General features: G+C 38.4%; 1 protein-coding gene and 1 pseudogene across 1 annotated transcript; one reads left to right on the top strand and one right to left on the bottom strand.

Moving 5' to 3' along the window:
- Positions 1–13,802: 13,802 nt before the first annotated feature.
- NMD3 (NMD3 ribosome export adaptor) lies at positions 13,803–50,485 on the top strand. The gene is made up of 16 exons (XM_019959976.2): positions 13,803–13,943; positions 14,506–14,561; positions 15,660–15,794; positions 17,788–17,884; positions 23,320–23,400; positions 24,633–24,761; positions 25,177–25,267; positions 32,639–32,717; positions 33,404–33,500; positions 37,734–37,851; positions 38,758–38,903; positions 44,867–44,979; positions 45,755–45,827; positions 47,183–47,289; positions 48,577–48,647; positions 49,087–50,485. The coding sequence occupies exons 2-16, from the start codon at positions 14,518–14,520 to the stop codon at positions 49,215–49,217; spliced, it is 1,512 nt and encodes a 503-aa protein (XP_019815535.1). The 5' UTR covers positions 13,803–13,943; positions 14,506–14,517; the 3' UTR covers positions 49,218–50,485.
- Positions 50,486–53,140: 2,655 nt separating this feature from the next.
- LOC109562984 (elongator complex protein 3 pseudogene) lies at positions 53,141–56,551 on the bottom strand (annotated as a pseudogene).
- Between the last annotated feature and the right edge of the window lie 15,538 nt (positions 56,552–72,089).

The following is a 72,089-nucleotide window of genomic DNA, read 5'->3' as shown; positions in this document are numbered from 1 at the left end:
TGTTCCCCAAAGTGGCATGTACATTAATTAAATCAGGCATCTAAAATTATGACCAAAGTCTTTTTAAAATGTAGAAATGTAAAATTACACTTTTTTAAAAATGAAGAGATTATCTATGCACTTTAAAAATCAAATGTGTCTTGTATCAGAGACAGAAGACAGATATAGGATTGCACTCTTCAAAGCCAATTACCTAAGATTTTTCTTATTACCTAAACAATAGCGATGGCATTAGAGGAAAATTACACCTGCATTTTAATTGCCAATCTAGCATTAAGGTAGTTCTGCAAAAAGGTAACGCAGTTGAAAGACTTCCAATCTCCAAATTAAAAACCTGCAAGGCCCAGATTAAAGTATGGAATATTGCAGATAAAAATAAAGATACAATTGGTTTACTGAATGGAATCAAACATTGCTGACATTTCTATGAAATCTGGAACTACTAAATTTCATTTCTCTAAATATTTCCATTATTTTTTTTCTTAGTGGTATGAATTATTTCAAATAGCTTACAAAGTTATTCTCTACAAAGCACTTTTGTTTGCTGTTGTTCAGATAGAACAAAAACTTTTCCACATTAACAATATATGTATTTTTGTTATAAGATTTTATCATGATGGATAGCTAACAATTTTTTCACTAAAACAAAACAGTAAAATATTTTTGTTCTATCAGCACTGCATCTTAACCATGTTACATTAAATACAAAGAACCAATATCTTATTTGGCTATGATATACTGAGTTGGAAAAAACCTATAATTCTCCTGTGCTTCTCTTTATTCTCACACTATTGTCACATTCATAACATACCTGACACTTCTGGTCATGAAATGTGAGGGTATTTTCCCTACACCAAGCAATTCTCCTGGAAACCAGGTGGATTTATGATTTAATTCAACTGTGGCACTGTCTACCTGGAGATAGTGTCAGATTCCACTAGTTAAGGGCTCAATCCCACAAGACTGCTCCCAACTTACTTCAGATATCAGTCCTAAGTCCCTGGGTCTCTAGGTCACCCACAACTTCTGACTTGGCTACAAATAGGAGGTTCTCACAGCTCTCTCCTTGTTGTGCTGTGCTAAGTTGCTTCAGTTGTGTCCGACTCTTTGTGACCCTATGGACTGTTACTTGGCAGGCTCCTCTGTCCATGGGATTCTCCAGGCAAGTATACGAGAGTGGATTGCCATGCCCTTCTCCAAGCTTTCTCCTTAGGTACTATTAATTTACAAAAGTGGCTCACAGAACTCAGGGAAACACGTTTACCAGTTTATTAAAACCTACAATAAAGGATGCAGATGAACAGCTAGATGAAGAGATGCACAGGGTGAAACCTGGGAGAGTCCTGAGCACAGGAGCTTCTGTCCCCATGAAGTGGGGTATGTCTACTGACCGGTGTGTGAGTGTTCACCCACCTGAAAGCTATGTGAGCCCCTAACTATTGGGATTTTATGGAGGCTTCCTCATATAGCCATGGTCAATTGCTAAATCCATTTCCAGTCCCACTCCCCTCTCTGGAGGATGGGTGGTAGAGATGAAAATTCAAAAATCCTAATCATGGCTTGGTCTTCCTGGTGACCATTCTTCATGCAGGAGCCAGCCAGGAGCCCACCCAGAGTCTCCTTGAAAAAAGTTGCTCCCTGTACTCTTACCACTTAGGAATTTACAAAGGTAGAAAAGGAAAGATATAAACATCTGAATGCAGAGTTCCAAAGAATAGCAAGAAGAGATAAGAAAGCCTTCTTCAGCGATCAATGCAAAGAAATAGAGGAAAACAACAGAATGGGAAAGACTAGGGATCTCTTCAAGAAAATCAGAGATACCAAAGGAACATTTCATGCAAAGATGAGCTCGATAAAGGACAGAAATGGTATGGACCTAACAGAAGCAGAAGATATTAAGAAGAGATGGCAAGAATACACAGAAGAACTGTACAAAAAAGATCATCAGGACCCAGATAATCACAATGGTGTGATCACTGACCTAGAGCCAGACATCCTGGAATGTGGAGTCAAGTGGGCCTTAGAAAGCATCACTACGAACAAAGCTAGTGGAGGTGATAGAATTCCAGTTGAACTATTCCAAATCCTGAAAGATGATGCTGTTAAAGTGCTGCACTCAATATGCCAGCAAATTTGGAAAACTCAGCAGCGGCCACAGGACTGGAAAAGGTCAGTTTTCATTCGAATCCCACAGAAAGGCAATTCCAAAGAATGCTCAAACTACCACACAATTGCACTCATCTCACATGCTAGTAAAGTAATGCTCAAAATTCTCCCAGCCAGGCTTCAGCAATATGTGAACCGTGAACTTCCTGATGTTCAAGCTGGTTTTAGAAAAGGCAGAGGAACCAGAGATCAAATTGCCAACATCCGCTGGATCATTGAAAAAGCAAGACAGTTCCAGAAAAACATCTATTTCTGCTTTATTGACTATGCCAAAGCCTTTGACTGTGTGGATCACAACTGTGGAAAATTCTGAAAGAGATGGGAATACCAGACCACCTGATCTGCCTCTTGAGAAATCTGTATGCAGGTCAGGAAGCAACAGTTAGAACTGGACATGGAACAACAGACTGGTTCCAGATAGGAAAAGGAGTTCGTCAAGGCTGTATATTGTCACCCTGTTTATTTAACTTATATGCAGAGTACATCATGAGAAACGCTGGACTGGAAGAAACACAAGCTGGAATCAAGATTGCTGGGAGAAATATCAATCACCTCAGATATGCAGATGACACCACCCTTATGGCAGAAAGTGAAGAGGAACTCAAAAGCCTCTTGATGAAAGTGAAAGTGGAAAGTGAGAAAGTTGGCTTAAAGCTCAACATTCAGAAAACGAAGATCATGGCATCCCGTCCCACCACTTCATGGGAAATAGATTGGGAAACAGTGGAAACAGTGTCAGACTTTATTTTTCTGGGCTCCAAAATCACTACAGATGGTGACTGCAGCCATGAAATTAAAAGACGCTTACTCTTTGGAAGGAAAGTTATGACCAACCTAGATAGCATATTGAAAAGCAGAGACATTACTTTGCCAACAAAGATTCATCTAGTCAAGGCTATGGTTTTTCCTGTGGTCATGTATGGATGTGAGAGCTGGACTGTGAAGAAGGCTGAGCACCGAAGAATTGATGCTTTTGAACTGTGGTGTTGGAGAAGACTCTTGAGAGTCCCTTGGACTGCAAGGAGATCCAACCAGTCCATTCTGAAGGAGATCAGCCCTGGGATTTCTTTGGAAGGAATGATGCTAAAGCTGAAACTCCAGTACTTTGGCCACCTCATGCGAAGAGTTGACTCATTGGAAAAGACTCTGATGCTGGGAGGGATTGGGGGCAGGAGGAGAAGGGGACGACAGAGGATGAGATGGCTGGATGGCATCACTGACTCATTGGACGTGAGTCTGGGTGAACTCCGGGAGTTGGTGATGGACAGGGAGGCCTGGTGTGCTTCGATTCGTGGGGTCGCAAAGAGCTGGACACGACTGAGCGACTTATCTGATCTGATCTGATCAGGAGTCCTGTGTCAGGGATTTGAGATAAAGATCAAATAAAGATATTTCTTTTTATATGGCAAAATATCACAGATATATTTTAAATCTCTTATTAGAGAGAAAGCCTGGGAAGAAGATGCAGAATTTCTTGAAGTTTAAAGGTTGCAGAACCCCCAAAGACAAAATCCAATCAAGTGGTTTAGCAGCCTAGAGGGAGGTTAAAGACACGTAAACTTCTTAAAACCAGAGCCAGAATAGGCTTCCCCTCTTTCTAGGTCTTGTACTGATGACAAACTGAAATTATAGCAGAGTGATCACATTTCAGGTATACAAAAATGGAGTTGGGCGGCCATGTCCTTAAACTACTGAGACATGTCCCTTAAACTACTAAGAATTGAACATTCTTTAAACGTCTTTAAACACATCCAGTTGTGTCCCTGGATGTGTGGGACACATCCAGGGATACAACTAGCAGCTGCATTTAAATCAAATCCTGCCAACTGCAATCTTATGTTCTCAAGGTCTCCCCTTATAGCTATGCAACCATTTCAGACCTCAACCAATCCTTACTTAACAATCACCCTTACTTCTTGCCAGCTCCAATTATAATTCTTAGTAAGTAACTCACGTAATTAACTGTAACCTTGCAGTTTTTGCCTTTATCAGTCTGTCTCATTTTGTAGTCTGGCAGAACACAGTTCAAGTGCATCCTGGATCTGTGTGTCCTGGGAGGCAGTCCTAACAAACCCCAAATGAACATTTTTTAAAATTTCAATCAGGTCTCAGTTTCTAAAATTAGGCTAATGGCACTTTTGCTAAGTAACCCCTCTCTGAGCTTCAGTTCCTTCATCTGGCAAATGGGGATTAATGCCTATTTCATAGGACTGCTGTGCAAATTAAATTTAAACAGTGTAAATTTAAACAGTGTAAAGTGTCTGACTTATAGCAGGTAACTTAACAAATATTTATTCATTTTTCTTTTCCTTTGGAGCTTAAGATCTAGTTGGGATGATCAGTGGTAAACCCATGACGAGGTAAAGAAAAATTCAAGATTTAAGCCACAATTCACATTCTCTGAGGTGGCTGGAGAAGATGATTTTTAATGTCCCTTCCAGCTCTAAACATCGATTATTCTATACAAGCTGTATGAGAAGTGTCATGGGATGCTGCATGATGAATTGGCAGTTGGGAAGTGCAGACAGTAAAAGCTATGAGGTCAAAGAAGTGAGTGACTGCCCTGGGCTGGAATCCTTTAGGAAGACCATTAAAAAATTCTGAGCTGTCTGAGCTAGAACAAAAGCCCAATCCAATTAGGAGAATGACTGGCAAGAGTCTAATTATAATACAAATTCAGGCCAAGCTGAGAAGAATAAGAAACAGAAAATATTGTAGAGAAAGGAGAAAGGAAAAGGCAGTGTCAGCAATTTGGTTTCTGAAACAGAGAATATCAAGCAGCTATCAGGCTTTTCATCCTTGTAATAGTCTTATAAGGTAGCTGTAGTGTATTAGTCCTGGTGAGACTCTCCTGTGAGTGAAGAATCTGTTAGAAATGTGTTTGGTGACAAATAATAGAAAATCTCGCCAATAGTGGCTTACACAAATAAAGTGGTGTTTTTTTTTTTTTTTTTTTTCTCCTTCAAGGGAAAGGACTCCTGGGTTGGTGCCACCATATAATAACACAGCCTAGACACAAGCTCTTTCTAGCTCTCTCCTGCCTCACCATTGGCTTGTTGGCCCTTGCCTTATTGCTCTTTGCCTATGGTCAGAAGGTGGCTGCTGTGCCTCAATGCATCACATTTGCATTTCAGACAATAGGCAGACAAAAGGGCAAAGAATGAGGGCAAAATGGCATACCCACTGAGTCTGTGCCTTTTTATTAAGAAAGCTAAAGTTCTCTGCAAGATTGCCCAATAGGCTTCCCCTTGGTAACCTGCTGGCCAAAGTCATGTCTCCTGGTTGCTCCTAGTGGTAAAGAGGGAGAAGGGGAATGTGGATGGGATTAGTTAGCCGACTGCTGATGAAGAAAAGTGTTGAAGCCTTGTGAAAAAAAACTACTACAAATTCGATTTCCTTAGTAGCTATCAGGTTATTTAAACTACCTACTTCATTTGGGGTGAGTCGTGGTAGTTTGTGCTTTTTAAGATATTGATCTATTATCAATAAGTTTTCAAATTTTTGTGTGGAACTTATTCATAGTATTCCCTTATCAATACCCAACTATTTGCTAGTTACTAAACTCTTTAAGATATGCAGAAACACTGTATATGTCATCAATTTTTAGTTTCTTGTAGAAATCTTTCTCAGAGCCATCTGATTGCTCCAATCCAGAGTGAAGTCCCCTTTGTATAGCGTATAACTCTCACCTGGGGATTTTGCTTTCCTCCTATTTCCTGAGTCTTGTGTCTTCCTTTTGCTTGGTTTATATCTACCAGTAACTTCCTCAGAAGGGTGAAACTGAGAATATCTTTATTCAACTCTCACACTTTATTGATAATTCAGTCTAGTATAGAATTCAAGGTTGGAAACAATTTTTCTTCAAAATTTCCAAAGTATGTCTTCATTGTCTTCTTGTATCTGGTGTTGCTTTTAAGAAGTCTGAAGCTATTCTGATCCTGAGCCTCTGCTGGAGACCTGTTTTTTCCTATCTGGAAACTTTTAGGATTTTTTCATCACTAATTGGGAGGCCATGGTTCAACTAACAGGTAAGTGTCCTAAAGTAAATCAGCTATATAACCAGAAGTTTTATAAAGTGCTTCTATCTAACACCCAACTTTGCCTACATACACTCCCTGTATATCCTTGAAATCTCCCCTGAAATTCTACTTCAGATGATATAAAATGCCCACATAGGCAAAGTAAGTTTACTTCTTAACAGTTTTGGCAGGAAAATTCTCCCCATCACCTCCAGACTGACTGGTCATTACAAGTACAGTTTTGTGTGTCCCTTCCATTCTTTCTAGAGGAGTGAAATAAAAAACAGACACCAAACATCTTTGCGATCATCTGAGAGGAAGAGCTGAGGAGGCTTTTAGGATGAATCAGACACTGACATGGTAGCAATTACTGAAAAGAAAGATGAGAGGAGAAAGTTTCATACCCCCAAATTCTTAGATCTTTGGGACCCAGTGGAGATAAAGTTTTTTTTTTATTTCATAATTTTTATTGGAGTTTAGTTGATTTACAATGTTGTGTTAGTTTCAGATATACAGCAAAGGGAATCAAATATATATATTTGATATATATATATATATCCCTTTTTTGATTTTTTCCTCATATAAGTCATTACAGAGCATGGAGTAAGAGTTCCCTGTGCTATACAATAGGTCCTTATTCAGTTCAGTTCAGTCACTCAGTCGTGTTCAACTCTTTGTGACCCCATGAATCGCAGCACGCCAGGCCTCCCTGTCCATCACCAACTCCCGGAGTTCACTCAGACTCACATCCAATGAGTCAGTGATGCCATCCAGCATCTCATCCTCTTTTGTCCCCTTCTCCTCCTGCCCCCAATCCCTCCCAGCATCAGAGTCTTTTTCAATGAGTCAACTCTTCGCGTGAGGTGGCCAAAGTACTGGAGTTTCAGCTTTAGCATCATTCCTTCCAAAGAAATCCCAGGGCTGATCTCCTTCAGAATGAACTGGTTGGATCTCCTTGCAGTCCAAGGGACTCTCAAGAGTCTTCTCCAACACCACAGTTCAAAAGCATCAATTCTTCAGCGCTCAGCCTTCTTCATAGTCCAACTCTCACATCCATACATGACCACAGGAAAAACCATAGCCTTGACTAGACGAACCTTTGTTGGCAATGTCTCTGCTTTTGAATATGCTATCTAGGTTGGACATAACTTTCCTTCCAAGGAGTAAGCATCTTTTAATTTCATGGCTGCAGTCACCATCTGCAGTGATTTTGGAGCCCAGAAAAATAAAGTCTGACACTGTTTCCCCATCTATTTTTCATGAAGTGATGGGACCAGATGCCATGATCTTCATTTTCTGAATGTTGAGCTTTAAGCCAACTTTTTCACTCTCCACTTTCACTTTCATCAAGAGGCTTTTGAGTTCCTCTTCACTTTCTGCCATAAGGGTGATGTCATCTGCATATCTGAGGTGATTGATATTTCTCCCGGCAATCTTGATTCCAGCTTGTGTTTCTTCCAGTCCAGCGTTTCTCATGATGTACTCTGCATATAAGTTAAATAAGCAGGGTGACAATATACAGCCTTGACATACTCCTTTTCCTATTTGGAACCATTCTGTTGTTCCATGCCCAGCTCTAACTGCTGCTTCCTGACCTGCATATAGATTTCTCAAAAGGCAGATCAGGTGGTCTGGTATCCCCATCTCTTTCACAATTTTCCATAGTTAATTGTAATCCACACAGTCAAAGTTTTTGGCATAGTCAATAAAGCAGAAATAGATGTTTTTCTGGAACTCTCTTGCTTTTTCGATGATCCAGCGGATGTTGGCAATTTGATATATTGTCACCCTGCTTGTTTAACTTATATGCAGTGTACCTCATGAGAAACACTGGACTGGAAGAAACACAAACTGGAATCAAGATTGCCAGGAGAAATATCAATAACCTCAGATATGCAGATGACATCACCCTTATGGCAGAAAGTGAAGAGGAACTCAAAAGCCTCTTAATGAAAGTGAAAGTGGAGAGTGAAAAAGTTGGCTTAAAGCTCAACATTCAGAAAATGAAGATCATGGCATCTGGTCCCATCACTTCATGGGAAATAGATGGGGAAACAGTGGAAACAGTGTCACACTTTATTTTTCTGGGCTCCAAAATCACTGCAGATGGTGACTGCAGCCATGAAATTAAAAGACGCTTGCTTCTTGGAAGGAAGGTTATGACCAACCTAGATAGCATATTCAAAAGCAGAGACATTACTTTGCCAACAAAGGTTCATCTAGTCAAGGCTATGGTTTTTCCTGTGGTCATGTATGAATGTGAGAGTTGGACTGTGAAGAAGGCTGAGCGCTGAAGAATTGATGCTTTTGAACTGTGGTGTTGGAGAAGACTCTTGAGAGTCCCTTGGACTGCAAGGAGATTCAACCAGTCCATTCTGAAGGAGATCAGCCCTGGGATTTCTTTGGAAGGAATGATGCTAAAGCTGAAACTCCAGTACTTTGGCCATCACATGTGAAGGGTTGACTCATTGGAAAAGACCCTGATGCTGGGAGGGATTGGGGGCAGGAGGAGAAGGGGACGACAGAGGATGAGATGGCTGGATGGCATCACTGACTCGATGGACGTGAGTCAGTTCCTGGGTGAACTCCGGGAGTTGGTGATGGACAGGGAGGCCTGGCGTGCTGCGATTCATGGGGTCGCAGAGTCGGACACGACTGAGCGACTGAACTGAACTGATTTTTTCATTGTTCATCTTCTCTTTTAGGATACCTATTTTCCCACTTTGCAAAAGTGGGGAAATTTCTCAAGTATTATTATTTTGATTTTATCATTTTTCTGTTTTTTTTTTTTAAAAACAGAATTTTTTTAAATTCTGTGTACGTTTATTTGTATTTTTAAAACTTTTTGATGAAGTAAAATGTACATGCAGACATATGCACAGATGTTATAGCTAAATGAATTTCACAAAAATAAACACGCAAATTTTATTTTGTTTATAATTTCTTTATCTTGTAAATTAACAGTGAAGCAAGATCACAAGTGCGATATCTGAAATTCTATACAATGGATGTATCAAATGCTAACCATTTCTTGCCATTTAACTTAATTGCTGTTAAGGATCTTTGGCTGAGAATGACATACCTCCATCCATAACAGTTTTTGCAGTTTACTCAACACTTCCTTTTGTAGCTTACAGCTTACTAATATTTCTACATACCTTATCTTAATCATTCCTCATAACAATTTTATGAGGGACAAATAATTACACAGTTTTAGAAAGAAAGAACCAACAAGGACCTACTGTATAGCACACGAAACTACTATACTCAATATACTGTAATAACCGATAATGAAAAAGAATCTTAAAAAGAATATATATATATGTGTATGTATATACACACACACATATATATATGCATATATATATATACACACACACACATATATATATATATATACATCGGCTTCCTGGTGACTCAGTGGTAAAGAATCTGCCTGCAATGCAGGAGACGTGGGTTCAATGCCTGGGTCAGGAATATCCTCTGGAGAATGAAATGGCAATCTACTCCAGTATTCTTGCATGGGAAATCCCACGGACAGAGGAGCCTGGTGGGCTACAGTCCACAGAGTCGCAAGAGTTGCATTTGACTCAGCAACTAAACAACAACAACAATATGGATATATAAGTGAATCACTTTGCTGTACACTTGAAACTAACACAACACTCTAAACTATATTTCAATAAAAATTTAAAAAAAAAAGAAAGAAGGAAACTGAGGCTTAAAGACGTGAAGCAATTCCTTGGGGGCAGAAGGTCTAAAAGCCGTGGGACATGAAGCAAGGCCCTGAGAGTCCAGTGTGGAAGGGAATTCATGCATGCTCAGTCATGTATGACCCCATGGACCCACCAAGTTTCTCTATCCTTGGAATTTTTCAGGTAAAAATACTGGAGTGGGTTGCCATTTCCTACTCCAGGGAAATCTTCCTGACCAAGGGATCGAACCCGCATCTCTTGCATCTCCTGCATTGCCAAGAGGATTTTTTTACCACTATGCCACCTGAGTGGTTCCTGAGAGTCCAGGTCTAGTATCAGTTCTATAGACAAACTGCTTTTGTGTAAGGCATGCTGTGAGGCGCTGCCTAGATACCCCTTCAGGAACGAAAGACTTATTCTTCTGAAGTACTTATTCCTTATCCCTGCTACTGGTGGAAAACTCTGAGTTTCACCACTTCTGGGACTCCCTTGGCTGAAGAGAGAAACCTCACCCAAGGTTATGCCTTCTTCAGTGGGCAGTCACATCCAATGACTCATCAATGAACCATGGCCCAGCACCCTGGGGAAAACTGAACTCATCTCAGCTTCAGAGCTTCTGGCATTATGGTTGGTGAGGCCTCCATCAGAGTGCAGGGCACCACATCTCTCCCTATCCAACTGTGGGTTCCTCCCTGCCCTTCCACAGGTGTTGATTCTAAGTGTGCTCCATAATAAACCTCTCCTACACTAATCTCTGGATAATGAGACACATGTGCTATCACATGGGGTAAGAATAGCCATACTCTGCATTCGAAAGTGTTGTATAGAATTTCACTAACAGTTATTGAGGAGTTATTAGTTGCTAAGTATAGAAGATACTTAAGCTCAGATGGTAAAGCCTACAATGCGGAGAGACCCGGGTTCGATCCCTGGGTCGGGAAGATCCCCTGGAGAAGGAAATGGCATCCCATTCCAGTACTCTTCCCTGGAAAATCCCATGGACTGAGGAGCCTGGTAGGCTACAGTCCATGGGGTTGCAAAGAGTCGGACACGACTCGGCGACGTCACTTCTACTTTTAAAAACACTTATTCAAGTTGTCTCTCAGAAAAGTGAAAGTCACTCAGTTGTGTCAGACTCTTTGTGACCCCATGGACTATACAGTCCATGGAATTCTCCAGGCCAGAATACTGGAGTGGGTAGCCATTCCCCTCTCCAGGGGATCTTCCCAATCCAGGGATTGAACCCAGGTCTGCCACATTGCAGGTGGAGTCTTTACCAGCTGAGCCACAAGGGAAGCCCAAGAAGACTGGAGTGGGTAGCCTCTCCTTTCTCCAGTGGATCTTTCTGACCCAGGAATTGAACCGGGTTCTCCAAGAAAGTAATGTTGTAAGCTAAAACAAAACTGATGAAGATATTTATATTTACCTTAATTGGTCAAGAAAGAGATTCTATGGATTCTGATATAAAATTTTAAAATATTTATATCAATGTCATGTTTGTGGTTTGTGGTTACATGCTCCCCCTTGTAATTTTGGAGGGAAAATTTCGCAATATCTGGAGCCCTTGAGGGCCTGTAAACAGAGGAGGAAAATGTCCTCAAATCCCTCACAGCAGAGCCCAGTTAGGGGGTGCCAACGTGACTTCCCAACGGGATAGCATATCTACAAAAGGAAAAGTGATGGCGTTACTTTGTGAATCTGAAGAGAGTCTGGGGGAAGCTTCTGCTGGCAGCTCATGCCCTTGCTGACATTGAAAACCCAGCTGATGCCAGTATCACATGCTCCAGGAATGCTGGCCATTCAGCCAAGCTGTGCTGAAGTTTGCTGCTGCTATGGGAGCTACTTCCATCATGGGGTGCATCATCCACTCCTGTAATCATCACTAACCAGATGTAGGCAGCTTCTGCCCTGTCTTCTGTGCTTACAGACCCCAGGGGTGACCACCAGTCTCACAAAGGCGTCTTATAGCAACCCGCCTACTGTTGCTCCAGGTCACACAGACTTTCCCCTGTGCTGTGTGGACACTGCCACCCCCACAGCAAGAGGGGAGCTCCTGGGGTCTGATGTGGCCATACTGGCCTGGGGATTCTGCACCTGTGAGGCTCCATCTCAGGTGGGCACTTGTGTGAGGTCAGATCCTGTCTCTGCTTCATCAGGGATCCTGAAGAGACTGAAAAGGAAGAGCAGGTGGCGCTGATAAGGCTGAGACTCAGGGGGAATTTCAGAGTGAATGAATCACTCCAGGTCCCGAGTTTATTTCTACTCAACCCCAGGTTGCAGACAGGTCTGCAGGCACAGATGGCCACAGTGCCTTCCAGCAGCTGCTCCTGGAGGACCACGGTACTCTGCTCGCCTCTGAAGGCTGGTCTACAGCTGCTGTGGCTCAGGCCACTGACCCGGGAGGAACAACAACCACAGTGATCTTACACGGCTCCTTCACATACTCTTAAAGAGAAAATGTAACTGAGGTCAGTGGAAAATAAATAGTTTCTTGGGGAAAAAAAAAAAAAGCCCATGAGTAAGAAGAACTGATCTGAGCCTCAGAAGGGCTGGGAGCCTAGTATAGTGGCACATAGACACAGACAAACTGTTGTTTGGGTCCTGGTTCTGCCACTTACTTGCTACAGAACTCTCAGCAAATTACCTAGTTGTTTGGAAATATCAGCCTCACCTGTAAAACATAAGCTCCGTGAGGACAGGAACCATGTTTGAGTTGATCTAATGCCTAGCAAACCTGGCACTATGGTACTCGATGACAAATCATACATAGTATGGAAGCAGTGTACTGAGAAAGAAAAAAGGAACAGCCCCAGACATTCAGAACCTGGCTTGTATTCACAGATTGGCCGGAAAAGGAAGATTAGTTCCTGCAGGACCTGGCAGTTGGCTTGTATGGCTGTGTGCTTAGGAATGTGACAGGTTATGTCCAGGCCAGATCCTGAAGGGTCTTTTTTCTATGCAGAGAAATTTGAATTTTCCGTATAGATAATAATCCAGAGCAGAGACCTTTGGAGGATTAAAAGCAGGGGAATATAACAAGATCAAACTTATACCTTGGAAGGATGGGGTGTGGAAATAAGAAGGAATGGGGGACTACTTAAGTTCCCTACACAAGACACGGGAGGCCTTCTCTGATCACAAGGTAACCTTGCTTATTCCTTGAAATTTGGGGTGAGAAGACAGAAAAAAAAAATATATATGGTTGCCCTCTTCAAATATTTGAAATTCTGTCATAAGAGTGATTATATTCTTTCTGAGCTGCTCTAGGATCAAGGTATAAAGTCACTAAGTGCACTATTGGGGAGCACTTTCTTTTTTTTTTTTTAATTTAATTTTATTTTTAAACTTTACATAATTGTATTAGTTTTGCCAAATATCAAAATGAATCCATCACAGGTATACATGTACTCCCCATCCTGAACCCTCCTCCCTCCTCCCTCCCCTGGGGAGCACTTTCTAATAATAAGTGGTCTTAAAATAACATAGGCTTCTTCACAATTACTTCTTACATTTCTTTCTCATCTATTCAACAAATATTCATTGGAGCAGTTATGATGTGACAGGCATTAGGCATATAACGGTGAGCAAAACAGACAAAGGCACTGCCCTCAATGGAAGTTACTCTAATTTCTTTGTGTAATGTGGTGCCGTGAACGGATAACTTTTATATAATCATTTAACCAAGAAGCAAGCTCCCAATAGGGATATCTCAAGAGTGGCTTCGAGTGAGCTCTGGCCAAGGAAGGATGATAACCCAATAGTAAAGAGTTATAAAGTCTGTGTTAAATCTCAGGAGTCATAGGACGAGAGAGCCCCCTATCTCCTCTCTTGGATCCATCCCACCCGTTCGGCCTGCGCTCCGCCCAACGTTCCCCAGCGCCTTCCCCTTCCTCCGCCCCCACCCGCAGCTGTGAGTCTCGTCTCGCGACTCGCGGGATTTCGAACCCTTCTATCGCGTGATCTGCACTGTACCGGCGTCAGCTCCGGCGGCTGCTCACTGGGCTACTGAAGCTGGTCTTGCTGCAGATTTTGAGCACGTTTGGGTCAGGCCCAGTGGTGTTAAGTAAGTTCTGGCGGCCGAGTTCCGCGCTGCAGTCTCGAGGGTCTCTGAGAAGAGACCCGGACGGACTCCCTGGTCGTGGGCCGACTTCGGGCCGCTTGGGCGCAGCGTGTGCGCCGCCAGCAGGAACTCGCGTGAGGTCTTACCGCGGGGTGCGGGGTCAGGTCGGGGTGGGTGGCCCGCAGGCCCGGTGACACCTCCCGCGGACTTCTGCAGTGGGTTCTAGGCGCGTCCGCAGCAGGGTTTGGGGCTGGTGGTGTCCGGGACGGCCCCGGCCATTTCTGGCCCCTCCTTGAGTTCGCCGGGGTTGGCGCCCAAGTGACACCTGAGGTCAGCGCCCAGTTTCCTGGCTCCGAGGGTCTTGCATATGGGATCCTCCGCCAGTCGCTTCTTTCTGTTACTAAGGAAATTACTTCTTCCAGAGATTGCAGGTGGAATGGGTTTTTCTTATTTGCTGCTGTACGAGGCTTGGCTGTCTTATACAGAAAAGGCAGAAGGAAGATTTGTATAAAGGAGTGAATAGAAAAATGTCTAAATTTCACTATTCTCTGTCCTTGAAATCAAGGTGTACAGAAAAATGGAGTATATGACAGACCCCGTCAAGCACACACCTGGACATATGTGAGTCGCGTCCCTTTTCCCCATCCCCACTAAATTTTAAAACGTTAAAATGAGTCTAAAATTTACTGTGGGGAAAAGCTTTTCTTTTAGGGGGATTCTTTTGTCTTAAGTGGGAAAAATGAAAAGCCTTGTTTCCTGGAAAAAACGAGTTCGTTTTTCGCCAGAAAGTTTGTTGTGGTAAATACTGTTTTAAAAGTGTTAAAATAGTCTCTGTACACTCTTCTAGATTGGCATCAACCATTGGCCATATGTGGCTTTTTAAATTTCAAGTAATTAAAATGTAATAAAACTATTCAGTTCTATTACCCACGTTTCAAATCCTCAGTAGTCACATATGCCTGGTGGCTACTACAGTGGACATTAGTGATCATAGAACTCTTATTTTGGATAGCTCAATGATTTTTAAATACTTTGTGTTCCCAATACACCTAGGGTTATGATGCTGCCATCAGTTATACTGATACTCTTCCATCCTTTTTACATTTTGGCAGTCCTGGTGCTATATTGAGACTTTAAAAAAATTTTTGCCTTTGGACTATAAAGCTGTCTAATGAGTACTGTTAGTTATTTAGATTCTCTAGACCTTTTTTTTTTAACCTTTTGTATATCAGTCATATCTTGAGGCTTTTTGGAATTGTGGCCATATTTTTTTTTTCCCTCAATAATCTAAGGTTTTTAAAAATCTAGTGCATCTTTGAAGATTGCTCTAAGTCAGGTTTTTAAAAAGTGCAGAGATACTATGGCCTAACTTGAAGACTTTGGTTGGTTTGTTAATTTTATTATTACTTTTTATTGAAGTATAGTTGATTTTTCAGTGTTGTGTTTCTGCTGTACAGCAGTGTGATTCAGTTTTATATATAAACTGTGATTCAGTTATATATATATATATAACTGTGACTCAGTTATATATATATATTTAATATTCTTTTCCATTATGGTTTATTATAGGATATTGGTTATAGTTACCTGTGCTATACAGTGGGACCTTGTTTATTTTATATATAGTAGTTTGTATCTGCCAATCTCTGTTTGATAGTTTTTAAATCTAACTAGTACACTCATGAAATGTAACTTGAAAAAATGTATGCTTTATTTAAGCTTGTGCTGCGATTGTGGTGTCCCAATTAGTCCAAATCCTGCTAACATTTGTGTGGCTTGTCTGCGAAGCAAAGTAGACATCAGCCAAGGCATTCCGAAACAAGTCTCTATATCTTTCTGCAAACAATGCCAAAGGTATAGTGTGATACTTTTTTATCCTACTTAAAGTTGAAATTCATATATAGGAGAGCCACTAGAATATAGTGAGATTAAGATACATATACTAAAGTGCATGTTACTGAGATTTAAGTTTTATTTATGGTGTCAAAGCTAGAGATTATAGAATTTGCAATTTTGTAATGTAGTTTTCTAGTTTTCCCTGCTAATGTGGTAAAAGTTAGTATAAAGGGATTGAATCTGTTTTTTTTCTGTTAAGGGATTAAAAGGTTTGATATGTATAATTAATACATAAAAGTTCATGTTTTCAGGAGTGAGAGCAGATTTTAAAGACATAACTGTTCCAATTACCATGAAGTTTTTGTTTTTCCCTTCAATCACTCGAAGCCATATATAATAAAAAGCACCTTATATTTAAAAGTAATTTGGCAATGTGTTTTAAAAATCATATGTTAATGTTCCTGTGTAACTAAAATGACTATGGCTAATGGAGAAAAAGCTCAGTATATCATGTCTAGGATGATCAAAAATTTGAAGGCAAACTTAAGTTAATGTTTTTTATATTCTTTAGCTGTTGCATAAATAGCTTATGTCTAGTCTGCTATTGAGTAATACAAAACTGCCCATTGGGGCTACCCATAACGTTGTATGTCTGTGACTTCCCAAGTGGATTAGGACTCTAGTGGTGCGTAACTTTTTTGGGAGGGAGGGGTTCATGAATCCCTTTAAGAATTTAAAAAGTGCATTTCCCCAGAAAAATACATAAAATATGTACATAAATATAAAAACAGGAAACTTGTATTCTGTTTCAGGGAGATTATAGTTTGTAATCTTGGTTGATATGAGGCTTAATCTGTAATATTCTCTATTCTTTATAGCGATGTGGAGTGAGAAAAACACTAAATTCCTCATGAACTGGGTCTCTGAAACTTGGCCACTTAACCTCTCTAATGCCTTAATTTCCTCATCAGAATGAGGGGGCTTTATTAGATGACATATGAAACATTTTCTAAATCTAAAAACTTGGCTTATAACAAAGGGACCTTTGTAAGTAAGGTATTTCAGTGAACCTTTAAAAGTGAAAATCAGAATATTTACTTAACGAGTATGAACAAAGCATTCACATAATACATTTAGAAGTATTATGTATTTAACAAACATTTGTTGAGCATTTACTATATGCTAAGCAGTGCCCTAACTCCTTGCCTGGTTGGGCTACAAGACTTCAAGTACATACATAAAAGATTTTAATTTAGTCAGGTTTTATGTAAGATTTTAAATTTTAAAATTTAAAATTTGAAAATTAAAATTAAGATTCGTGTGTTAGTCATTCAGTCATCTCTGACTATCTGTGAACCCATGGCCAGTAGCCCACCATGTTCCTCTGTCCATGGGATTTCCTAGGCAAGAATACTGGAGTGGGTTGCCATTCCCTTCTCCAGGGATCTTCTCTACCTAGGGATCAAACCTGGGTCTCCTGCATTGCAGGCAGACTCATTAGTGTCTGAGCCATCAGGGAAGCCTGAAAAGGGATTTGAAGTACGTGAGTAGTCTTGAGCTCTTATTTATACATAGTATTAGGTACTAATTTACATTTTTTTGGGTATGTGAGAAATAAGCAGTTCTTAAGCATTTTATTTGTACACTATAAACCATTTTAATGCTATTTTGAGATGAGTTTTTATCCATGTTTCAGAACATAGCTTCAGGAAATTCTTCGCATTTTGTCATCATAGTAATTCTTATTGGTGCTTGAAGTAATAAGACTTTTTAATAAGTTATTACAGATTGACTTTCTCAAATACTCAGAATTTCACCTTTTTAACTAAACTACCGGTCTAATTGAAAGTTTCTGAACCTATTAAAATATGTTTGGGTTAAGTGCCTCAGATCAACCTTAAGTAGTAGTATATCTGGTTAATAATCATTGTTGTGTCTTCATATTTAAATGAATTTTTTTTTTTTATTTGCTGAGAGATACTGAGTTTCAATATGGTACCTTTTCTCCTAGGTATTTCCAGCCACCAGGAACTTGGGTACAGTGTGCATTAGAATCCAGGGATCTTCTTGCTTTGTGTTTGAAAAAAATCAAAGCCCCTCTGAGTAAGGTAGGTCAAATAGCTAAAAATCAGTTTTTGTAGGTGTATGTGGGTGTGGGTGTGATTTAATGTCTCATTTTCAGATAATCTTTGTGTGAGTAGATTTTAGAAAATAACTGTTAAATACTACTGTAGGTAAGCACACTACTACACATGTTGTTTTCATCTTTCAGTTTAGTCGCTCAGTCGTGTCCGACTCTTTGCGACCCCATGAATCTCAGCATGCCAGGCCTCCCTGTCCATCACCAATTCCCAGAGTCCACCCAAACTCATGTCCATCGAGTCGGTGATGCCATCTAGCCATCTCATTCTCTGTCGCCCCTTTCTCCTCCTGCCCTCAATCCCTCCCAGCATCAGGGTCTTTTCCAGTGAGTCAGTTCTTCTCATGAGGTGGCCAAAGTATTGGAGTTTCAGCTTCAACATCAGTCCTTCCAATGAACACCCAGGACTCATCTCCTTTAGGATGGACTGGTTGGATCTTCTTGCAGTCCAAGGGATTCTCAAGAGTCTTTTCCAACACCACAGTTCAAAAGCATCAATTCTTCGGCACTCAGCTTTCTTCACAGTCCAACTCTTACATCCATACATGACCACTGGAAAAACCATAGCCTTGACTAGACGAACCTCTGTTGGCAAAGTAATGTCTCTTTTTTCAATATGCTATCTAGGTTGGTCATAACTTTTCTTCAAGGAGTAAGCGTCTTTTAATTTCATGGCTGCAGTCACCATCTGTAGTGATTTTGGAGCCCAAAAAAATAAAGTCTGACACTGTTTCCCCATCTATTTCCCATGAAGTGATGGGACCAGATGCCATGATCTTTGTTTTCTGAATGTTGAGCTTTAAGCCAGCTTTTTCACTCTCCACTTTCACTTTCATCAAGAGGCTTTTTAGTTCCTCTTCACTTTCTGCCATAAGGGTAGTGTCATCTGCATATCTGAAGTTATTGATATTTCTCCCGGCAGTCTTGATTCTAGCTTGTGCTGCTTCTAGCCCAGTGTTTCTCATGATGTACTCTGCATATAAGTTAAATAAGCAGGGTGACAATATGCAGCCTTGACGTACTTCTTTTCCTATTTGGAACCAGTCTGTATATATTCTTTAATGGAAATGAAAGTCCTTTTGCTTTAAAAGATTTAGTATAGAATCAAACGTTTTAGTTGATTGAGAACCTCTTTTGTGCAGTAATCTTTTATGAAAATATATATATACGACCATCACTAAACATAATTTTGGAGACTATAATAATATTAGGGCTATGGTTTTCAGTTTTTAAAAAAATTTTCATTACTCTGGAAGAAAGATACCTGTACTTATTATTTAAAGTCAGTACATAAACATCTCCAAAAACCAAACAGGGTTAGTTAGTCTAGTTAGCCTCTCTACATAACGCTTTCAGTTTTCTTTATGCTAAATTTTATGAATTATTTCCACCAGCTATGTTTTTAATTGAAATGGACTCTTTTGGTTTGAAGGCCTTCAGATTCTCTTATCCTCTGAAAAAATTCCGTGTAGTAGTTCTTTGAAGTTTCTCTCTTTATTTCCCTTGTTTCTTTCTCCCTGGAGTTCTCATTAGTCAAATGTTGGCCTACCAGCTTAAAACTTTGTGAAGTGCCATTTTGCCCTTGTATTGTCTTTAATCCTTTTTTCCCTTGTGTTCCTGGCAGTTTCTTTTATCTTCCAATTTTTGTATGAATTTTTTTCAGTACTAATAGTTTAAGTTTAGAATTTTTAATGTTCTTGATTCAGTCTGTTGAATATTTCTGAAAGTTTAATTGTTGTTTTTATACTTTCCTTCTGTTCCCTGATTTGTCTCAAGTTTTTCTTTTTTTTTTTTTCCCCCTGGAGTCAGTTTTTTGTGTAACTTGGTCTTTTGCTTTGATTCCTCAGGCTTTTGTCAAGTGTTCTTTAATAATTCATTAGCATTTCACAGATGTTTATTAAGTGTCACCCTTGGGCCAGTCTGCTTGTGGTGTCAGAAATATGGCAGTGAATGAAAAGGAAAAATCTCTGTCTTAAAGACCTTTTATTTTGGTTGAAGGGGAAGGTATGGAGTGGGCAGTAAACTAAATAAATAAGTATATTAAAAGGTATAAATTCTGTGGAGGAAAAATGGAGGAAGGGGATCAAAACTGCTCACGAAGAGTTGCAATTCAAAATAGAGTGGTTAGAGGAGACCTCATCAATAAGGTGATCCTGCTGCTGCTAAGTCGCTTCAGTCGTGTTCAACTGTGTGCGACCCTGTAGACGGGCAGCCCACCAGGCTCCCCCATCCCTGGGATTCTCCAGGCAAGAACACTGGAGTGGGTCGCCATTTCCTTCTCCAATGCGTGAAAGTGAAGTTGCTCATTTGTGTCTGACTCAGCCTACAAGGCTCCTCCGCCCATGGGATTTTCCAGGCAAGAGTACTGGAGTGTTGTTGCCATTGTCTTCTCTGAAGGTGATATTAGAATAAACATTAAAAGCAGTAAGGGAGGAGGCCACAGCTTAGAGAAGAGCATTATGGGTAGCAAAATAAGTGTAGAGGCCAGGGACAGGAGCATACCTGTATGGTTAGAGTGGAACTGGGAAGAGAAAGTACTTGGGGGTGAACTAGGGAAGACTAGGTGACCTAGGAAAGTTCAACTAGGGTGAACTAGGAAAGTCCAAGTAGGTCAGGCCTTTTGGGCCCTCTTGAGGACTGGTTTTTACTCTGAGTGGGGCTCCCTTGGTGGCTTAGATGGTAAATAATCTGCCTGCAATGCAGGTGACCCGGGTTCGATCGCTGGGTCGGGAAGATTCCCTGGAGAAGGGAATGTCAACCCATTTCGATATTCTTGCCTGGAGAATTCCATGTGTTTAGAATAGATATGAGGGGGATGGGGGCCTTTAGGAAGCGATTGTAGTAATAATGAGAAATGATATTTGAATCAGTAGTAGAGGTAGTGAGAAGTGGATTGATTGTGGCTCTGTTGTTGAAGGTAGTCAGTAGGCTTTATTGATGAAGCTGGATGTATGCTTATGAGTTGAAAGAGTCAAGGGTGACTTCTATGGCTCTTGAGCAACCAGGAAGAAGTTGCTGTTAGTGAAGTAAGAAAGACTTCAAAAGGAGGAGGTCAGGTGGGAGAAATCAAAACTCATCTCAGGTGGTACTTAGCTGTTCATTAGACATGGAAGCAGAAATAGTGGGGAGCTGGATGAATAAGCAAGGGCATGGTCTAGACTGAAGATAATGAATTTGGGGATGTATATGGTATTTAAAGCTATGAAATTGGATGAGATTTCCTAGGGAGTTTAGAGAAGGAGAAATTTGAGAACTGAGTCCTGGGATCCTTTGATGGTAAAAGTTTGAGAAGATGAAAAAAAAATCAGTCATTACTTCTCATTAGCTTCTCAGTTCAGTCACTCAGTCATGTCCGACTCTGACCCCATGAACTGCAGCATGCCAGGCCTCCCTGTCCATCACCAACTCCTGGAGTCCACCCAAACCCATGTCCTTTGAGTTGGTGATGCCATCCAGCCATCTCATTCTCTGTTTTCCCCTTCTCCTCCTACCCCCAATCCCTCCCAGCATCAGAGTCTTTTCCAATGAGTCAGCTCTTCACATCAGGTGGCCAGTGAGTCAGCTCTTCGCATCAGGTGGCCAAAGTATTGGAGTTTCAGCTTCAACATCAGTCATTCCAGTGAACACCCAGGTCTCATCTCCTTTAGGAGAGACTGGTTGGATCTCCTTGCAGTCCAAGGGACTCTCCAAGAGTCTTCTCTAACACCACAGTTCAAAAGCATCAGTTCTTCGGCACTCAGCTTTCTTTATAGTCCAACTCTCACATCCATACATGACCACTGGAAAAACCATAGCCACCGCTTCTGCGCCGTCACAGCCTCATTAGCTGTAGGGAGAGCTATATATATATAATCAGAAGATCTAGAAGGTGAAAGGAATGTTCTGGAAAGAGATTGAGGATTTAGAATGTTCTTTTGTTAGTGAATGTTGAATTCCAGAAGCCACAATAAAAAGGTTTTCAGGATTTGGGGAGGAGTGTTGGATGGGACAGAAAAAGGCATATGTGTTACACATGGAGATTGGAGTGTGGGAGATGAGCAGCTGGCTCAGGTAATGGTAAAAAAAGGTTAAAGGGTTCAGTAAGTTGTATTAGTCCTGGTTGAGGACAGATAGTGTGGTGAGACTGAGCTGGGGAATGGTGAAGCAGATCTGTTTCTCTCTCCACTCCTACAGATGGAGATTGGAGGCTGAGGAAAGGGCAGTCTTATACAGGCCCATGAAGCTTCCTTGAACTGCCGCAGATGGAGACTGAGGGAATAAACAGCTCTCTGTCACCCTTTGTACCTGGTGACTTGTCGACTGACTACTAAGCTTTAGTCTAGGGGAGCCAGCCATGTGAGGAGGGTTTTACTCTGGACTGCTGTATCTATACTAGCTTATCTACTTCTCACCAGACAGGTCTTGATAAAATTATTATCTGCCTGCTGATGTCTCCCAAACCTGTTATCTATCACTCAGATTTCTCCATAGAGCACCAGAGCAAATGTGTATATTTCACTATCTCCTGAACAGCTTCACTTAGATATCTCAGATAAATCCTCTTGAACCTAAGTGTCTGAAACCAAATACAGCACATTCCTCTGCTATATTTCTCTCAGTCCTCAAATAATCTCTTTTTTATTTGTGACAGAAAAATAGTGTTACCTTGGTGTCCAAGCTGGATCCTTGACTATCATTCTAAAATCTTCCCATATCTATTTGCTATTAAATCCTATAGATTTTATCTCCCAAATATCTCTTGGCTTGGATCCTTCTGCTGCTATTATTTCCAGCCCCTCAGTTCAGGTTACCTAAACTCCTGCTCAAATTAATGAAACAATTTCTATTTTTTGTTCTCGAACCTCCTTTATTAAAACACTCATTTTAGCCGTATGAACTGCATTGAGTTTGTCACATAGGGCGAACTGTTTTTGGCTTTTGCTGACTGCTGATTTTGCAGTGAGTTACCATTGTGGATTCAGTAATCAGTGCGTGAGACGCCCTCTGAAGAATGAATGTCCATATATATTTTTTAAGCCACAAATTTACTATAGAGAGAATAATAAAAGTAGAAACCTTTGTTCATGAGATTTCTAGTAGATGATCAAGTCATCAGCTCTTTGTTTTCTCCTAAAAAGTGTACTTTGAATTAGAAAAACTACTGTTTCTAGGGGAAAGGAGTTTTTTTCCTTTTTAATTTTTGCTTGAATTATTTGCTTTAATATAGTCATTAGATTTTCACTTTACTTGCTCTTTTTGTTGCCATACCTCTGATGGTTTTTTTTTTTTTAATTGGTGATGTTGGGTAGATTAGTCACGGGATTGCTTAAGCGTCTATGAAGTCTTTTTATTTTGAGTTTTTCTTTCATCTTTTTTCTCTTCAGAAGGGAACTTATGTTTCTTTTTGTTTGTGTTTTATTGAAGGTACGGCTTGTAGATGCAAGCTTTGTTTGGACTGAGCCTCATTCTAAGAGACTTAAAGTTAAACTGACTATTCAGAAAGAGGTAAGCTATACATAATTTTTTCGGCATGGTTAAAGTGTAGGTAGTGAAAATACGGGGCTATTGGTAAATTATGACTTGAGAGCTTAAAGAGAAGCAAATAACATTCTTAATTTTAATTCTTTGTTTTGTTTTGGATCATCTGCAGAAATGATCAGGTCACTAGTAAGACCAGCCTTTGTTCATGATTAGTGGGCTAAGTTAATTTTCTCAAAGTCATTTTTATTTTAAATAAGATTGAAGTAAAAACATGAGCTAAGGCAGTGCTTCTCAAACTTGGCTGATGATTATGACTCACAGTGACTGAATCAAACTGGATTCACCTGGATATAAGACCCAGGAATCTATAAAACTTCCCAGGTGATTTCTGATGATTGGTTAAGTTTGGGAACAATTAAGGAATGACTTCTTTGAGAGTTTTCTTTGTCTCCTAAGGATGAATTTTATACACACACGCATATATAGGTATAGTGAGAGTGAAGTTGCTTGGTCATGTCCGACTCTTTGCAACCCCATGGACTATAGCCTATCAGGCTCCTCTGTCCATGGGATTTTCCAGGCAAGAGTGCTGGAGTGGATTGCCATTTCCTTCTCCAGGGGATGTTCCCGACCCAGGGATTGAACCCGGGTCTCCCGCATTGCAGGCAGATGCTTTACCGTCTGAGCCACCGGGGAAGCTGAAAAATGTGTTTGCAGGTATGATTACTTGCAAAGTAAAGTGAAATGAAGTCGCTCAGTCATCTCCGACTCTTTGCGACCCCATAGACTATAGCCTACTACACTCCTCTGTCCATGGGATTTTCCCGGCAAGAGTACTGGAGTGGGTTGCCATTTCCTTCTCCAGAGGATCTTCCTGACCCAGGGATCGAACCCAGGTCTCCCGCACTGTAGGCAGACGCTCTACCATCTGAGCCACCAGGGAGGTACATATATATGTATATATAGCTATAAAAAATTTTTTTATATATATATATGTGTATATAGCTAAAAAAAATCTTCAAAGAATATCTTACAACCACTTCAACCCAAAGATATATTTGAAATGTTGATCTAATAAATCCTATGAATTAAACCTATATATGTTTCTGGAAATAGTATAACTTAACGACTTTAAATGTAACTTATTTATTACTAATGTCCTCAAAGCATTCATAGAAAAAGATTTTAAGTTAAATATTAAAGGATCTTCTTTTGAGAAAGGAAAGAATGAAGAAGTGGATTGTTTTCTTTGTCAGGTGATGAATGGTGCCATCCTTCAGCAAGTGTTTGTGGTGGATTATGTTGTTCAGCCCCAGATGTGTGGAGATTGCCATAGAGTGGAAGCTAAGGATTTCTGGAAGGCTGTGGTTCAAGTCAGGCAAAAGGTAATGAGAGAAAGATGATATGTGAGTCCTCCGTCTGTATTTTGCCTTTGTCCATTATAAATAGTGGGTAAAGCCTTCTCCTTTCCCTTCTTTCCAAGTTTAGTTCAGGCACCAAGGATATTCCAGGTCTTTGGGACATTCACCTTTAGAAAAAGATCACTGCCACATTTTAGATAATCTTTAGATTGTTTTAAAAATTATTGTGCTATCCTACATATAAAGGAAATCTGGGAAAAAAAAAGGGATACATGTATGCATATAGCAGATTCACTTTGCTGTACAGTGGAAATTAACACAACATTGTGAAGGAACTGCGCCAATAAAAATTAAAAAAAATTAGTGTGCTATCTGTAGGTGCCTTTTTTTTTTTTTTTTTGCATTTCATCTGTTAATCTAATAACTCATTTATGTTTAGACTTTGCACAAAAAAACTTTCTACTATCTGGAACAGTTGATTTTGAAGTATGGGATGCACCAGAATACACTTCGTATCAAAGAAATTCATGGTGAGTTAAAATTTAAAGCATTTGAAATGATTTCAGGTTTTACCTATCTTAAGGAGTCTTTTATCATTACTGATAATATCTAGAATAGGACTGTCCAAAAGAACTTTCTGTTAAGAAGAAAAAAAATCTGAATTCTTTTTCTGCATTATCCAACTAATACGATAGCCACTAGTCATAAGTAGCTGTTGAATATTTGAAATATGATTAATTTTTTAGATAAAAAATTTTAATTTTTTTTTCTATTTTAGTTTATATTTACACTAAATGGCTACCAAATGAGTAAGCCAGTAACTGCAATAACAGAATGTAAAGTGGTAGAAATTTATCAAAAACTTGTTTTATGCAGAATTCAGTTTCTTCTTGAAAAGAAATTACTTTTGACATGTGTTGTAATATTTTTGTTTTTCATATGCCTAGTGGCATTTGTGATGCATACATTGAATCAGAAGGGTAAACTCAATAATAATAAACAGTGATATACAAATGATATAATTAGATTTCTTGAAGGTGGAATTTTAAAATACTTGCATAGTTTCATAATGGCTCCTCAGAGTGTGTTCTGTCTTAGCACTTATTATTTATTAGTGTAGCATACTTATACAGACTAGTTGATGGATGAATATTTCTTTAATAATAGAAAATGTAAGTATTTAGCAAATACTTCAGTCTCTTGCTAAAAGTGAATGTTTTTAGTTGTAGGGCATGTACATAGTTTTCCTAGTTGTTACAGTACGGGTTTAGAGATAGCTTTTCTTGAAGGAATGACCAGATTCTTGTGCTACTTATTTTAAAAGTGTAAGTTCCTCTTTTACTTACTGATGTGTTATTCATTTATCTCATATGTCTTGAAGAAAGTACTTAAAAGTATGGTTTGGGGTCTCTTAAATGGGGTGAAAAATACCAGTTTTGTCACCTGGAGAAACTCTTTTAAACTTTGTATCTGATTTGAGTGCATTACCAGACATAAGGTTAATAGTCAAAATCTGTGGAATGTAGCTTACTGAACGTAGCTTATTGCAGGTAAAGTACTTTGCTACCTGTTTAACATGGTGTCTGCTATTTGTGGCTAGCCATCAGGCAAAAATGCACTTTTGTTCTGAGTAACTTGGAAATTGGGATCCTAATATTCTAGCAAAGGAAACAGAAAACTCTGATTATTGTTCATCACCATGGCAGAAATATCCTCACTTAATTTTTTGTAGCGAAAGACGTGGATACATTCTGAGACATATTTTTGCAGTCACTTTCAAAACCAAAAATGCTGTAAGTGTAACAATCCTTTTTTTCATCCAGAATTAAATCTGTTTTTTTTTCCTACTGGTTCTTGGTTTGATGTAAATTAATGTTTTGTTAATTTGCTTGTAACTGTGTTTTTAAAATCATCATAATTATAAAAATTCATAAAATTTTAAATTAAAAATTCTAAAAATTATAAAGAAAACAAGCTTTTATGAATAAAGGACCTCTGTTCCATTTATCCACTTGTTATTCCCAGATATAGCCCCTTAAAACAGGATATTACAGTGTTTATTCTGTATATCAATTGTGATAACATTGGTTTCTCCTCATATTTGAGATGGTTCTGTAACATTCTATGACTTGCCATCTTACTATATTTAGAAACCCTTCCACATCATTGCATATAATCCTGTTTCATTATTTTTAACTCTGTGGTTGTATATTTGTTAATCATTGTGTTTTTAATGATTTAGTTGTTTCCTATTAATTGGCTTACAAGATGTTCCAGTTTTTTGCTACTAGAAGCAGCACTGTAGCAAACATCTTTATGTTTGTGCATAGCTAGTAATTTTTCTTTGGGACTGAGTTCAAGAATTGAAATTACTGGACAAGAGTTTGCAAATGTTAAATTTTTACGTGTGCAACTAGATTGTTTTCCAAAATAGTCCCATCGCTTGTGAGAATTTCTGTTTTACCAAACACTTGCCAGTACTGCATAAGATTGTATTGGGCTTTCTAATTGCTGTCCTAATGAAGAAAATAATGGCATCTTGTTTTTATTTTCATTTCCTTGATTACTAATGAGGGTTAACATTTTCATATGTATTGGCTGTTTATCTAATATGAATTATTCTTTATATATCTAATTTTTCCCTATTTCCTGTCTGTTATAGAGGATATCAATCTCATGATGTGTGTATTTATATACAGAGAGAAGCATGCAGAGCATGCCCTTGAGTGTGAGCTGAGAGAGCAGATACTTACTGTTTCATGTCTTCTCTTATCTAAGCTGTTCATATTTTAGTCATATTGAAGACATGTGAAAGTCACTCAGTCGTGTCTGACTCTTTTTAACCCCATGGATTTTACAGTCCGTGGAATTCTCTAGGCCAGAATACTGGAGTGGGTAGCCATTCCCTTCTCCAGGGGATCTTCCCAACCCAAGGATCGAACCCAGGTCTCCCTCATTGCAGGTAGATTCTTTACCAGCTGAGAGCCACAAGAGAAGCCCAAGAATACTGGAGTGGGTAGCCTGTCCCTTCTCCAGTGGATCTTCCCAATCCAGGAATCCAACCGAGGTCTCCTGCATTGCAGGCGGATTCTCACGGAAGCCGATTTTAGTCATATAGCTACTAAGGAATCCCATTTTAGTCATATAGCTATGGCTTATGACTTTCTGTCTTACATAGGATAGAATCTTTCTATCTTTCTTTAATCTTTCTATCTTTATACTCAAGATTATTTTTAAAAAGTAGATTTTTGCTTTACTTTTTGGATCTTTAATCTTACCTGGTATGACTTTTTCCCAAAAAGTTAACTTGCATTGTCTCAATACTTACCTACCAAGTAGTCTCTTCTTTACTCACTGATTTAAAATATCTCCTTACTTATATATACTAAATTCCTTAATACACATCCCGCAGTTCTAGTTTATTTTGTCTCATTGCTTTTATTACAGTATGTAAATTATACTTCATAATATGTACCCTCTTGTTAATTCTTTGGTAAAACTTGGTTGATAGTAAGAGCATTAATTGTGGAGCCAGATTTTGTGAATTTGAATCTCTTTCCCACCATGTTTTTGCTGTGTGACCCTAGGTGACCTGGTGCATAATCATGTTTTTTCAGTTCTTTTCTGTATTTCTTTGGCATAGTTTTCCTCATCAAGATTTTGAATGATTCTCACTTTTTTTTTTTTTCCCAGAGTATTCTATACTTTTAGTTATTGGGGATGGCGGTTTTTACTACATTTTCTGTCATTATTGCTATTATTTTCGGGAAGCTCTTGATTTTATAGGTTGATCTTTCTGAAATTTCTTAATATAGCACTAATGGTTTACGTTATATTCTTGTGTTATTACATAATACTCCTGGTTTACTAGGTAAATTATTATTTGTATACAATGATAGTTTTATTTCTTCCTTTATGGTATTATTCCCTCTTTTTCTCCCCTTTTTTCCCTCGTGTCTAGGAGTGGAGAACAGCATTGAGTGGTAATGTAACAGGCATTATTGTCTGTCTGTGTTTCGTCCCTAAATAGAATATTTGTTGAGATTTGTATTTGGTTCATATGCATACATAATTATATTTAAACTGTTTTCTCTAATATTGCTATTTGTTATGTTAGTGATATAGAAGCAGTCAGTTTTTTCTCTTTCTGCATGGTGTTAATCAACATCTTTAAGTTTAATAAGTACCAGCCCATTAAGCCATTCAGTTTGGTATGAGGAGAGGGAGGAAGCAAAACCTTTTCAAATCCTTATGTTAGGATGTTAATTTTTTTCAGGTATTATACTGCTTCTTGAATCAATTTTAATAGCATTTTACAAGGAAATACATGTCATTTGGCTTTTCACATACTTGGCATAGAATTGAACATGGGGTGTGTGTATGTGTGTGTGTGTGTGTATCATGGTCTTAAATCTCATCCATAACTCATCATTATATCTTCTTCATTGTTGCCAATGTTTGTCTTTTCTCATCTTCTTTCACTTCCTCTCTCTCCCCACTCCTATCAGATTTGCCAGAGTTTTGTCTATTATAGTAGTTTTTTCTAAAGAGTTAGCTTTAGTTTTATCAAAAAAACAAAGTCTTACTTTTTTCTTAATTTTTGTTTTTATTACTAACTCCTTCCACTTAAAATTTTTTTATTGAAATAGAATTGTAAAATTCACATAAAACATTAGTTTCATGTATGCAACATACTGATTGGATATATGTGTATATTGTTGACTGATCACCCTATGTCTGTTTAACATGCATTGCCATACATAGCTATACAATTTCTTTCCCTTCTACTTTCTTTAGTATTTTTTATTTAAATTAATTGAAAGCTTAGCTTATTTTAAGTTTCTAATATATAGATTTAAAGTTAATAAATTTTCTTCTGAGTATCATATTATCTCTGTAGCTGGTACTTAAAGCTATATTTTTCCATTTTTTTCTCAGCAAGCATTAAGCTATTTTATTTTCTTGAGTGCCTACCTAGGTGTAGAATTGCTGAGTCATATGGTAAATTTGTATTTATTGTTATAAGAAGCTGCCATTTTCAAAGTGGCTGTATCGTTTTATATTCCTGTCAGTAGCCTTTGAGGGTTCCAGTTTCTACATCTTGACATCACTTGCTATTGTTTCTTTGTATAAATAGCTATTGTAGAAGGCGATGGCACCCCACTCCAGTACTCTTGCCTGGAAAATCCCATGGATGGAGGAGCCTGGTAGGCTGCAGTCCATGGGGTTGTTTAGAGTTGGACACGACTGAGCGACTTCACTTTCACTTTTCACTTTAATGCATTGGAGAAGGAAATGGCAACCCACTCCAGTGTTCTTGCCTGGAGAATCCCAGGGACAGGGGAGCCTGGTGGGCTGCCGTCTATGGGGTTGCACAGAGTCGGACACAACTGAAGCGACTTAGCAGTAGCAGCAGGGGATGAAGTGGTGTATCATTGTGGTTTAAATTTGCTTTTCGCTAATGACTGATGATCTTAATTGTCTTTTCACGATCTTACTATCATTTCTGTATCTTTTTGGTAAAACAAGCAGTTTAAATTTTTGCCAGTTTTGATTGTGTTGTTTGTCTTAAGTTGTAAGATTTATTAAAATATACACTAGATTTAAGCCCTTTTTCACGTAAGATTTGTTAATATTTTCTCCTGGTCTGTATTTTCATTTTCTTAATGGGTTCTTTCTTTCTTTCTTAATTATGATAAGAACACAACATGAAGACTACCCTCTTAAAATTTTAAGTGTATGGTAGTGTATCATACCTTATAGTTGAGTAGGTATAATGTTATATAGCAGATCTCTAGCTGAATCATCTCGTTTGATTGAAATTTTATGCCCATTAACTAATCACTCCTCATTTCTCCTTTCTCTCTGGCAACCATAGTCCCACTCTTACTCTATGCTTTTGACTATTTTACATACCTCATATAAATAGAATCATGCAGTATTTTTCTGTGACTGGCTTATTTCACTTAGCACAATGTTCTCAACATTCATCCATGTTGTTGCACGTTGTAGAATTTTGTTCCTTTTTAAGGCAGAATAATATTCCTTTGGAGGTATATATCACAGTTTATCCATTCATCTGTTGTGGAAACAAGCTAAATGTCCATTTTCTTAGCTATAGTGAATAATACCTCAATAAACATAGGAGGTCTTGATTTCACTTCTTGTGGATAAATACCTAGAAGAAGGATTACTGTATCATTTGATAGTTCTGATTTTAACTTTATGAAGAACGTCTGCACTGTCTTCCATAGTGACTGTACTGTTTAATATTTGCCTTAGTAGTAGTGTACAAGGGTTCCAGTATCTCCATGTTCTCACTAGCATGTGTCTTTTTTTTTCTTTGATAATAGCCATCCTGAAGGCAGTGAAGTGTAAACGCACTGTGGTTTTGATTTGCATTTCCTTGATGATTAGCATCATTGAGCTTTTTTCATATATCTGTGCCATTTGTACATCTTCTTTGGAGGAATGTCTTATTCCTTTCCCATTTCTTATTGGCTTATCAGGTTTTTTTTTTTTTTTTTGCTGATGAGTCATAGGAATTCCTGATAGATTCTGGAGATTAACCGCTTTTCAGATACATGGTTTGCAAATATTTTTTCCCATTCAGTAGGTTGCCCTTTTAATGTGGTGATTGTTTCTTTTGCTGTGTGAGCTTTTTTAGTGTGATGTAGCCTCAGTTTATTTTTCTTTTTGTGTCATCCATGAAATCATTTCTAAGACTGCTGTCATGAAGCTTTTTCCATATTTTCTTCTAGAAGTTCTACAGTTTCAGGTCCTAGTTTGAGTCTTTTTAATCTGTTTTGAGTTGATTTTTGTTAATGATATAAGAGTTCAGTTCAATCTTTTGCATGTGGATACAGAGTTTTCTCAATGTCATTTGTTGACAGTATTATCATTTTTCCACTGTGTATTCTTGGCACACTTGTTCACGATCAGTTGACTATGTATGTGTGGATTGATTCTGTAGATTTGCCTTTTTGTCTCTACCACACTGTTTTGATGACTGTAACTTTGTAATGTGTTTTGAAATTAGGATATGTGGTGCCTACTTATAATAATGTCTTCTGAATCATGAAAGTTTTAAAATCTTTGTGAATATTTTATGAATATTCTATCAATTTTTTGAAAATAATAGGTATTCTTTCTTGGACCATGTTCTATAATCTCAGTTAAATCAACCTTGATAGTTGGTTCTTCAAGCTCTTTGTATCCTTCCTATTTCGGGTCAGTTTGGGCTTCCATGGTGGGTCAGATGGCGAAGATTCCGCCTGCAGTGTGGGAGACCTGGGTTCGATCTCTGGGTTGGGATGATCCCTTGGAGGAGGGCATGGTAACCCACTCCAGTATTCTTGCCTGGAGAGTCTCCATGGACAGAGGAGCCTGGTGGGCCATAGTCCATGGGGTTGCAAAGAGTTGGACACGACTGCAGTTTGGCACAGCACATTTTGTTTTTTGATCATTTTGGTTTTGTTAGTCTTATACTAGTCTCCCTCAATGATTGCATGTGTTAACATTTGTCAGTTTTTTCTTTTTAGTAGTTTATGATTTCTGTATCTCAACACTATGCTATTACATGCATTTCTGTTGTTTTCGTGGTGGATTGTTCTGTTTATTACATAGAATACCCTTTTTTGTTCTGTTTAATATTTTTCTGTTCCCTTTGACCTTGAATTTTGTCCGAAGTTTAAGTTATGAATCTTGTTTTGTTTTGTTTGCTTTTGTCTGATTTATCTGTCCTTTTGTCAGAGAAATCTTAAGTGATATGGCATTCCTAGTGTGCTGTGGCAAGAAAATTATAATTTAATTATTTAATATGCATTTAATTTGTGATATAGTCATATTAGTAGAAGAAAATCTTTACAGTATTACTTTAATATGGCTTTTTTCTTTAAAAGATGGTCTGGATTTCTATTATTCCTCAAAACAACATGCTCAGAAGATGGTAGAGTTTCTTCAGTGTACCGTCCCTACTAGGTATGTTCTGAAACCTACATGTGATTAAATCCAGGCAACAGGGAATGAACGTAGGTCACATCCATTCTTCAGGCTTAGGCAGCTTACCTTAAAATATGTAAAACTATAGTAGGATTACTTACACAATTAGTAAGCATTTGTTGGATAAGCTACTTTTAACAGAAGTATTAGCCAAAGAGCATTAAGAATCTTTGGGGAGCTAGACTCAGTCTGTGATAGTAAGCACTGTAGTCCTGAACCACTGATTCAATGTATTTAAATAAGAAAAAACAAGAACAGGGTTAAAGGACTTTGGGGAGAAAATTTATGGAGTTGGAAGGACTTAAGCTCCTAAAATGGGGAATTTTCGAAAGTAGTGTTTGTGCTGAAGGGTGAGATTAGTGTGAACAGTGACTGGGAGTGGACATTAGTGTGGATTTTAATGGATGATAGATATAGACTTGCTTGGTCTAAGCCATGAGCATGTTTTGGAGGTTTTCGGTAGATAAACTGGAAAACAGATAGAGTGCAATCAGACTGGTGAAAGTTTATAAATGAAGTGGATGAACTGAGACTTCACCCTAACTGGCATCAGGAAGCTGTTTCAGACCTTGGACAGTAATGATTCAATGAAAATTTATATTCCCACGATTAGACAAATAAAAGAGCTTTGTCTTTTTATAATGGTTAACTTTTTCTCTTAACAGATACAAAGCCTCACAGAGACTGATCTCTCAGGATATCCATAGTAATACATATAATTACAAAAGCACTTTTTCTGTGGAAATTGTTCCAATATGCAAGGTACTTTTTCTTATTTAATTAATCCATGTCCTTAATTGGTTTACATGTAATTATTAGCTCCTGATTTCCTTCTGGGATTGGTTAAACATTTAGAATAACTTCTTAATGATTTCTGACACATTTTAGTCATGTTAAAAAGATTTAAGAGTAATCATGCTTAAAATTATAAATTTTTGGTGTACTAATTAAAAGGCCTTATTGCAGTTTTAAGGCATATATTCCTTAAACTTTGCAGTTATCATGCAGTGGACACATGATAGTTCTGTGAAACTTTGAATATAGGAAATTACTTATCAGTGAGCTACTTTGTGGAATGTGTGCAAACTGGATTTTGGCAAGATAAAATTAAAGAATATTATGGAAGGAGAGCATTGAATTATTTTTGTGATTTTAAAAATATCTGAATAATACTTAAGATATAGATTATCATTTTTTAATGACTATCCATTATTTTATATAGATATAGAATTAAATTAGAAAGGAAATATTTTTCTCCTCATAAGAGTATTTACTCTCTTTACAACTTTCATACATAACATACAGGTGTATTAATTGTGTTTATCATGTTGTGCGTTATATCCTTCATAGTCATTGATCTTGCAACTGGAAGTTTGTGCCTTTTGACTATGGCCATCCAATTCCTCTTTCCCCTTGCCCCCACCTCCACCACTTCTGGTAGTTGCAAATCTGATCTCTTTTTCTAAAGACAAAAATTGTCATTTCATTAATTGTACTAAGGTAAAACTCTGCTTCAAAAAATAGAAATGAATTAAAACTCAACAAATAGTTACTGGGGATCTGTTGTATAGAAGACTGTGTATTAAGGACTGTGTCCTAGATGTCTCTGCTGCATAGGAACTTACATGTCCATGTTTAAATCACTAATAATGATAAGTGCTATAATTTATTGTGCGCATTCTACATAAAGGTACTTTCTGAGTACTTAAGTATGTTTCACCTGTTTAGTCTCACAACTACTGGAGTAAATCATACCATCATTCTGAAGATGAGTAAACTGATGCTTGGGGAGGTTAGATGATTTGCCAAAGTTAACAACAAAAGGCGGAGAAGGCTATGGCACCCCACTCCAGTACTCTTGCCTGGAAAATCCCATGGACGGAGGAGCCTGGTAGGCTGCAGTCCATGGGGTTGCTAAGAGTCAGACATGACTGAGTGACCCCACTTTCACTTTTCAGTTTCATGCATTGGAGAAGGAAATGGCAACCTGCTCCATTGTTCTTGCCTGGAGAATCCCAGGGATGGTGGTGCCTGATGGGCTGCTGTCTATGGGGTTGCACAGAGTCAGACACGACTGAAGCAACTTAGCAGTAGCAGCAGCAACAACAAAAGGAGGCCAGGATTTGTACTTAGGTCTCTGACTCTAAGGCTTTAAATCTGTTATCACTAATTATGGTTTAGTAACTGGAAGAAGCACAAGCTGGAATCAGGATTGCCGGGAGAAATATCAATAACCTCAGATATACAGATGATACCACCCTTATGGCAGAAAGTGAAGAGGAACTAAAAAGCCTCTTGATGAGAGTGAAAGAGGAGAGTGAAAAAGTTGGCTTAAAGCTCAACATTCAGAAAACTAAGATCACGGCATCTGGTCCCATCATTTCATGGGAAATAGATGGGAAAATAGTGTCAGACTTTATTTTTGGGGGCTCCAAAATCACTGCAGATGGTGACTGCAGCCATGAAATTAAAAGACGCTTACTCCTTGGAAGGAAAGTTATGACCAACCTAGATAGCATATTCAAAAGCAGAGACATTACTTTGCCAACAAAGGTCCATCTAGTCAAGGCTATGGTTTTTCCAGTGGTCATGTATGGATGTGAGAGTTGGACTGTGAAGAAAGCTGAGCACTGAAGAATTGATGCTTTTGAACTGTGGTGTTGGAGAAGACTCTTGAGAGTCCCTTGGACTGCAAGGAGATCCAACCAGTCCATTCTAAAGGAGATCAGCCCTGGGTGTTCATTGGAAGGAATGATGCTAAAGCTGCAACTCCAGTACTTTGGCCACCTCATGTGAAGAGTTGACTCATTGGAAAAGACTCTGATGCTGGGAGGGATTGGGGGCAGGAGGAGAAGGGGACGACAGAGGATGAGATGCTGGATGGCATCACTGACTCGATGGACGTGAGTCAGTTCCTGGGTGAACTCCGGGAGTTGGTGATAGACAGGGAGGCCTGGCGTGCTGTGATTCATGGAGTCGCAAAGAGTCGGACACGACTGAGTGACTGAACTGACTGACTGACTGACAGTACCATGAAATGATGGCTTAAACAGAGTCAGCAATTTTTTTTTTTTTGTAATAGCCAGATAGTAAATAGTTGCAGTTTTTAGGTTATATGGTCTGTTTTGCAACTACTCAGCTGTGCTCTTGTTGCACAAAATTGGCCATAGATAATAGGTAAATGAAGGGCTGAGGCTGTGTTCCAGCAAAACTTTATTTACAAATGTTTGCCTCAGGGTCTTATTTTGCAGACCCCCAGTTTAAATAAAGCAGTGAATCTAGGTGAGAGGACATATTTAGGCCTTGTGTATTAAGTGCTTTAGTGATTCATATAGGTAGCTGAATGAATACAGTGTAAAGAAGTTTTTCCATTAATCTTTGGAGAATCTTAGTAAGTTTCAGGAAAAAAAAAAAAGGACTGAGCTAGATGCCAGTAAGGATGTACGGAGTGTCCTTTCAGTGAGGGAGCCTATGATTGTGAATAGATACAGCTTAAAATATAATCCAGATCCCTTTTATATTTTAATAACATTAAGAACAGACAGCCACATCGGTGTTAGTATGTCCTGGTGCACACATAGGCATATGTGCTCTTGGGGGGTCATTAGATCTTTGATTACACATTGGTACATGTAGATGAGAAGGAGAAACATATGGCTCCTCTGAAATTTTTATGGAGAGTAAATGAAGTCACACTATATTCAGTTCAGTTCAGTCACTCAGTCGTGTCCGACTCTTTGTGACCCCATGAATCGCAGCGCGCTAGGCCTCCCTGTCCATCACCAACTCCTGGAGTTCACTGAGGCTCACTTCCATCAAGTTGGTGATGCCATCCAGCCATCTCATCCTGTCATCCCCTTCTCTTCCTGCCCCCAATACCTCCCAGGATCAGAGTCTTTTCCAATGAGTCAACTCTTCGCATGAGGTGGCCAAAGTACTGGAGTTTCAGCTTTAGCATCATTCCTTCCAAAGAATACCCAGGACCGATCTCCTTTAGAATGGACTGGTTGGACCTCCGTGCAGTCCAAGGGACACTCAAGAGTCTTCTCCAACTATATTAACACAGAGTAATAACCAAGCATTCACACTTCAATAAAATTGAAATGAACTATGGGGAAACAGTGGAAGTAGTGTCAGACTTTATTTTTTTGGGCTCCAAAATCACTGCAGATGGTGACTGCAGCCATGAAATTAAAAGATGCTTACTCCTTGGAAGGAAAGTTATGACCAACTTAGATAGCATATTCAAAAGCAGAGACATTACTCTGCCAACAAAGATCTGTCTAGTCAAGGCTATGGTTTTTCCTGTGGTCATGTATGGATGTGAGAGTTGGACTCTGAAGAAGGTTGAGTGCTGAAGAATTGATACTTTTGAACTGTGGTGTTGGAGAAGACTCTTGAGAGTCCCTTGGACTGCAAGGAGATCCAACCAGTCCATTCTGAAAGAGATCAGCCCTGGGATTTCTTTGGAAGGAATGATGCTAAAGCTGAAACTCCAGTACTTTGGCCACCTCATGCGAAGAGTTGACTCATTGGAAAAGATTCTGATGCTGGGAGGGATGGGGGGCAGGAAGAGAAGGGGACGACAGAGGATGAGATGGCTGGATGGCATCACTGACTCGATGGACATGAGTCTGAGTGAACTCCGGGAGTTGGTGATAGACAGGGAGGCCTGGTGTGCTGTGATTCATGGGGTTTCGAAGAGTCGGACACGACTGAGCGACTGAACTGAACTGAAACAGAAACAGCTTGGTGACTAGGATCTTTAAAATACTTCTAAAAGCCATTTTATTAAGACGGTTATCTCCATCTTAAGGTATGGCTTATTTTCTGTTTCTGCAAAGTCTGATTCTCTTAAGCCATCTGTTGATACATAGAATTAAAAATGACATTTTGGTTTGACCAGATGCACTTTGATCAGGTTTACATTGATGGTGTTTATCAAGACTTCTACTTAAAATTTGCTTCACACTAAATGTTAGTTCTTATTCCTAGGATAATGTTGTTTGTCTGTCTCCAAAACTGGCACAAAGCCTGGGAAACATGAACCAGATTTGTGTGTGTATTCGAGTGACGAGTGTCATCCACCTCATAGATCCAAATACCCTACAAGGTAAGTTTTAGAAACTGCCTTGACACTTCCATTTAAAAAACAGTAATAATTTGTTATGTTAATTTTATGAAGTATTCTCAGTAATACTGTTTTAAAAAATTAGTTAAAATTAATGCTGTACAGTTTTTAAAACACTGGAATTTAACACTTTTGGTAAGTTGCTCTTGTATTTTTTTTTTTTTTTTGAAGAAAAATTTATTTGAATTTTAAAGTTTTTATTAGTCTTATCCCATTAATTTCTACTGAACTGGACTTATTTACCTCTTTTATTTTTTATGACTAATTATTTAGGTTCATTATTAAATTTTAGTCTGGAGCATATGTTTTACATTTTGAAACATTTGACTTAAAAGAAGACCCTATATTGATAGATGTCTCTCAGTACTTGGTTGCATCTCCTACTTGATCTTTTTCATATGTTTACTGTAATACACGTTTTCTTTTATAAAACATTGAATTTATTTTGATATTTTTAGAAAGTCATTTATTATCCTTATCAATTAGAATTCATCAGTCAAAATTCTGTTTGTAGTATTAGGATGAACATGTGTCAGGTAGAAATTTATTTCCTGTAAACTAAACACCTGAGATGGCTGATAATGTGTCAAATAAAATGCCAGCACACGAAACAGCTATACAGCTGATGGGATCCAATCTTATTTTAAAGGCACTTGTTAGTAGCTACTTAGGATATTTTTGACACCTGGTATTTCTCTTACTCTCTGGGAAATTTGGGGTTGATGTATAGGAATAAATGATGTCCCCTGCAGTGAAAGTTGCCACTCTGGTTTCTGTTGACCTGATGCTTCTCAGTTCACTGTATCAACTTCTTCCTAGTTAACACATTTGATGGCTTTTGAAATACTTCAGTTCTTTCGTTCTTTAATGTTCTGTGTTTGCTCTTAGTTGCAGATATTGATGGGAACACTTTTTGGAGTCACCCTTTCAATAGTTTATGCCATCCCAAACAACTGGAGGAGTTTATTGTTATGGAATGCAGCATAGTCCAAGATATAAAACGCAGTGCAGGTGCTGGAATGATATCAAAAAAGGTAAGTTCCATCCTGTTCACCTTCCCCTAATCCTAACTTACTGTTTTAGTCTCCCTCTCTCACTCTTTTTTTGGTTTTAATTTGTTAGTAATTCCAAACTGTGGTTCCAAATAAGCTAACACCACATTCAGTTAAAAATGGGTTTTGTGTTTGTATGCCATTTGCTTTTAACATGTGGCCATTGTGGTGAAAACTATCAGACTTACGCTGTCTGGTAAGTTAATTCTTTCTCTTTAATATTAAAATGTTATTATGAAAAAGTATTTCTTTTACTTTTTGTACAGAAGGAGCAAATGAGAAGCTTAACCCGCTTTCACTTTTTAAAAAATGTCAAACATTTTGAATTAAATATATATATATTATCACTAAATACTGAATACTTCAATATGCATCTGTAAAAACTAGAAACCTTTGCTACATAATCAAAGTATTATCATCAACTACATAGCTTGCCAAATTTCTTCATTTGTCCCAAAGTGTCTTTTATGGTTTGTTAACACCAGTACCTATCTGGGGACTGACTGTACCTCTTAAATATTAATAATAGTACCCGCTCTTTTTTTCTAATTTTTTTTTTTTTTATGATACCAACTTTCTAAGGCAACTAGGCCATTTATTTTGTGGATTTATATTCTCATTTCCTCATGATGTTATTTAACTTGCTTCATAATCTCATATTTCCTTTAAAAGTGGATCTGAAGTCTCATTTAAATTTAGGTTAATTTTTTTTTTTTTGGTCAGAACATTTCAGAGGTGATGATATGTACCTTTTGTGATATATCAGGAAGCAAGTAATGTTTGATTGTTTGATAGCCAGATATCTTTGTTGAAATTTTTGAAGTTTTTCCCTTTGTTCCTGCCTTCTCCCGCCTCCTTCCTTCCTTCACTGCCTCCCTCCCTTCTACTCAGATTGCCTCAAATGTAGCCAGTAGCAGCCTCTTCAGAATAGTTTCTGTCCTTTAAAAAAGTTTTTTTTTTTTTTTTAAATAACTTTTACTTTTTTTGGGTGAGGGTAGGTGGGGGGGCTTCCCTGGTACCTCAGATGATAAAGAATCCACCTGCAATGCAGGAGACCAGAGTTCAATCCCTGGGTCGAGATCGCCTGGAGAAAGATTTTTTTTAGAGCAGTTTTAGGTTCATACCAAAATTAAGATGCGATAAAAGATTTCCTGTATACCCCTTGCCTCCACACATTGGTAGCCTCCTCCATTGTCATTGCCTTTCCCCCACCAAAAGAGTGGTACATTTGTTACAATTTATGAATAGATTTATGGACATACAGTTTATGTCCACGTTGACATGTTATAATCACACAAAACGATTACATATTTGACATTACAGTTCACTCTTAGTATTGTACTATCTATGAGTTTGGACAAATGTATTAATATAATGACATGTATCTATCATTATAGCATCCATCATTATAGTACGCAGGATATTTTCATTCCCTTTAGAACCTGCTGTGTTCCCTCCTAACCCCTGGCAATCACTGTTTGTTTTTGTTTTTTTTTTGTAAATACTGTCTTTATAGTTTTGCCTTTTCCAGACTGTCATACAGTCTTCTCCTATTGGACTTGTGTAGTCTGTTTATATTGGCTTCTTTCACTTAGTAATGTGTGTCTAAGGTTCCTCCATGTCTTGGCTTAATAGCTTTTTTTTTGGTAAATGCAAAGTATTATCTTGATATCCCACAGTTTACTCATTCACCTACTGAAGGACATATTGGTTGCTTCCAAGTTTTGGCAGTTATGAGTAAGTTACTGTAAACATTCCTTTGCATGTTTTTGTGTGGACATAAGTTTTCAGCTTCTTTGGGTAAATACCAAGGAACATATTTAATTCTGTAAGAAACCACCGAAGTGCCTTCCAAAGTGATGGTATCATTTTGCACTCCCACTAGCAGTGTATTGGAGAAGGCAATGGCACCCCACTGCAGTACTCTTGCCTGGAAAATCCCATGGACAGAGGAGCCTGGTGGGCTGCGGTCCATGGGGTCTCGAAGAGTCGGACACGACTGAGCGACTTCACTTTCACTTTTCACTTTCATGCATTGGAGAAGGAAATGGCAACCCACTCCAGTGTTCTTGTCTGGAGAATCCCAGGGACAGGGGAGCCTGGTGGGCTGCCGTCTGTGGGGTCGCACAGAGTCGGACACGACTGAAGGGACTTAGCAGCAGCAGCAGTGTATGAGAGTTCCTGTTACTCCACATCTTCACCAACAGTTGGTGTCAGGATTTGGGATTTATCCGTGTTTAGGAGTTGGGCTATCCTAATAGGTATATGATAGTATCTCATTGTCAATTTATATTTCCCTGATAACGCATGATGAGGAGTATTTGTTCATGCTTATCTGCTATCTGTATGTCTTCTTTTGTGAGTTGTCTGTTAATGTCTTTGGCCCATTTTTTTTAATCAGATTGTTTTTTTCTTATTTTTGAGTTTTAAGAGTTATTTATGTATTTTGGATGATGTCCTTTGTTAGATGTGTTTTCTGGAAATATTTTCTCCGAGTATAATTCATCTTCTTATTCTCTTGACATTGTCTTTCATAGAGCAGAAGTTTCTAATTTAATGAAGTTCAGTTTATCAACTGTTCTTTCATGGATCCTGCCTTTGTTTTACTTACAAAGTCATTGCCAAACCCAAGGTCAGCTAGATTTTTTTCTTTTGTTATCTTCTAGGAGTTTTGTAGTTGTGTGTTTTCCAGTTAGGTCTATGATCCATTTTGAGTTAGTTTTTGTGGAAGGTGTAAGGTTTGTGTCTAGATCGACTGTTTTTTTTTTTTGCATGCCAATATCCAGTTGATCGGGCTTTCCTGGTGAGTCAGCAGTAAAGAATCTTCCTGCAGTGCAAGAGTTGCAGGAGACATGGGTTTGATCCCTGGGTTGGGAGCATTCCCTGGAGGAGGGCGTGGCAACCCACTCCAGCATTCTTGCCTGGAGAATCCTGTGGAGAGAGGAGCCTGGCGGGCTATGGTCCATAGGGTTGCGAAGAGTCAGACATGACTAAAGCAACTTGCATGCATGCATCCGGTTGATCAAGCACCATTTGTTGAAAAGACTGTCTTTGCTCCATTGTATTGCCTTTGCTCCCTTGTCAAAGATCAGTTGACTGTATTTATGTGGGTACACTTCTGGATTCTATTTTGTTCCATTGATCTATTTGTTTATTCTTTGGTCAGTACCACACTGCCTTGATTACTGTAGCAGTATGGTAAGTCTTAAAGTTAGGTAGTGTCATTGCTACAACTTTATTCTTCTCCTTCAAAATCTTGTTGACTATTCAGGGTATTTTGCTTATCTATTTAAACTTTAAAATCAGTTGTTGATACCCACAAAAAAATCTTACTGGGATTAAAAAAAAATTGAAACGTAGTTGATGTACAGTAGTTTATTTTCTATATACAAGTGATTTGATATTTGCATAATATTATGAAATGATCACCATGGTAAGTCTAGTTACCATCTGTTGCCATACGAAGGTATTATAGTATGACTGACTGTTTTCTTCATGTTGTATATTATACCTATGTGGCTTAATGTGGGATTTTGATCAGAATTGCATAAATCTATAGGTCAAATTGGGCAGAACTTAAATCTTGGCAATATTGAGTTTTCCTGTCTATGAACATGTAACATCTTTGTGTTTTATTTGTTTGATTTTGTTCATGAGAGTTTTGTAGTTTTCCCCATACAGATCTTATAGTTTGTTAGACTTAAGTTTTGGGTGCTAATGTAAATGGTGTTTTAACATTTCAAGTATCATTTTTTGTATTGGTAAACAGGAAGATGACTTTCATTTATAACCTTGTATCCTGTTACCTTGCTAAATATATTCAGGAGCTTTTTGGTCCATTTAAGTTTTCTTTGTAGATGACCGTGTCATCTGTAAAGATAATTTTATTTTCACCTTCCTGGTCTATATACCTTTCATTTCCTTATCTTTTGTATTAGCTAGGGTTTCCAGTAGGATATTGCAAATGAGTAGTGAGAGGGGACATTCTTGCCTTGTACCTGATCTTAGAGGGAAAGCTCCAAGTTTCTGACCATTAAGTATAATGTTAGTTGTAATTTTTAAATAGATACTCCTTATCAAGTGAAGGAAGTTTTCCTTCTATTTCTAGTTTACTGAGAGTTTTTATCATGAATGAGTGTTAGATTTTGTCAAATGCTTTTTATGTATTGATATCATTGTGTGATTTTTTTTTGTTTTTAGCTTGTTGTTAATGACTGATGGGCTCCATTAACTTGATTTTCAAATATTGAACTAGCCTTGCATACATGTGTTAAATTCCACTTGATAATGGTGTACAGTTCTTTTATATTTTGTTGAGTTTTAAATCTATGTTCATGAGAGATTGGTCTGTAGTTTACTTTCCTTGTAATGTCTTTGTCTGGTATTGATTTTAGGGTAATGTTGGGCTTGTCAATGAGTTAGGAAGTGTTCCCTGTGCTTCTGCCTTCTTGAGAAGATTCTAGAGGAATGGTATATCTCCCTTAAATGTTTGCTAGAATTCACCAGTGAATCCATCAGGGCCTAATGCTTTCTGTTTTGAAAGATTATTAATTATTGACTCAGTTTCTTAATAGCTGTAGGTGTATTCTTATATCCTTTGACATGACTTTCTTTACTAGTCTTTGAAAGCGTTGTTATGTTTTGGGATAACACCACAACATTTAGGTGTTCTAAAATCACATTGTGTAGTTCTTACCCAGTATCTGAAATCATATATTTCTTCAAGCATGTCAGTCCTATTTCTTCTACTATGAAAGCAGTATTTAAGAGCAGACACTTATCATTTAAACACCACCACTTCTTCTCCAACATATATAAAGCTAGATATATGTTTTTTTTGTTTTCAGAAAATACATTGTTAGAACTTAGTCTTTTCCTGGTAATTTGCTCCCCTCTGTCCCCCCACCCCAGTTTTCCCCTAAATCCAGGACCTGTTAACTTCAGTTTTTTCCTCTATCTTTCTCTCTTCTTTTTAACTCTTTGAGATTCTTTAATTCTATCTATAATTCTTAGTGTTTTGCTCTGAATCCCATTTTACTTGGGTTTGTTTTTGTTAAGGTATTGGCATGGCTATACTTAATTCAGCCAGGAAATTTGAAATGTCATTTACAATTGCTTGTAAAATTCCATGTTGGAAAGGGCCCTAGTGGTTTTTTGCTTAAAAAGTTCAAACTTGAGATGATGTTTCCATGATAGTTTTTTTAAAAAGTTATGCCTCAAAATAGTAGACACTCAGAAAATTAATTTGATGATTTGGATGCTGTTGTGGCAGTGGTGCTGCTGGGATTGTTAAATTATTTTCTATGAACTCTGGTGTTTTTAACCTTATGTGTAAAACATAAGGTGTTACTTAAGATATTTGCTGTATTTAAATGAAGATTCCCCTGCTTTTTTAGTAGGTGGCTTCCCAGATGTGCAGTGGTAAAGAATCTACCTGCCAGTGCAGGAGATTCGGGGTTGGGAAAATTCCCTGGAGAAGGAAATGGCACCCTACTCCAATATTCTTGCCTGGAGATCCCATGGACAGTGGGGCCTGGCGGGCTACAGTCTATGGGATCGCAAAGAATTGTACATGACTGAGCACACGCATGGATGAATGTACTTTATTCTTTTTGCTCAGTCTTTGTTGGATGATCTCCCTGTGAATACATTTCTTTCGAAAGTTCTACATATGTGTCTGCTTTGGTGACAATGTTAATGTTTTTAGAAGCCTTGAATAAAATCTTAACAAAAATATTTATTTTATGAATTACTTATGAGTTTTTCTCTACTCATAGTTCAGTAATTGGTTAATTTTGACAGTGTTTCAGAGGTCTGGAAAGTCAAACACTTTTAATTTAAAATGAAAATCAGAAACCAAAATCAACATTGTATTTAACTTTTCTATGAGATACTTTTTAAATTATGCCTAGATTATTGAAGAGTTCATTTTCTTCCCTGTTAAGCATACCCTCGGGGAAGTCTGGGTACAGAAAACATCTGAAATGAATACAGATAAACAGTATTTTTGTCGCACTCATTTGGGACATCTTCTAAATCCTGGAGACCTGGTGTTGGGGTTTGTATAATTTTATATTATTTTAAACTGCCCAGTAGCATTGCAAATTTTCTCTGGGAGCCAGCAGAGCTATCTAAAATAAAGTTGTTTATCCTAAAAAGAATTTAAGAATTCTTAGGAGCTATATAGCTCACTTTATTATTGATAATAAATTAAATTACTGATTGGACAGAAGCTTATAATTATTCCATTTTGGCCATTATCTTAGAGTCATTTGTTATAAGATTTGAGTAATTGATCCCTGAAATTGTATGATAAGATTATGTGTATAGTTTTTTGGGGAGCAAGTGGTTTTTTGTTAGGCATATGCTGTTAAAATAAATTTCACTGTTAAAATATGGCAGCTATATATGTAAGGGGTCTTTATGGGCATAGGATAGCCCATTCTGATGCAGAAGTTAATAAGCTTGCCTTAAACATTACTTTTGCTCTTGGAGTTTCAGTTCTTTTTACTGGAGAATGAAGGGTGTTTTGTTTTTGTTGTTTATAAGAAATGGAGCCATCTAACTGAATCTTTACATTAGACTGAGATATATCTGTTTTGTTCTTTTACAAGAGTATGGTAAGGTGGGCAATAGTGGATGACTTGTGAAACTTAGAGATAGAATGCATTATTATCTTTGCTATGATCTGTAGAAGCCTATTTACTGCACAACTTCTGAATTGGGAAAGCGTATTAAATGCTTGATCTTAGGAGGAACTGTTAGGTGATTATTTATAAAACAACATGGAAAGAGTAAGTGTTTCATTAATTGTTTCATTGTTTTCATTTCAGGTTTGATTTGGTCAACTGTAACTTAAATGATGAGCATGTCAACAAAATGAAATCAGATAGAGTCCCAGATGTGGTAAGGCTTTAGATTTTTCCCCCCTTTTTCTTGTGTTGATGGGGATTAATGTAATTGTTATGGGGAAGATGCACGAGTTCACATTTTTTGAAAATAATAAACTTAGATATTTCTTTTGAAATTGCAGTTAAGTTATAATAGCAAAATCTTTATGTAAGATAATTATTCTTAATCTCAAAATCCAAGATTTATTGAGTTTTTTGTTTTCTCTTACCAAATTTTCATTCTGTCAAATTGCTTGATAGTATCCATAGAGCAAAAATAAATTTACAGCTAAAAACGATGACCTTTATTCTGTTCATTCTTTTAGGCTCAGTTTATTTCATGCCTTTTTTCTTCATTTTTTGGTGGCAGCTCATATAGATCTTATTAGTTCCCTGACCGGCGATCGAGCCCGTGCTTCCTACAGTGGAAGCGTGGAGTCTTAACCACTGCCAGGAAAGTCCCTCATGTATTGTTAAGAAGGCATTTAAAATTAACACCATCATTCAGGTTTGAATATAATTATTAGTTGAAAATAATCTTCACAGTATTAAGTCTTAAGAGAAAGGATGTTACTTCCAGAAAAAAAAAATGTTAATTTTTAACATGAGTTTATAAGAATCAGGAGCAACAGTGAATGTGAAATGTGAAAGGCTATTTCCTGCTTGCTTAACTTAATGTTTTAAAATAAATATTGATCTCTTTAGAAACTGTGGGCAGAAATCAAGTTGTGGCATAAGAAGGACTCCCCTCCTCATCACCCAATTGTGCTTTTATTAATTAATAAATTAGGAAATAGAAACGTGGTTTAGGTGTAAGTCTAAATCGGTATTTTTCAAAGAGGTCATAAAGAGATTAAAATGGTCTTACAAGATTTTGTGAAATTATTTTATCCCCACTTTATTAAATTGTTCTAGGACATATAGTTGTGAATATATATATGTAGTCTATAAGTATTTATTAGTAGGAATATGAGGGAGAAAAATTGTCTTCCTTTGATAATGTTTCAGAATGACTTACATGAATGGTAGCAGAAAACTGAACTTTGATGTAACAGAAGGAAAAAACCACCAGAAACATGAAATTTTTAATATTAAAAAGTCTCAGTCACTGGAAAATTTCAGTTAGTAAATTTAGCAGTTATACACATAAGGCTAAATGCATTCTCATAAAATATTAAGTACATTAATAAAAATGTTGAAAGTTCTGACACTGCTTCTTGATCTGTACTCCTTTCCTTTGAGGTATAACCACTATCATCAGTTGGCGGTCTTTCTGACATTCCCATAACCTTTCATTTAAAAAATTTTATTGGCTTTTGAGGTCCTGTTACTTAGTTCCCATTTTTTGTAATTTTGCAAATATTTCTTTAGGTATTAATCAAGAAGAGCTATGACCGTACCAGACGTCAGCGTCGTAGGAACTGGAAACTAAAAGAGCTTGCAAGAGATAGAGAAAACACAGATACAGATGATGAAAGGTCGCACTTTGTTTATACTTTTTACATTGTCTCAAAGGAAATCCTTTTGATAAATCTTTATGGTTTTTATATCATCAAGAAATAGTTACCACACGGTTGCTTCTTGCACTCAATATTAATTTTGTTTACTTATCAATATGTTGTTTGGATCACGATGAGCAGATATAATGACCTTTACCACAGATCTAGTTATTTTTTCCTGATTTGTGACCTGACGATTACAATGTTGTTATAGATGATTCATTTGAAAATATAATGAGTTCTTTTGGGTCCAGAGTATAATCCACAAGGTATAATAATAACCTTGTGGCTATCACAGAGAGCAAATGAGTACTTATGACTTAGTGTAAAAGAAAACAGCTCTTTGATACCAAATATGCTGATTTTCAATTTAAGGAGAAATGAAGATGCTGTGTTCTAGAAAAATTTATTGTGTGATTGGAAGAGTGGCCTTAATGATGACATTAATAATATTGGTATCTACGAAAATGAAAAGTTTAAATAAAGTGTCTTGAAATGTGAGTGGGAGACAGCAGTATTTATAAAATATAGTCTCATAGTGTAATTTAAAATAAGTACGTATGTATAAATATATAATATTAAATAGATATTGTAAGTACATATTTGACTGTTTCATCTATAGTCTTAAAAATGTTTGTATTTCAACTTGGCTATACATTTTTTGAGGGAGAGGGTAAAGTATGAAGGGGTCTTCTCATTGTCTTATATTTAATGTCCTCTTATATTCAAGTGGGGCTTCCCTGATAGTTTAGTTGGTAAAGATTCTGCATGCAATGCAGAAGACCCTGGTTGATTCCTGGGTCAGGAAGATCTGCTGGAGAAGGGACAGGCTACCCACTCCAGTATTCTTGGGCTTCCCTTCTGAGTTAGCTGGTAAAGAATCTGCCTGCAATGTGGGAGACCTGGGTTCGATCCCTAGGTTGGGAAGATCACCTGCGGAAGAGAATGGCTACCCACTCCAGGATTCTGGCCTGGAGAATTTCATGGCCTGTATAGTGATTTGGGTCATAAAGAGTCAGACATGACTGAGCTACTTTCACTTATATTCAAGTGTGTATTGTTTCTTATTAATCAGGTAATTTTGAAGGAAAATATTTTTCAAAAACTTGTCAGTGTTTATTTAAGATCCATATTTGACCTTCAGTTATTATTTTTAAAGATTTTAATACTTGGAACACACCTTGTAATAATGAAAATGAAGAAGACATTAACTTCATACTTTTTGGTAAAGGAGAGATACTTAAATGTTTCTTTATCCTTCTGTAGGCAATACCAAGATTTCCTTGAAGATCTTGAAGAAGATGAAGCAATTAGAAAAAATGTGAACATTTATAGAGGTTGGTGAATAAGGATTATTTAAGTTGTATCTTCTGTAAATAAATAATTACTGCACTATGAGTATCTTGATATCTTAAACTTCGATTCCATAAACCACTTTTATTGTATGTTCTAAAACTACGCTATAAACATTTACCCATCTTCCCCCTAAAAAAAAATCCCAAACTTTCACAACAGTAAAATACTGCTTACTTTGCTACATTTATATAATTTGCATCCTAGCATGATCCCTCAATTTGCTGTCCCCTATACAAATGGGTAGTTATTCATACATTTATGCAAGTTCAGTCATTCAGTGCATATTTAAATGGCTGCTCTGGATGTGATATAAGTGCTACAGATATAATATGGTTAAATAGTAGTAATGATGGGGAGGACAGGTATTTACATATTTCTATGTTTGTATTTATTTGAAGTTCTCTTTATATTTTGTTTTAGATTCAACCATTCCTGTGGAAAGTGACACAGATGATGAAGGAGCACCTCGAATTAGTCTGGCTGAGATGCTTGAAGACCTTCACATTTCTCAAGATGCTACTGGTGGTGAAGGTGAATCGATGATGACATGAGATCATGTTGTATATGGTTTCCACATCTGTAGGGTCAGGATGTTGGGCAAAATACTTTTACTGTCTGTTCTGTCTATGCCTTCACGTTGAGAGAAGAGAAATTTAGTTTTAAACCTGAATAAATGCAACTGTTTCAGTTGCTCACTTGAAGAACTGAAAAGTTGATGGCTTTGAAGGTTTAGATAAAAAATTACAGAGAATGGAATTATTACTGAAATTTAGGCCATTTACAAATAGGTTTATTGGCTTGCTTTTTTTATGAGACATTAGTATTTTCATATATTGTATAGCCCTGGGTTTAAAAGCTTGCAAGTTGTGATTCCTTGGAGGTTATCTAAACCTTCAAGCACTAAACATGCTTTTACATTCTTTTTATATTGATTGCTTTAGTGGAAGAGCATATGAAAAGTCATTTTTAGGATCAACTTGTAGGGCACTTTAATCTACTTTAGATCATTTTTATATCCTTGGGATAGGAAAATTAGGGGTTCAGTTTATAACTGGACATTCAGTAGAAAAGTTACCTTTTTTTATTTATAGTATCTACATCTTCAAAAGCTGTTAAGGTGGGGATAATCTTATTTTTTGTTGCAGAAGAAGATATATTTAAAATATTTACAAATTATACAGCAAACAGAGTATTGAAAGGTTAAATAATAATTTATTCCTGAATTGTTTTGGTCTGTGCCAGCAGCTTAGTGTTGTAGCTGCTTATGTTATAAAAATGTCTTCCTGTCTCTACAAGGGTTTTGCTTTTAAAATTTTGGTTTACAAATTGAGAAGGAATTCTGTCTTTATAAGTTTGTTTCATTGAACACATCACCATCAAAAAGAATGTTAGAATCCAGCATATGGATGATGAAATAATATGTGCTCTTCTTGCTTTATAAAACCATGAATCAGATTTAAATAGGAAATACCTTTCATATCCTTGAAGGGAAAGCATTGGTTTGGTTTTTAAAGTGTTCTGAAAATGAAGTTTTAAGATCCTATTTCTATAAGCAAGACAACTGAGCATGCCAGAACTAAGAGCCAACTCATAAATTCTATATATATATCACTAAATAAGGAAATTGAGTAAGTGCTGAATGAAACACTTTCCTATTTAAGATTTGACTCCTTAATCCTGAAGTTATGAATAAAGCTATGTTCTTTCTAAAGTGACTTCTTTTCTGTCTGTATATTTAAAATTTTTACCTGTGGTCTGTCTTTATCTCTTCCTGTGTCAAGACTTTAAAAAGCATGAAAATAAAAACAATCTCGCCCTTTTTTGTGTCCTTGAAGTGATTATGTTTGTGTCATATTTAAGTTTCTTGCAGTTTTCTTAGATAGAATTAGTGTTTTGTTACTTGTTTTGATGTTGTCTTTATGAGGAATGAAATCTGTTGGTTAAAAGAAAGCTGTGACAAGATGAGGGAATATAGCTAAAAGCAAAGCTGTTAGCCAAGATTGTGTGCACAGTTGTACTGCCTTGCTAAATCTGCCATTTTAGAGGATAGTTCCCAGGCTTATGGATCCCAAAATACTATTGTTGATGTCCCAGAGGTGATACGATTTGAGAAGTGCTGGTATTAATCAGAACCACAGAAACCTGACTTACAACCCAGTTTATAAATATGAATACTTTCTAAGTCAATATGATTATTTTCTTATAGCCAGATCTCCACGTCAAGCCACTATTTTATAGGCAAAAGGCCCTTGATGAACAGGGAAGCAGTCCAGGGGAGAGGGTTGCTTCAGTAGTTAAGATGCTTAACAGCATCAAGCTAGTTCCTTGCCACAGTAGAACCCAGAATTCCAGGCTTTGTGCTGGGACACTGTTCTCTGGTCAGTTTTGGAGTAAGTACTAAGAGCATTTCCATGACTCACATTTAATTTCGTTAAATGTGTTCATGGTGATTCTTACCTTTAGATAACTTGATCTGTTATTTTTAGCGTGAAGGATGTTTATTTTAAAAAATAATTGAATTTTGACATAATTTCAGACAAAAGTTGCAGAATAGTAAAAAGAATTCCTGGAAACCCTTCACTCATATTTGCCAAATGTAAACACAACCTTATTTTTTTTCTTTGTCTTTTAAAATATTTTTTTTTTTCCTGAGCCATTTATTAGTACTGCCCTAAATACTTGTTTTTTTTTTTCTCTCCAAAGCAAGGAATTTTCTTACATAATCACAGTGCAATAATCAAAATCAGAGAATTAACATTGACACAATATTGTTATGTAATCAGTGGACCACACTGAAATTTTGTCATTTATCCCATCTATAATAAACTCCTTATCTAAGATTGTGTTGTGTGGAGTTCTCTTACTGGACTTCTTTGATCTGAGCCCGTTCCTGAGTTTTTTTAAAGGTGTAATTGGCATTTTTGAGGAGTCCAAAGGAGTCCAAACCAGTTGTTTTTGTAGAATGGCCTCAGTTTAGCCTGGTCTGATATTTCCTCATTAAGCCCTTTTAGCAGGATTACCCCAGAAGTAGTGGTAAATTCTCAGTGCATTGCCTCAGGAAATGTATGGTGTTGATTAGTCCAGGTGTTTTCAGACCTTGGGTTATTTTAAGTTGGTTTTCTGTTTGAAGGGATTAAAAAACTTGATCCTTTGCAGTTGTTACTTTAACTTGATTTTTCTTTTTAAATTCATTAATTTTTAAATGGTGAAGCGTATGCTTTGATTTACATTATTTGAATTTTAACATGTAGAGATCCTTATAATTGCCACTACAATTTAAAAAAATCCTGTCATCCTCCCCAGCTCCCCTGAATTCCCTTTGCTACCCTACCCCTTTGTTTTCAAACCATTCACCTATCCTTCACCCCTGCCAACTTCCAGTCTGTTTTTTAACCTTAGGGTTTGCTTTTTCCAAAATATGTAATATGAAATCATACAGTATGTAGCCACTTAAGTCTGCTTCTTTTCAAATAGCATGTGCAGTTGAGATTTGTCTAAGGTGTGGTATATATCAAGAGTTTGTTATTTTTATTTTGAATACTGTTAACATTGGTTGTACCACAGTTTATCCATTCCCCTGTTGAGACACATTTGAATTTCCAGGTTTTGATGATTAGGAGTAAAGCTCTTGTGAACATTTTTGCATAGGTTTTCATTTTACTGGGATAAATAACTAGGGATCTGATTATTGGATCTTTATAGTATTGTGTATTTAACTGTTTTCCAGTTGATTTGTGCCTTTTTGAAAGTTTCCAACCAGGCTTCCCTGGTGGTTCAGAAGTAAAGAGTTCCATCTGCACTGCAGAAGGTGCAGGAGCTGTGGGTTCGATCCCTGGGTTGGGAAGATCCTCTGGCAAAGGGAATAGCAGCCACTCCAGTATTCTTGCCTGGAGAGTCCCCGTGGACAGAGGAACCTGGTGGGCTATAGTCCTGGGGTCACACGACTGAAGGGACTTGAGCACTCACGCATGCTTTCCCACCAGCAGTGTGTCAGCATCTCAGTTACTGTGTATCCTCACTACCACTTGATGTCATTTTTTTTTTTTAACCATTTTTATAGATAGTAGATGGTGTGCTTTGTGGCTTTTTTTAATTTACATTTTCCTAATGGAGTCGCAGAGTTGCATATGACTGAGCAGGCACACATAGACACACAAGATGGCTTATTATGTTGAGCATCTTTTCATATGCTTACTTGATATATGTATATCTTCAACTGATAAAATTGCTGTTCAAAACCTTTGCCTACTTTTAAAGATCAGATTATTTATTTTCTTTTTGTTAATTTTTTCTATTGATGCTCACGTTCTGTAGTTGGCTAGGGGGTGTGCCATCAGTCTGGCTCCTTTGTCCTTTTCACATGTTCTCCTCTATATATTTAATTTTATTCATGGAGGCTGATAATGGAACTCTTTGAGCAAGTTTTGGGTTTCCCTTATTCAGGGCCTTTGTGCAGTCTGCTTTTGGCTTGTTTTCATGATAGGGACAAATTTTCCTAAAAATAGACCAATTTACTTAAAAATAGGCCAGCCTCAGTTGAGTCATCCTAGGAATTAAGGAATCAGGAAATGGTGTCATAAAAAGCACAGATGTAGGCTGTTCATTCTCGGTTTATCAGTTCTGTCACATGTTAAACTAACTTGAGCAGTAAGGTGGTGAGCCTTGATGAAAGCAAGAAATCAGTCTCACTCTCTCTACCTAAAAGTAGTTTAAGGAGAATAATCAGTTTGATACATTTTGAAAGAGCTGCCTTATTGCCTTGGAAAGAGGCATGTTGGAGGATTCCTTCTGGTAAAACAAGATCTATAATATTTCAAACTTAATAGAAGTAGTTTTGATAGTCACTGTGTTTCTGTATCAATTCTGCTTGTACAGATGGTCACTGATTTATGGTGGTTCAGTTTAGGATTGTTCAACTTTATGATGGTGCGAAAATGATGTGTATTCAGTAGAAACTGTACTTCGAATTTTGGTCTTTTCTGGGCCTGCTGCTGGCTGCTGCTGCTAAGTCGCTTCAGTCATGTCTGACTCTGCGACCCCATAGACGGCAGCCCACCAGGCTCCTCTGTCCATGGGATTCTCCAGGCAAGAACACTGGAGTGGGTTGCCATTTCCTCCTTAAGTGCACGAAAGTGAAAAGTCAAAGTGAAGTCGCTCAGTCATGTCCGACTCCTAACGACCCCATGGACTGCGGCCTACCAGGCTCCTCCGTCCATGGGATTTTCCAGGTAAGAATACTGGAGTGGGGTGCCATTGCCTTCTCCATTTCTAGGGCTAGAAATATGCAATACAATACTCTTGTGCTGTTGATCAGTGGCATCGAGCGTAGCTCCAAGTCAGCAATGAGGGTAAACAATAAACTTACGGTCATTCTGTATCCATACAACCGTTCTATTTTTCCCTTCAATATAGTGTTCCATTGTAAATCAACTAACTATACTTCACTTTTAAAAAATTTTGTAAAAAAATATTTGGGGAAAAGTTACAGTGATTTATATAGCATTTACATTGTATTGTGCTTCACTGGTGGCTCAGATGGTAAAGAGTCTGCCTGTAATGCCTGAGACCGGGTTTGATCCCTGGATCAGGAAGATCTGGAGAAGGAAATGGCAACCCACTCCAGTGTTCTTGCCTGGAAAGTCTGTGGAAGGAGAAGCCCGGTGGGCCATAGTTCATGGGGTGGCAAAGAGTTGGACACGACTGGGCGACCAACACTTTCACTTTACATTGTATTAAGGATTTTAAATAAATCTAGAAATGATTTGAAGTGTACACCATGGTGTGTGCAGTGTGTAAATATTATGCCCTTTATCCTTGTAGTTTGGAGCCTCTGGGGTGTCCTGGAACTAATCCTTTGCAGATTCTCAGGGACATCTGTACTAGGTCAGTTATTTATTTAGACCAACATGGACTCATGAGTACTTACTTTATATTGAGGTTATTAGCTAATACTACTGTACTTTGCTGTTTGAGTTGTTCTAGCTTCAGCTATTTGTAGCTCTTTTGGTTGGTCTTCCTTTGACACAACCCCATTGGGCTTGTATATGTGTTTTTTTCCCTTTTCCTCTCCTTTCTCCTCCTCCCCTCTCTCTACTTCCCCTTTCCCCATTCCTTGTCTCCCTTGCCCTTCACATTCCCCTTCTCTGCCACCATAATTATGGTACTACAGACTCATTTTGTATAAATCTGCTTTAGAATCAGCCATTTTGCCAAGAAATTCTGGTTTCATTTATTGGAGAATGGTTTTAAAAGCCAGTATCTAGGCACAAGTTATGCTTGTTGCTGCTGCTGCTGCTGCTAAGTCGCTTCAGTCGTGTCCGACTCTGTGCGACCCATAGACGGTAGCCCACCAAAGCCCTGATGCTGAATTTAGTGGGATCCCGACTGCTTACAGGGACCACACTTCCGTACACGTGCAGCTCTTGGACTATGGACACACCCCCAACCAATTCGAAACGGAATGTCTCCTCTGAACACTTCTGTAATCTCAGGAGGCCAATCAAAATGTCCTGATCTGGGTCTTTGTACGATAAGAAGGTTTCCCAGCCTCCATTTGCAACATAATCTCTTCTCACCAATTCAACCTGGTATGGCCAGACTTTGTGATGAATTTCTTGGATTCCAACCTCTCTGGTTCTCACATCATGACACTGTATTCCAAGGTCTTTCATTCTTGCAAATGCCAGCTCTCTCAAGTTTCCGTGCTCCACTCCTGAGCTGACTAACGGCATTGGAATATCTCTCTGCATGTGGTACACTCGAGTCCACGGGGGAACGAGGGCCAGGATCCGGGCCACCAATTCGATCAGATCGCTGGGGGAATAACTCTTGTATCTTCCTGACTTCCAGAGCTCATAGAGCCCTGTCCCACGAATCACCAGGGTAGGGTAGAGTTTCAAACCGTCAGGATGGAAAGCTGGGTTCTTGAAAAACTCTGTAAACTGTTCAGTGTCTCTCTCCAGCCCCACGTTCAGCAGATCAGGCATCATGTGAGCCACCACTTTGAAGCCAGAATCTTTGGCCAGGTGGAAGGACTCGCACACTGCCTTCACAGTGTGGCCCCGGTTGGTATCTCTGGCCACATCCTCATAGACACTCTGCACCCCAATCTCTAGCCTTGTGCAGCCGTAGGTCAACATGTCACTGAGATGCCACTTCATGCAGTAATCTGGTCTGGTCTCAATAGTAATTCCTATGCACTTTGTGAGGCTTCTCTCAGAGTACTTGACGGCCTCATAAATATTGTTGGAGGTATGTCCTGATAAGGCATCATGTAAATCTTGAATAAAATAATCTCTGTATTCTTCTGGATGGGCCATAAATGTTCCACCCATCACGATAAATTCCACTTTATCCACCCTGTGACCAAGTTGTTTTAACTGTTCTATCTGGTTTCTAGTCTGCAGGTAAGGGTCATACCTCGTATGGATAGCTCACGTGGAGGTTGGCTTATATTCATTGTAAGACTGGGTGGAATATTCAAAATCTGAATCAGGTCCGCCAGGGCAGTACACACATGTATTTCCTGTAAAACTGATGTGTGGACATCTGTGGGGTTTGCACATGACAGCCACAACAGCAGTCCCACTGGCAGTTCTGATGGGTTTCGCCTTGAGCTTGGGGACCAAGACCTTCCAATACTGAGGCAGGACCACAGCGATGATGTCCACCAGGCGGGGCTGCGCCAAGAGCCCATATTTGGCAGCTGTCCTGGTCTTCACCTTATTTAGATCAATGTCTTTTCCCTGTTCGTGAGCTTCAATTAGTTGTTTAATAACATCTCCTATGGTCAGCATCATTAGCTGAGCAGGGCTGAGATCGCCTTTGTGCTTCTGCCTCATCTCTCCGCTGTCATAGCAGTCGCCACCCCAGAAAATGTAGATATCTACTCCTCGTTACTGTTTTTATATGTACTTGTCTCTCTAACTAGACTTTTCTAATTAGCATTTATTTAAGGCAACGCAAGTGCAGTGCATAGTCTTCAGGTAGTTAATAGTATGATTTGATTGAAGTCAGTATTTTAAAAAATGGGCATAGTTTTAAGTAATTACTTATGAGTTTGTCCATGAAATAAGAAATCAAGCAAATGTACATGGTGTTAGAGAGGCAGTAAATGGGATTTGTAGGGAGAGTTATTTATGTTGGTCAAGACTTCATTTTACTTAAAACCTATCTAATTCTAAGCTTGATAAATTTTATTTGAGTAGTACTGATTATAATTAGTGAACTACAGTATCATCATTAGTGACCTAGTAGCATCACAAACTGGTAAGTGCAACACACAGTAAATAGTTTTCTTCCTTCAGGGTACTTTATATAATAGCACAAATGGTATTTGTAAATGGTTATGTGGACAGAGAAGTACAGATGACCTACTCAGACAAGGTAGCCTTTAATAAAAAGGATAAACTATTGGGCTGTATTCAGGAAGTATTAAGTATGTCTGATAATTCTTTGTTTATGCATTTAGATCAGAAATAATGTTGAAGCTCAGGCTGCTTGACAGAGGCTGAAATAAATCCATGTTCATCTGGAATCTAGAGTGTCCGCATAAGTGAATGCTGTAGAAGTCTCTGGAGAGTGTTATGAGACAGATTCCTGGGATGGTGACACTATGAATAGCCTGGGATGTGGAATTCTATGTTTCAGAGAGGATCTTAAAAATATCTGTGTTCTGATTGTACAGTTCTGTTTTGGCATTTTGCCTTTTTTTTTAAAATTGGAGAATAGTTACAGTGTTGTGTTACTGTCAGTTATATGGCAAAGCGAGTCAATTATACATATAAACTCTTTTTTTTAGATTCTTTTCCCGTATAGGCCATTACAGAGTACTGAGTGGAGTTCCCCGTGCTATCCAGTAGGTCTTTTAGTTCCCTGTTTTGTGTATAGTAATGTGTATATGTCAGTCCCAGTCTCCCAGTTCATCCCTCCCCCTCTACCCCCACCTTTCTGCCTGGTAACCATACATTTGTTTTCTTCGTCTGTGACTGTATTTCTGTAACATTTTGCCTTTCATTTTGTAAGAATACATAGATTCTGATCCTCAGCAAATTTGTATATTGCAAAAGTTTGTTTGGGGTTGTTTCCCCAGTCCCTTACTCTTTGCCTTCCCTAGTCACGTTGGCCTTTTTTCTCTTTTCATAGGAAATGGTCTGATACTCATAGTAAGGGATGGATAAATAGTTATGGAGTAAAGTGTTAGTGCTGGGAGTATTTTCATTTTTGTTAGGGACCAAAGGCTTAAGCAAAGACACAGTCAGATGGAGGAAACATTTTGGGAGATAGCAAGTCTTCTGAGTGTGGTAGGTTGAATTATTGGTTACAATTCTTAATCCCTCTGTAGGTAATAAATAGCATTCTATTTCCCCAGTTCTCATGGTGATGGAGTGTATTTCTTTGCTCCTTAACTTTGGACTTGGCTGTGTGCCTTGCTTTGGCAGTGAGGTGTTAGTGGATATGGTAAGAAGATTAAAATGCCTTTGCTTATTTGCACTTGTGTTCCTGTCTTTCTATTTTCACCACAAAGAGAAATGCCCTTGATAGTCTCTGCCTCTTCAACTGGGCTCAGAATGGAACATCTGAAGCAGGGTCATGCTAAATAACTGTGTTTTTTTTTTTTTCAAATATGTGAGCACTTTTTATTTTCTAGGCAGCATACTAGCCTCAATGTACAGTGCTAAATATAACAGACATGGGTCTTGCACTCAGGGAAGTCACATTCTAGTGGGGTTGACAGATAAAGTTGTTCAGTTGGTAAGTCATGTCCGACTGTTTGCGACCCCATGGACTGCAGCACACCAGGCTTCCCTGTCCTTCACAATCTCCTGGAGTTTGCTAAAACTCTTGTCCATTAAGTCAGTGATGCTACCCAACCCTTTCATTCTCTTTTGCCCCCTTCTCCTCCTGCCTTCAATCTTTCCCAGCATCAGGGTTTTTCCCAGTGAGTTGGGTCTTCAAATCAGGTGGCCAGAATATTGGAGCTTAAGCTTCAGCTTCAGTCCTTTCAATGAACATTTAGGTTCGACTTCCTTCAGGATTGATTGGTTTGCTCTTGTTGTCTAAGGAACTCTCAAGAGTCTTCTCCAGCACCACAGTTTGAAAGCATGAATTCTTTGGTTCTCAGGCTTCTCTTTTTAAAAAAATTTATTTATTTTAATTAGAGGATAGTTATTTTACAATATTGTGTTGGTTTTTGCCATACATCAACATGAATTGGCCACAGGTATACATTCTTTTTGATCAAATTCTCATATCTGTACATGACTACTGGAAAAACCATAGCTTTGACTAGACGGACCTTTGTTGGCAAACTAATGTCTCTGCTTTTTAACGTGCTGTCTAGGTTGGTCATAGCTTTTGTTTCAAGGAGTAAGCGTCTTTTAATCTCATGGCAGCAGTCACCATCTGCGGTGATTTTGGAACCCAAGAAAATAAAGCCTGTCACTGTTTCCATTGTTTCCCCATTGATTTGCATGAAGTGATGGGACTGGACACCATGATCTTAGTTTTTTGAATGCTGAGTTTTAAGCTAGCTTTTCCAGTCTTTCATCCTCATCAAGAGGCTTTTTATTTATGCTTCGCTTTCTGCCATTAGATTGGTATCATTTGCATAAATGGGGTTGTTGATATTTCTCCTGGCAATCTTGATTCCAGCTTGTGATTCATCCAGCCTGGCATTTCACATGATGTACTCTATAAGTAAGGTGACAATATACAGCCTTGATGTACTCCTTTTCCAGTTTTGAACTAGTCCACTGTTCCTTGTCTGGTTCTAACTGTTGCTTCTTGACCTGCAAACAGGTTTCTCATGAGGTCAGTAAGGTTGTCTAGTGTTCCGTTTCTCTAAGAATTTCCCACAGTTTGTTGTGATTCACACAGTCAGAGGCTTTAGCATTGTCAATGAAGCAGTAGTAGATATTTCTCTGGAATTCCCTTGCTGTTTTCTGTGATCCCGCAGATGTTGGCAATTTGATCTCTGGTTCCTCTGCCTTTTCTAAATGCATCTTGTACATCTGGAATTTCTCAGTTCATGTACTATTAAATCCTAGCTTGAAGGATTTTGAGCATTTCTTTGCTAACATGCGAAATGAGTGCAATTGTACAGTAGTTTGAACCTTATTTACATTGTGCTTCTTTGGGATTGGAATGAAAACTGACGTTTTCCAGTCCTGTGGCCACAGCTGAGTTTTCCAAATTGGTTGACATACTTAGTGCAGCACCTTAACAGAATCATCTTTTAGTATTTGAAATAAAGAAAGTGAAGTCGCTCAGTCGTGTCTGACTCTTTGCAACCCCATGGACTAACTTCCAGGCTCCTCCATCCATGGGATTCTCCAGGCAAGAGTACTGGAGTGGGTTGCCATTTCCTTCTCCTAAATAACTGTTAATGCCAAGTATGAGAATAAATGATTATTGTTAAGCCATTGAGTTTTGGAGTGGTTTCTTATGTGGTATTATTGGCAATAGCTAACTGACAGTCTCATCTTTAAAATTCATTTCATTAAGTAGTTGTTAATGGACAGTACTTTTTCTGATGTAGAAACAGGCAGTCTCCCTTCCCCCCTCTCATCACATAGGGTTACAGTTAAGATGATGGGGGTATACTCCTGTAGATTCCCTTAAAGCAGCCTGAGTTTTACTGCTACTTTCACTGTTGTGAGCAGATATAAAAATTTTATTGGGTTCATTCCCACGCATTCTCCTGCCTTTTTTTTAGGCTTTACTGGTTTAAATAATGGTGTCTTGAGCAGATGGGGGAGGAGGCCAAGAAGACCTAGCTCTGGTTGTCCCAATTCATGCTTCAAGCTAGCAACTTCATTTTTATTTAGATAGTTGATTTTCATGTAAGATTTTTTTAGGGAAAAACAGGTATTTTTTACAAAATTAAAAATTGTTGCTTGTAAACAAACTTGTACATTCATACCGTGGGATATTCATCAGTAAAAGGGAATGAACTGTTTGATATACACAACTTGGATGGATCTCAAGGGAATTATGCTGAGTGAAAAGAGTCAATCTCAAAAGTTTATAAATTGTGTCATTCCATTTATATAACATTCTTGAAACAACACATTTATAAAGAGAATGGCTTAGTGATTGTCAGCATTTAGTGATGGGGGTGTGTGTGGAGGTTGGGTGTGGCTATACTGAGATTGCACATGGGAGCTATGATGATGGAAGAGTTCCGTAGTTTGATTGTGGTGATCACGTGGAAACTACATAGGTGATAAAATAGCACAGACAGGTGTGCACACACGCATATACATACACATATGTCTGTTAAACTGGTAAAATCTGAATAAGCGCTATGGATTGTCTCAGTGTCAGTTTCCTTATTTTGGTCCTGTACTATAGTTACGTAAGATGTTAGTTACCATGGTGGGAGGATAAATGAAGAATGCACAGGACCTCGCTGTGTATGTGTGTGTGTATATTTATATGTTTTCTACTTCCTGTAAGTAGATTGTTATTTCAGAATTAAAATTTGAGAGTTAAAAGCATTGCCATGTATACAAGCTAATAGTGAAAGTGAAGTGAAAGTGTGGGTTGCTCAGTCGTGTCCAACTCTTTGTGACCCCGTGGACTGTAGCCCGCCAATCTCCTCTGTCCATGGTATTTTCCAGGCAAGAATATTGGAGTGGGTTGCCAGTCCTTTCTCCAGGATATCTTCCTGACCCAGGGATTGAACTTGGGTCTCCTGCATTGCAGGCAGATTCTTTACTGTCTGAGTCATTAGGTAGAGCTAATATTAGAGGAAAAGAAATGATTCTTTCTTTAATAGTAAATCGTGTGTATGTTGTGTGTATGCTCATACACTCAGTTGTGTCTGACTCTTTGTGACCCCGTGGACTGTAGCCCACCAGGCTTCTCTGTCCATGGAATTTTCCAGGCAGGAATACTGGAGCAGGTTTCCATTTCCTCCTCCAGGGTAATGTGTTTCTTGCGTCTCCTGCATTGCAGGTAGATTCTTTACCACTGAGCCACCAATAGTAAATCATCATAATAAATAAATCAGGTGATTTATTTGAAAGAAATTTAAGTGAATATTGACACATTTTATTAGGCAATTTATTCATTTTTTGATAATTGACATATTCTTTAGAGAAAAATGTGATGGAAGAGAGGGTGCTTGTATGTATGTATGTGTGTTTATTTAGTTCCATCTAGTGAAATTATTGGAGTCCACAAAAGGACCCTTTGTTATTGCTGTCATTAGCAAAAGGGAAGAGGAGGATTTTAGGTGAGGGAAAAGAGAGGATCTTCATTTTGAGGTTGTTATTAGGCAGAAGGCAACTAATGAGGACTAGCAATTTTCAGTTTTGGCAATCCAAGGAGACCTTTGTGTTAAATTAAAAGCAGTTTTCTTTCCATTAAGAATGTTCAGATCTATTAATATAAATGTTCACAATACCATGCTCCTTTGCTGTCAGATATTATTATGGAAAGGTTAGCATCAGACATGTAGCATGACTTACGGAACCATATTTACCCCCAAGCATATGAATGAATCTATCAAGAAGGAAGGGAAGTTGGTCATATCCTTTATTATATAACTTTTATTATAATTTCCTTTTTCTAAAGTATGAGGATACAAAATAAATGTTTATTTTAAAGGCCCACAGGTGGTACTCAGCTGTCTTTACCATACAGTCGCATTTTTTTTTCATATGACATCATGTGGAAATACAATTTTTAGTCTACTTGTATGTGTGTGAAAGGAAGTATAGAATATAGTTAAGTGCATAGACATAAGAGATGTCTTGAGTTCACATCCCAGCTGTGATCCTCAGGCAGGTACTTTCCTTCTCTGACTCAATCTCCTTATCTGTAAAATGGGAATTCAGTTTGTTTAAAATTGTGTCCAATGATTATGAAGATAATATTACAGAAGTGGAGTATTTTTGAGATGGTCTGTACACTATTCTGACATAAAGGAGTTGGAAGTGCAAAAAGGAAGACAAGGGGCCTGGAGCAGGAAAAAGGAAGATGAAGGTCAGAAGTGTATCAGAAGAGATCAGAAGTGGTGTTGCCTTTGAGTTGACCTGCTATTGTACTCCTGAAGACACCAGGGTCTGCTGAAGTGGTGTCGCTTAACTAAAGGCTGATGATTCTGCACTGGCTGCTCATCTGGAGTCTATTTCCATAGCAGCAAGTGTCCACCAGCAACTGTCACACACTGGAAGCCAGGGCCTTTCTGCTTCTTCAGGTTCCTCTGTTCCCTTCAGTGCCTAACAGGAAGCCACCCAGCAGGAGACCTTAGAAATATATCAATAGTTTGATGTTTCCCAGCCCCAGATGTTCAGAGTAGCATAAAGAAGGGTAGGTGGGGTGAAAATAACAGGTAACTAATCTGTGCAACGGAGAAGGCAATGGCACCCACTCCAGTACTCTTGCCTGGAAAATCCCATGGATGGAGGAGCCTGGTGGGCTGCAGTCCATGGGGTTGCTAAGAGTCGGACACGACTGAGCGTCTTCACTTTCACTTTTCACTTTCATGCATTGGAGAAGGAAATGGCAACCCACTCCACTATTCTTGCCTGGAGAATCCCAGGGACGGGGGAGCCTGTTGGGCTGCCGTCTATGGGGTCGCACAGAGTCAGACACGACTGAAGCGATTTAGCAGCAGCAGCAGCAATCTGTGCAAAGACTGTGCACATATCTTCTATAATTAGTAACTGTGTCTGGGAAGAACTTGGGGGCTTGGGCATAGCACTGGATGGATGTAGTCATTTTACTCCTTGTCTTTGGAGTGTTGTTTTTAATGCATTTAGATCCACAGAATTAAGTTGATTTTACTCATTTCAGTAGCATGTTGATCTTGGTTCATGTAATTTATTATGCCCATTCCTTTTTCTCATCACTTAGACCATGTGTGTCTACTTCCCATAAATTCTTTAAAGATAAGTAATGTTATTGATGGGTTAAATTTCAATAAGTGTGCTGATAATATGATTCTTTATTACTTTTTTTATACTTAGTAGGTTTCTGAAGTGAATCCGTGTTGCTGTAAAATAAATTTTGTTCACTTTTTTTTTCCATGGTATTCTACCATACTCATTAATCACCCTTTCTCTTCTCATCTGTTTTCCCATTGATGGGCATTTAAGTTGCCTGCAGTTATTTTGCATACAGTGCTGCAATGAACAGCCTCATCCCTGTTATAGTGATCTTTTGATAATTCCTGGGGTATATATCCAGTGTGGCAGGCAGCCTCTAAAATGGCTCCCAGTGATCCCTGCCTCGTAATATTCATGCCTTGTGTAATCTCCTCCCCTTCAATGTGGGCTGGTCCTAGCGGTTCTCTTCTAGTGAATAAAATCTGGCAATTGTGATGAGATGCCACATGCAAGATGAAATTTTTAAAGATCTGACTCTTGTCTTACCTGCCATTTCTCATCCTCTCTTCTTTGGGGGAAGCATGGAGAGGTCTGTACAGCAGGGACCTTAAGTCTCTGACCAGCAACCAACTTGGCTCTGAGGCCTGGCAACAAGTTTGTAAGTGAGCTTGAAGACAGATGTTTCCCCCAGTTACCCTTGCAGTAACTGCGGCCCCAGCTGACTCTCATATTTATGAACTGCTTTGAATCATCCTTGCCCTGTGTGCTTTCTCTAGTTGCAGAGTCTGCTCTTTAGCTGCAGTGTTCAGGCTTCTCAGTGCAATGGCTTCTCCTGTTGCAGAGCACAGGTCCTTGGGTGTACGGGTTTTAGCAGTTGCTGCATGTAGGCTCAGTGGTTGTAGCTCCCAGGCTGTCAAGTACGCTCAGTAGTTGTGCACGGGCTTAGTTGCTCCACAGCATGTGGAATCTTTCTGGACCAGGGTTCAAACCTGTGTCTTGCATTGGCAGGTGGATTCCCCTAGCCACTGGAGAAGCCCAAGTGCAACCTTTTGAGAGACTCAGCTAAACCACGTCTGATTCCTGACCCACAGAAACTTTGAGATAATAAATATTTGTCCCTTTAAGCGTTTAAATCTTGGGTAATTTATTGTATAGTAATAAGTAGCTAATATAACCAGGAATGTGACTGTTGGGTTGTGGGGTGTATGCATACTTAGTACTGCCCTCATATCAGCAATACCTGAGGGCTTTTGTTTCCTCACACTTTTCACTAGCACTTGCTAGTATCTGACTTTTCTAAATAATTTTTTGCCAGCCTGATAGGTGTAAAGCAATCTCTCATTTTAATTATATTTATTTGATAAAATGCAGAATATCCATTAATATCCCTTTTTGGTCAGTGCTTATTAATATTCTTTGCCCATTATTTGATTTTCTGTCTTGTGTTGATTTGATGAAATGTCTTGTAGTCCTTACTGTTTTCAGAAATTACAAATATCTTCACTCCTTATATTAAGCTGTTAAATTTGCACATAATATCCTTCATTAAACAGAAGTATTTAACTTTGATGTAGTTATAACCGTAAATTCTTTCTCCTTAAAGCTGTGCTTCTCTGGATCCTGTTCAGGCAGGACCACTGAAATCTATAATTTGTACTTAGTCACTCGGTCATGTCCAACTCTTTGTTACCCCATGGACTGTAGCCTGCCAAGCTCTTCTGTCCATGGGGATTCTCCAGGCAAGAATACTGGAGTGGGTTGTCATGCCCTCCTCCAGGGGATCTTTCCAACCCAGGGATCAAATCCAGGTCTCCTGCATTGCAGGTGGATTCGTTACCGTCTGAACCACCAGGAAATCTCAAGAATACTGGAATGAATAGCCTGTCTTTTCTCCAGGAGAACTTCCCAACCCAGGAATTGAACCAGGGTCTCCTGCATTGCAAGCGGATTCTTTATCAGCTGAACTACCTGGGAAACCCATCTATAATTTGGATTTTCTCACTAAAGAATTGAAGTGGGTTTAAAGATATGGATAAACACTGTGCTTTCTTCTTGCCCATTTCATTTGAATTTGCTTTGCAACACTACTGCAAATACATATTTTATGTATGTGATAACTTAACCCATTTAAAGTTAGCTCAACCTCTCAGTTGTGTCCAACTCCTTGCAATCTCATGGACTGCAGCACACCAGGCTTCCTGGTGTTTTCACCAACTCCTGGAGCTTGCTCAGGCTCATGTCCTTTGAGTCGGTGATGCCCTCCAACATCTCATCTTCTGTCATCCCCTTCTCCTCCTGTCTTCAATGTCTCCCAGCATCAGGGTCTTTTCCAATGAGTCAGTTCTTTGCACCAGGTGGCCAAAGTATTGGAGCTTCAGCTTCACCATCAGTCCTTCCAATGAACACCCAGGACTGATCTCCTTTAGCATGGACTGGTTGGATCTCCTTGCAGTCCAAGGGACTCTCAAGAGTCTTCTCCAACACCACAGTTCAAAAGCATATATTCTTTAGCGCTCAGCTTTCCTTATGGTCCATCTCTCACATCCATACATGACTATTGGAAAAGCCATATCTTTGACTAGACAGACATTTGTCGACAAAGTAACGTCCGTGCTTTTTAATGTGCTGACTAGGTTGGTCATAGCTTTTCTTCCAAGAAGCAACCCATTTACAAATCTGGACAAAGATGAAATGTGGCCAGGTTGCAAGTCACTCTGAGTTAGGTTAATAGGTGAATCTCATAGGAGTGAATTAATGCATTGGTCCTCAAGTTACAGAAACTATGAGATAAAGTATGTTGCAAAATAATAAAATACATATAAACTTTTTTTTTAAGTTAATGGAGAAAGCCTCAAACTTTTTTAAGTAATAATTTTTTTTTTTTATCAATTACAAACTATGTGAATGTGTATATAAGTCGTTTAAGTAATAATTTTAAGCTGTAGTTTAAAAATGTCCACCAGGTGGCACTAGTGCATGATAAGTACTTATGAAAATCAGAAGCATTATTCTCACACTTAACGTTAAAATCTGTTGAAATAAGAATGTATTGACAGCGTAACTAAGGAGATAATTTTGGCTCCTTATTAGTCTTCAAGAAACCCTTTCCAAGGCTCCAGGTTGGGTGAGGTGTCTTTCTTTGTAATTATTTACTAGAGTCTATTTCCTTCATTTGGGGCTTCCCCGGTGGCTCAGATGGTAAAGAGTCTGCCTGCAATGTGGGAGACTTGGGTTTGATCCCTGGGTCAGGAAGATCCCCTGCAGAAGGAAATGGCAACCCACGCCAATATTCCTGCCTAGAAAATCACATGGATGGAAGAGCCTGGTGGGCTACAGTCGATGGGTCCAAAGAGGCGGACATGATTGAGCAACTAACATTTCCTTCCTTTGATGTTGAGATTGGGACATTTTAGCCTCAGTAGGCCATGAATAGTGGAGATTTTATTTATTTTTCTAGTAATCACTAGGTTATGAGTTAAAGCTAGGTTTGGGAGAAGTGAAACCTAAAATGTAGGCTTTCTAATTTAAACATATCTTTCAATGCATATAAAACCTGCTTGTTTGGGAAAAGAATGGAAATATATATATTTAATTGTTTACTTTTATATATTGACAGTGAAAAAATAGCCAAGATTACCCACCTCATTCACTAGACTTCACTGGACTGATATACAAATCCCATGTTCTTTTGGGAAGTAGGCATAGAAAAATTTATAGACCTTGAAAAAATAAGTATAGTACATCCAAGGACCATAGAAGTAATTTCCAAGCAACAACCTGTACTCCAAGTATAAAATTTTCATACCATTTGTCCTTAATGGTACTGATGACTTAGGCTCTGTGTCTAGGTCTGAGTATTCTACAACAGTTTTAATGAGCTCCCTTCCTCTTGTCCTTTTGGAGATATGTTATATTTTCTGTATTACTGATAAATTGAGAGGCCCGGCCAAGCATCAGGCCTTCCATTCCTGGAAAACGTATCTTCAGAGCTTTCTTACTGTTGTTCTCTTGTGGCAGGTATTCAGCATGCTTTTACTATTGAATTCAATTTTAAAAAATGATGAATACCATTATTTCTCAAAGTGTGATTAGTGATTTAATAGTCTTTCCAGAAGGGGCTTTGGGAAGTGTTCTGTGATTTAGCAAACTTTTTTTCTCAGCACTGCCCACATAAACTTGTTAAAGACTCTCTGAAGGCCTATAGCCATGATTCTCAAAGGAATGGTACTGCTCCCTAGGAAACATTTTATAAATTATAAATTTGTGGGAATGTTGTCACACCAGTTAGCCCAGAGGTCTTGGATAGCCTGCAACACACAGTCTGTTCTGTAAAAGCAAGAGTTGTCCTTTGCTACCTGGGACTTATTTTTATTCTTGTGGCTTTAAAATCTGTTTATAATTAAGTTCACGACCTAACTCTGTTTTACAGATAAACACAGAGTAGTTGTGATTTTGTAATCCTAGACATTGAGTATCTTAGGAATACAATGACCATGTAAATTAAGGGAAGATTGTATTTTGTTTTGTTTGGAGCTCAGGATTGGTTACTATTTCAGAAAAGGACATTGAAAGCAAACAACACTGGTTGTGTTTGAGTCTGATATAGCACAACTCCGTAGCCTGTGTTTGCACCTGTTATATTCACCATGATTTTCCATACTGAGGCAAGTTTCTGACTATCTATGTCTTTTGGTTTAGTCATTCCCAAGATTTATATATTAAAATATATATTATGTTATTGTTGGTCTTTTGGGAAATTGTTTCATATGAATTTTGTTTTCAGAATGGTAAAGGAGGTATTACAAAGATACATGTTTACAACAAGGGAATACTGGATCTGAAAGGGTTGGGAACCACTATCCTAAATTCTCTAGAAGTCTGGAGAATTTTCTTAACCCTGCATTTGGTAAATTAACTTTGATAGTTAATTTTAATAAAAATTAACTTTTACTTTTTGTAACACTTGCTAACTTTAGGGAAGGCTATACTAATGCTGGGCTTCCCTGGTGGCTCAGATGGTAAAGTGTCTGCCTGCAGTGCTGGAGACCTGGGTTCAGTCCCTGGGTCTGAAAGATCCCCTGCAGAAGGAAATGGCAACCTACTCCAGTACTCTTGCCTGGAAAATTCCATGGATGGAGGAACCTGGTAGGCTGCAGTCCATGGGATTGCAGAGTTGGACACAACTGAGCAACTTGACTGCTTCACTGATACTCATGCTATACTAGCTATTATTATTGAAACTTTTTATAGTATTTTATACTTCTCAAGATGCCTTCGCATGCCTTATTTCAACTAATTTTCACAACATCTTAATGAGGTACATAGCATAGGCATTCTCATTCTGTATGAAACAGAAGGGCGAATTCAGGTGACTGATCACAGGTCACTCAGAGCCAGGATGAGAGCCCTGATTCCCAGATCTGATTCTCTGATTGCCCTTTCTGCTGTATCTTATAGCTCTGGAAGTTTGCTGACTCTGGCACAGACTTCTCTCCATTCCTTTGTGCTTCTGTAACCAGGGAGTAAGTAGGCAGGGGAGAGCTTGAGCCCTGTGACAAAGCAGTGCTGGGCCAGGTGGAGCATTCCCCCAGTAAGGGGCTGACTAGTCTGGAAGGCACCAGTTTTGCATTTCCTGATTCCTGCCTGTTGCTTGGCTTTCAAGTTCATCACCTTTTTTTGTATCTCTCGATCAAAAGGGTGATCAAGGGGAGGAAAAGTAAATGAAATGACAGCTCACTGGTTAAAATTACCTGGTGGAATGTGTTTTACCATTATCTTTTGTTCTTCCTGAGCTTGTGGTTGGTATTTGCATAACCAATGCTAGTTGAGATCGCAAGCCTATATAGGATGTCTTTATTCTTAAGAGGAAATACTAATAGCGCACAGTGTGTGTGTGCTATTTACAAGTCAGGCATCATTCTAAATGCCTTATGTACATTCATGTAATCCTTTCACAAACTTTATGAGGTAGATAATATTGTTATCTTTATTCAGATGAGGAAAGTGAGGCAAAAAAGGGTTCAATCACATATTCAAAATAGTAAGTGATGGAGAAGGGACAGTATTTTGTCTCAAGTGGCAGAACTGAGATTTGAACCTGGGGAGTCTGGCTTCAGAGAAAAGCTTATGGATTACCAAAGAGGAACAAGCTAGGGTATAGTCTAACCTCAGAACATGACAGGAGGAATCTTGTGGTTTTCTTTTAGAATGAATATTGCAAGAACATTTTTGAAGACAACTGACTGAAGAAAAATGTACAACCTAAAATTGCAATGTGTGTTTTATTTGGGGACCTTACTGAGGACTATAGCCTAGGAGACAGCTTCTCAGATAGCTCTGAGGAACAGTTCTGAAGAGGTAAGGAAAGAGCCAGGATGTACAGTATAGGAGTTTTTGCTAGGAGGAAACAAACGAAACATGTAGTCAAATATCAAAAGAGATTACAGCCAATCACAATAGCAGATACCTCAAGTTAATGGTTTTTGTGCTTTCCTATGTGTGGAAAGGTGCAAGAGTCTGGGCTCATTGAAGTTATTCCTTATATATGCATCTTATCTAGGGCCTGTATCCTGTTTTTCTCCATCCTGATTTCCTCAGCAGATACCATTGGGGGTGGCTGCTATGGCTGATGGCTTGTTGGCAGGCACTATTTGTTTGCTGGAATGGCAGGCAACATTTTTTGCCTGCAACTCACAAGCAAGTTTGAGTTTTGTTTTGAAATCTAAGAATGTCATGGTGTAAGAAGTTTCAGAAGGAATTTCCTACCTTTCAATCTCTCCATTCAGATGTCATAGTCTCTTAAATTCTATCCATAAATATCAAGCCATTGAGTTTTCTTTAACTATTAGGAAGATATTCTTAAAAAACTGACATATTAAACTACTTGATGCTATGCTACGCTAAGTCACTTCAGTCGTGTCCGACTCTGTGTGACCCCATAGGCAGCAGCCCACCGGGCTTCCCCGTTCCTGGGATTCTCCAGGCAAGAACACTGGAGTGGGTTGCCATTTCCTTCTCCAATGCATGAAAGTGAAAAGTGAAAGTGAAGTCGCTCAGTCGTGTCTGACTCGTAGCGACCCCATGGACTGCAGCCTACCAGGCTCCTCCGTCCATGGGATTTTCCAGGCAAGACTACTGGAGTGGGGTGCCATTGCCTTCTCTGAAACTACTTGATAGGCAGGTGTAACTCACTTAGAAGTTTTGAGCAAAACTCCGAAGAGGTGAGGCTAGAGCCTCCTGGGCAGCTAACTTTCTTCTTCCTTTATTTTGTTCCTTCCCTATTTCCTTCTTCTGTCCTTTGGCTTTGTTTGTAGCTGCAATCTGAGTAATATCAGCAGCAAATATCAACAAAAATACATTTAAAAAGAAAAGCAAGACATTTTTACTTGATGCTTGCTGTCAAGTGCATTAAACTATTTTGCTGGACTTTCTGTATGTTCCTCTGTGATTTTGGTGTAAATTTATTCCCCATCCAACATGTGGGCTAATGCTTCTTTTCAAGCTTTGCTAATTAATAGTAGAGACCAGAGCTGGAACTCTGACAAGGCAAATCTACAAGTGGAACACTAGATGGGGAAGCAGACATGTATTCTGTCTTGAGGTGGCCGTGAGCATGTGGGTGACCAGAGGTGAGGTGTAGTGAGACCAGGTTGTGAGAGACTGGGGACCAGTAGGCATCTACCAAGGGAGTGCCTGTTTGCTCAGGGTTGGGCCCTGGGCATTTTCCACATAATGGCAAATAGGTTAAAGACTTCACTGGTATCCTTCCTGATTGTTGAATTCAGATTTTAAAATAAGGGAATGTGTGGAGATCTCAGTTGTGATAAATTGTTCCTCAGCACTCCTTAGCATCGTGTCTTATCTACCCTCAACATAGTTATCTAAATTGTGACTTTAGACATGTAAAAGCCTGATATAAAGCTAGTCTGTTTTATATTCCTCTTATTACATGCAAAAGGGAACATGCATCATAAAAGAAAGATGAGGATGATTTTGTTTCAACGCTACTATGAAACCTTTTCATAAAGTATGTAATAGGTATTTAAGAACTTATGTGCTTTGATTGCTGAACAGTCAGGTACAGGAATTCGTCAGAGCAACTCAGATAGAAAGCATCTGACAGATGAACTCTGAAAATGGCTAAATAAGTGGGTCACAGTGGTTTTCCTGGTGGCCATCCTTGGCCAGGATTAGGAAACCACAGGACTGGGAGTCAGCCTTCTTGGGCTTGAGTCCTGTTTTGCTGTGAATTCACGGGAGGTGAAGATAACATAACCTCTCTATTAGTGTGTTATCTGCCTATTTCATCAGAGTTTATGAACACCATATATAACAATGATTGGGAAAGTGTGTTGAAAAGTGAAACTTCTGTACTGTTATTGTCATTACTCATTAATCCTAGTTCATAATGCACATAATTTAAATGAGGTTCATTTTTCCTTAGCAAATGGATGTTTTCTCTGTTATAATATTCTATTGGTAATACTTATTTATCAATAATTAACAAAAACATCAAAGAGTCAGACACGACTGAGTGAACTGAATTAAAACATCAGGCATACAATAAGTAGCAGTACTGCAGCTGGA

The sequence above is a fragment of the Bos indicus genome, chromosome 1 (genome assembly GCF_029378745.1).
Source record: "Bos indicus isolate NIAB-ARS_2022 breed Sahiwal x Tharparkar chromosome 1, NIAB-ARS_B.indTharparkar_mat_pri_1.0, whole genome shotgun sequence".
Lineage (NCBI taxonomy): Eukaryota > Metazoa > Chordata > Mammalia > Artiodactyla > Bovidae > Bos > Bos indicus.
The sequence above is the reverse complement of the archived record's forward strand: the minus strand, read 5'-3'. Positions and strand labels throughout refer to the sequence as shown.

Excerpts from the sequence above, each read along its gene's own strand:
- NMD3 (XM_019959976.2), top strand. The coding sequence starts at position 14,518 with ATGGAGTATATGACAGACCCCGTCAAGCACACACCTGGACATAT. Across the intron at positions 24,762-25,176 it reads TGGTTCAAGTCAGGCAAAAG|ACTTTGCACAAAAAAACTTT; the intron begins GTAATGAGAGAA and ends ATTTATGTTTAG. Across the intron at positions 47,290-48,576 it reads ACAGATACAGATGATGAAAG|GCAATACCAAGATTTCCTTG; the intron begins GTCGCACTTTGT and ends ATCCTTCTGTAG.